Source organism: Chenopodium quinoa, unplaced genomic scaffold (assembly GCF_001683475.1).
Source record: "Chenopodium quinoa cultivar QQ74 unplaced genomic scaffold, ASM168347v1, whole genome shotgun sequence".
Lineage (NCBI taxonomy): Eukaryota > Viridiplantae > Streptophyta > Magnoliopsida > Caryophyllales > Amaranthaceae > Chenopodium > Chenopodium quinoa.
Genome location: NW_018744582.1, coordinates 350,687 through 422,775, shown reverse-complemented (window position 1 = coordinate 422,775; position 72,089 = coordinate 350,687). Strand labels below are relative to the sequence as shown.

At 35.6% G+C, this 72,089-nt stretch overlaps 5 protein-coding genes across 6 annotated transcripts in view; 2 read left to right on the top strand and 3 right to left on the bottom strand.

The window, feature by feature from the left end:
- Positions 1-11,881: 11,881 nt before the first annotated feature.
- LOC110699167 (protein CNGC15b-like) lies at positions 11,882-15,501 on the top strand. The gene is made up of 6 exons (XM_021876653.1): positions 11,882-12,693; positions 12,942-13,154; positions 13,554-13,846; positions 13,965-14,076; positions 14,206-14,442; positions 14,580-15,501. Exons 1-6 carry the CDS (start codon positions 12,052-12,054, stop codon positions 15,276-15,278), a joined length of 2,196 nt encoding a protein of 731 aa, XP_021732345.1. The 5' UTR covers positions 11,882-12,051; the 3' UTR covers positions 15,279-15,501.
- A 1,936-nt stretch (positions 15,502-17,437) lies between these two features.
- On the bottom strand, positions 17,438-22,024 carry LOC110699166 (ruBisCO large subunit-binding protein subunit alpha). The gene is made up of 8 exons (XM_021876652.1): positions 21,821-22,024; positions 21,029-21,209; positions 20,657-20,778; positions 20,303-20,510; positions 20,063-20,208; positions 19,666-19,972; positions 18,450-18,901; positions 17,438-17,898 (listed from the first exon to the last, which is right to left on the bottom strand). The coding sequence occupies exons 1-8, from the start codon at positions 21,872-21,874 to the stop codon at positions 17,608-17,610; spliced, it is 1,761 nt and encodes a 586-aa protein (XP_021732344.1). The 5' UTR covers positions 21,875-22,024; the 3' UTR covers positions 17,438-17,607.
- An 8,864-nt stretch (positions 22,025-30,888) lies between these two features.
- On the bottom strand, positions 30,889-63,371 carry LOC110699165. 2 transcript variants are annotated; one of them, XM_021876650.1, is made up of 20 exons: positions 63,190-63,371; positions 62,360-62,942; positions 61,686-62,196; positions 60,466-60,541; positions 57,051-57,184; positions 55,215-55,408; positions 54,833-54,963; positions 54,422-54,697; positions 53,852-53,992; positions 50,933-51,187; positions 48,521-48,661; positions 48,158-48,448; positions 47,894-48,073; positions 44,639-45,557; positions 44,318-44,415; positions 37,015-37,119; positions 34,943-36,166; positions 33,684-34,319; positions 33,373-33,595; positions 30,889-31,796 (listed from the first exon to the last, which is right to left on the bottom strand). In XM_021876650.1, the coding sequence occupies exons 2-20, from the start codon at positions 62,916-62,918 to the stop codon at positions 31,153-31,155; spliced, it is 6,738 nt and encodes a 2,245-aa protein (XP_021732342.1). In that variant the 5' UTR covers positions 62,919-62,942; positions 63,190-63,371; the 3' UTR covers positions 30,889-31,152. The 2 variants fall into 2 exon arrangements, with proteins under 2 accessions (XP_021732342.1, XP_021732343.1); XM_021876651.1 differs by lacking the exons at positions 62,360-62,942; positions 63,190-63,371 and having other exon boundaries at positions 57,051-57,179; positions 61,686-61,810.
- A 1,181-nt stretch (positions 63,372-64,552) lies between these two features.
- On the bottom strand, positions 64,553-65,503 carry LOC110699394. The gene has a single exon (XM_021876915.1). It carries the CDS (start codon positions 65,501-65,503, stop codon positions 64,553-64,555), a length of 951 nt encoding a protein of 316 aa, XP_021732607.1.
- A 5,404-nt stretch (positions 65,504-70,907) lies between these two features.
- Positions 70,908-72,089, top strand: part of LOC110699393 — a 3,092-nt gene continuing 1,910 nt past the window's right edge. Inside the window, exons 1-3 of the mRNA XM_021876914.1 lie at positions 70,908-71,039; positions 71,120-71,401; positions 71,832-72,089. The exon at positions 71,832-72,089 is cut by the window's right edge and continues 428 nt beyond it. Coding sequence (XP_021732606.1) covers positions 70,908-71,039; positions 71,120-71,401; positions 71,832-72,089 — 672 coding nt within the window. The remainder of the gene's footprint in view (positions 71,040-71,119; positions 71,402-71,831) is intronic.

Sequence of the window (72,089 nt, the reverse complement as noted above, 5' to 3'; positions counted from 1 at the left end):
TAAGCCTTAGCTCAGCTAAGGAAGAACTCACCTATGGTAAGAAGGAATCACCTATGGTGAGAAAAGCTCACTTTCTAGTGAGAGAAGCTCTCGTTTAGAAAGAGAAAAAAATTTTGAACAAGAATATTACAAATGGTTTTCTATCACGATCAGAAGTTGATTACGGAAAACTGAAAATTTGTTTTTGAATTAAACATCATCATGATCATAGTAGAATTACAATATAATCATGCTTTAATTAAATAACTTGTAGAACACAGTTTAAAACCCCAAAACATGAAAACTAACATTTTTAAGCCCTAATTTTATGAACCAAATTTCTGAAATTTTAAAGTGTATAATAAGATTCATAAAACTCATAATTTAAGATAAATTATCACATGATTAAACCATTAAAATCAATTAACAATATCATAAAAATAATTATCAAAACAATGAAGGATTAGGGCAAAAATAAGAAGTAATGAAGAAGGAAAAAGACAAGGAGAAGAACCGCAAGGGAGTTGTGGTGGTGTGCTGGGCAGCGCAGCAACAGGCGGACCCCGGTAGTGGTGGTGCTCGATGGCTGCGGTGGCTAAAGCTGGGCACGAGCCGTGCCAGCCTGCAAGCGGCCCGACATGGCACGCCCGGCGACGCGGCATGGTGGTCGCCAGGCGGGCCATGGGTCGTTCCGCATGCAAGCCAGCCAGAAAACAAGCATGGCACGGCACGAGCCTGCCGTACTGGCACGTTTTTTGGCACGTCGGCGGCCCGCCAGGCACGGCTCGTGGCACGACCCGGCAGGCACGACCCTCGTGCCGGCCCGGCGTGGCACGCCTAGTAACGGCTATAAACGGCTATAATGTCGTTGCTCTTCTCCCCTCTAACGGCCATTAACGGCTATTTTCCTAAATTTTCCTATAAATACCAAATTTCATTCACTTCCAAATCACAATTCAACTCATCTCTTCTCTTAATCTCTTATATTCTCTAATTATAATTTATTAATATTGAAAAAATTAAAAGTTCGTAATCGTAATTAGTGGAAAGCGTTCGTTGAAGCACGGTTGTAAGATCTAACTAATCTTTATTATTGTTTTTATTATTATTGTTATTACTTATTAATTAATATTATTGTTATTAATTATTATTATTGTTATTGTTATAATTGTTGTTATTAATTATTATTATTGTTATTGTTATAATTGTTGTTATTAATTATTATTATTGTTATTATTAAAATTGTTAATTTGTTAATTATGGCGTCACCAAACATGAACCGCCCCCTAGGGTTTTGAGCTATATAGGGCATGGTGGTACTTTCAGTTTTCAACCCAATAACATGAATATGCCCGGATTTCTACAAACCCAATTTCCACAAAACCAATTTCCACAATTCGGTCAATTCCTACCTAATTTCTTTGACCCACAAAATTTTTATACTAGCCAAGGTAGCGAACAAGATACCCCAAATGCCTCCGGTTCTACTACTAACCAACAAACCCCCGAATCTACAAACACCCAATTCCCAAACACACAAGAGCAATGGTTAACCGAAAGTGACATGGTAAATATTTAAAGCCGCAAAAGTGATGTATGGAATTATTTTTTACTAAATAAAGCCCAAACAAGAGCAAAATGTAAAACATGTGGTAAAATAGACTCGGCCACATCCAAGGTCGGGACGGAACACTTAAGTAGACACTTTAAAACATGTGCACAACCATCTAGTGATCCAACCCAGCCAAAAATTTCCCAATTCCATCCATATGGCTTTACCTACAACTATGAGAGGGATAGGGGTGAACTAAGGAAAATGATAGTACACGCCGAACAACCTTTTCTTTTCTCCAAAAGTGACCCATTTAACAGTTATATTAATAAAGCATTACAACCCCAACATAAACGAATCTCTAGGAAAACCGTTCGTTCCGCCACCATGAAAAACTTCCTAGAGTACAAAATGTGGTTACAAGACGAAATGAGTAAACTTAATTGTAGAGTGTCTTTGATTGCCGATTCTTGGGATAGTGGTTATAAATATCACTATTTATGTGTGACTAGCCATTGGGTAGATGATCAATGGTTTTTACAAAAACAAATAATCCATTTCAAAATGCTAGAATACCCCCACACCGGTATTAACATTGTTCACCATTTAATGGAAGCTATAAATGAATACAACCTTAGAGGAAAAATCATGTCTATGACATTTGACAATGCAACCTCAATGACATATACTGCTAATTATGTGAAACAAAATTTAACCGATGTAATATTAGATGGTGATGCATTTCATACTAGATGTGTTTGCCATGTTCTTAACTTATGTGTACAAGATGGAATTAGAGCAATTGGCTCATACTATAACAAAATTAGAGAAGCTATTATGTCTATTAATAGCTCAAACATGAGATACCAAGAATGGAAAAGATTTCTAAGACAACAAAAGATAAGAGCAATAAAAATTAAAACCGATTGTCCAACTAGGTGGAATTCCACCTATGACATGTTAACCAAGGCAATTGAATATAAGAATCCTTTAACAATTTTTTACAACGGAAAATTTTCAAACAATGCTTTATATGAGAATGATTGGGATAAATGTGAAAGATATATGCAATTTTTACAATTATTATATAACATGACATTTTGTTTTTCTTCTATTTATAATCCTTGTGCTCAAAACTTTCTTTCAAATGCATGTTTACTCGCCTAGATTTTCGCTGATCATCGCAACCAAAGTGATTATGATCAATATCTTCCAGCAATGGAAACAAAGTGGCGTAAATATTATACTGAAATTCCTTTAATTTATATTTTTTGCTTCCATATTATATCCTAGGCAAAAATATGAAAATACATTTATGTTAGTTGAAATTTATTTTCAATGCATGCTTATTGACGATAATGTAGAAACCTATAAGAGTAATGTGAATATTGCTTTATATAGAGTTTATGAAACCAAATATGGCACCGTTCCTCGCTCTGGCCCTTCCCAACCATCCAAAAACGTAAGTAAAAAGGTCAAGCATTTATTTTCACAAGCTACTAACTTGATTTTCAGGTGATTCATCAATAAGGAGAACGCAAAGCGATGTCTCGGATTTGCAAATGTACCTGAGTTACGAATTTACCAAGGGTATGGACGACGAAGAGATAAACAGCCTCGACCTCCTTGCATGGTGGAAACAACAAAGCTCGAAGCATCCAACTTTGGCGGCAATGGCACGAGACATTCTTGGTATCTAAGTCTCCTCCGTTGCCTCCGAACGAGCTTTCAGCGCATTCGGGAGGGTTTTAGACGATAGAAGAACAAGTCTAAAACCCGAAACACTTGAAATGTGCGTGGGTTTCAAAGATTGGTTGGATGCTGAAAATCGCTCACAAGATCGTACTCACGATGACAACGACAACGGTGAAGGAACCTCCGCTTCCGACCGTTCAGGTTCGGCTAGTTCCCAATCTATGCAACTAGCTGATGACCTTGAACGCGAAGAAGAAGAAGAAGAAGAAGAAGAAGAAGAAGAAGAAGAAGAAGAATATATAGTTTTTGTATATTGTACGATTTTTATCATTATCAATATTATCATTGTACGATTTTTATCATTATCTAATTTTTGTTTAATATCCTTGTACGATTTTTATCAATATTATTATAATTGTAGAATTTTTTCAAGTGATAATAATATGAAGTATGCATTATTCACATCCAAAATCCAATTTGACATTTTTTTCCTGTTAAGTTATAATTTGTAAATTAATATAACAAAAAAAAAATTATAAAAATTAATAATTAATAATACAAAAATAAATATAATAAATTATAAACATTAAACTATAAAGTAATAATATAAACTAAATATAAATATAAATATTAAATATAATAAATATTAAATATAAATATTAAACTTAATTTATTTTATTTTAGAAGAATAATAGTATAAAACTATAAAATACAAAGTATAAACATTAAAAATAAATAAATAAATATATAAATAAAATAAAAACAACAAAGAAGCATTCTTCTCAGCAGTACGGTGGCAGCACGACAGACAGCCCGACACGAGCCCACTCGGCACGTGGGTCGTGCCTTGCCGTGGGATGATCTACGATTTTGGGTGGCACGACACGACACACAACTTCAGGCACGGTGGTACGACACGGAACGGCACACCGGAGACCGTGGCCCGCCAGGCACGGCCCGCGGAGGCCCGGCACGACACGTTGCCCACCTTTAGTTGTGGCTAGTGTAGCAGCACCGGTTTTTTTTTTTTGTTGATCGTGAAATAGGAGGAACAAGAAGGAAGGCAATAGCAGCAGCCCTTGAACGTGAGATTTTGGAGTGAAAAGGTGGAAAATTTTAGGTGGATTTAGATAATAAGAAGTGGGGTTTTGGGTTTCCTAGTTCTAATAAAACTAGGATTGTTACTTGGGCTTAAAGTGAGTGGGTTTTAGATAAAAGAATAGGCTTAGTAATTAATGGGTTGGGCTTGCATAATAATTCATGATTAAAATATAGGTAGTGAAATAATTTTATTAACTTTATAAACATTAAATTTATTTGCTTAAATCATAGTATAATGAATTATGTAAATAAATAATCATAATTAAATATTCACATAAATATGTTAAAATATAATTTTAAATTTCATAGGATTATAGCCTGTTGGGGCGGGAGGAGTGATTCGGGGTCACAGAGGAGAACTATTTCAGATGTTTACAATGAATTGTGGGATCTGCTCATGTACCAAGGTCGAGTTGCTTGCTGATTTGCGAAGGCTAGCAATTGCTTAGAATTCTAGCCATAGAAAAATCCAAATCACGGTGGATTCAGAAACTATTGTTCGTATGTTGGTTGACTCCATCTCAGCCAACTCTCCTTTTATACATCTCAGATCATCTTAAAGTGTAAGTCCTTAATCGTTAATAGAGATTGGAAACTTACCATTGGGCATTGCTATAGAGAAGCTAACCGAGTGGCTGATTGGTTAGCTAATTTTGGAGTGACGTCCATGCAAAAGCTAGTCATTCTTGAGGCGGTCCCAAAGGATCTTCGCACCGTTTTATTGGAGGACTTGCGAGGTGTAATTACGCTAAGGATGGTGCCATTAGAATCTCCTTGATCTCTTATGGTTGTGTTGAATAAAAGCTGCTTAGCTTAAGTTTCCTTAGCTTTTTATTTTTTGTTTGGAGTCTGTTTTTCTTTTACTGTTGTTTCCTTTTTGTTTTCGTTATACTTCTTTCTTTTTAACTTCTAGTTGCTACTTCTTTTGGGGATTGCCCCTTGGGTTCAAAAAAAAATAAAAATACGACCTGTTATATTCAAATTATTATATTTTTGTTTTTAGACTTATTTTTTATTTAATTTGCCTTATTATTTAGTTGAGTTAAAAACTTTGTTTGAAAAAATATCTTTCAATATAAAATAAAGTAATTCAATTACATAATAATATCATCGTCTTGTGTGCGGGTGGCCACATCGTGTGGCCGCCTGTAAAAGAACAAAGTAACCCTTATAACACTTATCGAGTAACCCTTGTAATAATGATCAAGTAGCCCCTGTAATATTGACCGAATAACCCCTGTAATATTGACCGAGTAACCCCTTTAACACTGGCTGAGTAATCTCTATAACACTGACGAAGTAACCCCTGTAACACTGGCCAAGTAACTCCTATAACACTAACGAAATAACCCCCATGATGGTTGGCCACACGGTGTGGCAGCTACATATAAGAATTTGTGTTAAATTAATACATACTCATTGTTTCTTAAGCATAAAGGCAAACATTTTTAACTTTTCAAATGTACATGTGCTTAATTTAACAAAATAAAAATAAAAACAATAAAATTGAAAATCTTAAACTTCAAAAATGTACATGTCATTCATGTATCTTAGAAAATAAACATCATCTTTTAATGTAATACATCTAGTATAAATAATAGGTATATAGAATCATACTCCTAGTTATACGCTTGTCGGTGGTACCCCTTCTACTCTTATGATGTTTGTGTGTTATCCTTGGAACATATTTTTTTTCTCCATATATACATCATCGTATTTTCACCTTTTTCTTTCATTATCCTATAAAAGATCAATTTTGTAAAGAAAATGTTAGTTACAATCAAATCACAATATAAACAAATTAAAACTGGATAATAATCAAATAAACATTAATAAATACAAATTTGAACACATTGCTAGAAATGAACATAGTTCAATATAAGAATGAACAAGTACTAAAATCTAAATGAACAACTTTTAAAGTCAAATGAACATCTTTCAAGTGAGCTTTTTCAATATGATAACAAACAAGTATTAAAATTCAAACGAATGTCTTTGCTTTTTGGTGTTTAGAGAGCCACAAGGGCAGGTGATGATAATCGATCCCAAGATCTCTTGAGACCGGGAGGGAAGCTCTAACCACTTAAGCTATCCCTAGCTCTCTTCAAACGAATGTCTTAGAATATGAGAATTGAATGAACAAGTATTAAACTAAATGAATATGTTTAGATATGAGAATGAATATTGTATTAGATTAGAAATGAATATCTTTTAATTTAATATAAGAATGAACATATAATTTAAAGAGAATGAATATGAAAAAAATGTAATAGAACATATATTATTCATATGAAAATGTTAATAAATGAACATTAATTTCGTCTAAAATGATCATTTTTCCATCAAAAATGAACATTTACGATAGATTAAATTTATAGCCAAAATTCTCCAAATAACAGTTTTTATTAACAAAGTAAATAATATTAATTAACAATCAATGATTCAATTCCATAAATTAAATTGATAATTTGTCTATAATTTAGTTATTAAAATATGAATATGACCATAAAGTTCATCTAAAATGTGGTTTTCAAAAAAAAATAAAAAAAGTTCATCTAAAATGAACATTTATAATAGATTTAACTATAAGAAACCAAAAACTCTAATCTTATTGAAATACCTTATTAGATCTATAGAAATTTATGAATAAAATGGCAAAATTTACATTTATTAGAAGTCCAATGACCGTTTATAAATAAATGAATGACTGTATACTATACATAAATGAACATTTATCAAAATGAAAATAACATTTATCAAAAAGAATTTTCACTACGAAATAAATTTACATTTCTGTAATCCTACGAATACGTCAAATTATCCAAAATATTAGGACAATTAAACTCTATTTTCAAGTTTTTTATGTCCAACAATTTTGTACTCTAATAACACACCACAAATTAATTCAACAAGTATACCAAACATTATTCTATTATAACTATAGGAAATCACTTTTATAGGATAAGAAAATTATTTTATAAGAAATCAAGAACTACTATCAAAGTTTAATATATCTAGAAAAAATTAGAGTTTGTACTTTTGTTTCTCCAAAAATAAACAAAATAACTTACAATTTGATTTTTCGACCTTTCTTTTGAAGACAATTCCTTCGATTTTGTGATTTCATCCTTTAAATCAACTATTTTAGTTGAATTTTTTTTTTCAAGAGAAATGTGGTAGATTTTGGTGGTTTACGAGAGATAAAATGGAGTAAAATAATGTGTAAAATTTTAAGGAGAGAGAAAATGTGTAATAATATATTATTAAAAGAAAAAATAAATAAACGTGGCATTTATATAAGGAGAGAGAAAAGGTGGAAAAACTGAACTTTTTTTTCAAGTTGATAGTAGTTACGTGAGGTGGAGGGGGGTGTAGGTATTAGTACCTACACTTGGGTGTAAGTAAGTACTACCTCCGTTTATTATTATTTGCAACAATTGTACCTTTCACGGAGGCCAAGGCAAAAGTTTTTAAGCATGATTATTTAAATATAAGGGCATGTACTTAAACACTAATCCAATTAAAAAAAACAAAAAATTTATCAGAACCACTAAAACCCAGAATCACCACCACCACCGAACTCACCGTAAACCACCACCATCACCACCGAGCCCATCGTAAACCACCACCACCGAACCCACCATAAACCACCATGAATCAGATCTGAACCCCTACAACCACCCCACGAACCAGACAAACATACAAACCCAAACCCACGAACAAGACAAACCCAGCCACCACCACAAACCCAACCCACGCCACCCCTACAAAACCAAACCCAAACCAGGCCCACCCAGCCACCACCATCAACCAGACCCACGCCACCCCCACGAAACCAGACCCACCCAGCCACCACCACGAACCAGACCCACGCCACCCGACGAAACCAAACCCACGAACCAGACGAACCCAGCCACGCCACCCCCACGAAACTCACGCCACCCCTAAAACCAGATCTGAAACCCCTAACACCCCCACGAACTAGAAGATTTGTTGATCTTGATGAGATCGTCGAGGGACATGTTCAATTATTTTCCATTGCCATTGAAAGATGTGGTGAAGAAGAAGAAGAAAATGTAGAGGAGAGAGAAAATTGAAGGAGGAAGAAAATTGGGGAAAACCAGAGAGAGAAAGTGGGAAGATGAATGATTTTTGGTAAAAATGATTACAATAATCAGATTTATTAGGTAAAAAGTTAAATTAGGTTAGTGATCTAATTAGATGTCTAAGTTGTTTAAGTAAGGGTAATATGGGCATTTTATTGGCAAAAATTTACTAAAAAAGGAAATAAAAAAGTTTGTTGCAAATGATAGGAAGCGCCTAATTTTAGTAAATATTGCAAATAATAATAAACGGAGGTAGTATTAATAATTACTATGTTCTTCACTTGGATTGTTGCGTAACTGGGCTTTTTTCAGGAATTGGACATCTATCCTTGAATATAGTCTAAAAAAAAAAAACTATATTTTTATAGCTATTGCAATAATAAAATAAGTACAGCGTTTAAGAAAATTATATGTCGTAAACTTTTAGTGATTTGACCAAGTCAAGATAGAATTTGTAGTCTGCTAACATAATAGTCCTCTTTAAGAAAATCCTGTCAATCTCCTCTCACTCATTTGCCCAATATACATAAACTACAATTGGGCTCTATTGACGAGGATAACACTTATGCCAATCCTTAACTGTTAATAATCAAGTTAACTCATAAAGTGAACCACTTTTTTTTGTCTTTCATCACAACTTCATCAGGCACCCATAGCAGCCTTTAGTTACTGTTAGGAATAAAAGAAATAACTACGGTGATATATTTCATATAAAGCTTATGATATTATATTTAGGATAATAATATATCTTAGTGATAATCTAAGATAGATATGTGGTAATTTGATATTGTTTAGGATTTGGAAAGTTTATACATGATGGAGTTTTATATTGTTTTATAAATGCAATTAGAAATTAATAAATATAAACCAAGGCATAAAGTCAATTAATTAGACAATCCTAAGTCTTTATTCAATACGCAAAACAACACATATGTAGATTTAGAGGTTTGGCCTTTCTATCTTCATGGGACAGTCAGACGCAATCTCTACATTGCCCTTGAAAGTTTGTACCTTAAAATGTACGTAGAAACCCTGCATGAACCATGATAAACCTCTCCAAAACTCCTAGAAGTTCTTGCTTTAAATTTACAAGGGTCATCCTCCATTAGCTATGTGTAATACATTCATATGAAATTTTGATAACCGAGTTTTATCCACCATTTATAGAATAATAATACAGAGTACTTTAAAATAGATTGGGTTATGTCATGAACTTAATTGAACCAATAGCTAAGCTATGTACAACTTTGTTAAACATTGAAATGATTCTTAGCGTAACACTAAATTATCCACCCATCTTGGTGGATTCAATGCGCACATTCATCATTTAAGTCAATGCCCATCTCAAAACTGTACTTCATTGGTATGAAATGTTTAATTAATAAATAATAAGAACCCACCATCCTTACCCTAATTAAATAAATTAATAATAATAATACTCATTTGTTCTTAGTAAGACTTAGATACTGTTTACTTTTTAAAGTCTTTTGTTTGACTTTAGACTTTTCTTACTCAAGAATCAAACATGAAATCGTTAAACTAAAAATTTCCACATTGGTAGAAAAAAATAAAGAACTTTTCATTATACTTTAGTTTATTTGAGCTTCAATTCTTTTCAGTTCTACTCACATGACCCTTGTTGAAACAAAGTCTTCAACTCACATTATCTTGCTTTTGTATATTGCTAACTCTACTTTTTATTTTTCAATCGGTATTGTGTGGATCGATTTACTTTACACCTTTATTTTTAATGATTTTGTTTTATTCGTATTTAAGTAACCATGTAAGAGGTGTGTGCCTTATGGAATTATTAATCCCTCCTATAGAAGGTTACTTTGTGGTTTCAAAAAAAAGGTTACTTTGTCGTTTTATAACATCATATTTTCTCTATTCTTTATACTACGTATATTGCAATAATTATATTCTTAGAAGGATTCACAAACATTTCGTTTTCTTTTTAAAATTTCCAACATCTCCTTCCTTGCTATTATAGTGTAAACATCTAATATACCTTTACTATACATGTTTATGTTCTGTTTTATGGGTGCTCTAATGTTACAATATATTCTAAACTAAGATTTACTTCCTCCATTCCCGAAAGAAAGTTACGTTTTCCCTTTTTGACATTCCCCTTTAATGGTTACATTTCAATTATTCTTAAATTTAAATTTATTTACTTTTTTTTTTTACACATTTTCCTTATACAATTATATTTTTATCCAACTATCCCCTTTTATCTAAATATTTACATATTCCCAAATGACTATTTTTATTTACAAAAATATTTACCTATTCCCAATATAAATATTCCTATTTTTCAAGTTAATTTAATGTTTGTTTTCCATATATTATTTTCCTTATTAACTGTGAAAAACCAACAAATGTAACCTTCTTTATGGAACGGAGGGAGTATTATATGAAATACGAAGTATGTAATTTGTTATATCAATAACTTTATACTAAAGACGAAACTATAAATGACACTTGTCATTTTCTGGTTAAAAATTTTCCCGCCTTTGTTTTCTTTCCTTTTTTTTCTTTTTTTTTTTGCCAAATTTTAATGACATCCATTTTATAATCTACAATAATACTTATTTCCATTTTGACAACGTATTTAATCCAATTATACTCAAATAATTTTTTTTACATATATTCTACCGTATATACTTGGAAACTTTTAGTTACAAAAATACTAACATAGATTAAAAATAAGGTATTGTAATGTATTGTAATATATTATTATCCAAGACTATTATAATATTATCAAATTTTTTTCTCCAACTTTTATCATTTGATAATAAAATTTATTTTAATTAAAAAAAAAAATCATTTTGGTAGCATACTTTGTGTAAATCTTAAAATTATAGAACTTTTATAAGAACAACCGAACAAAATCATATATATTGAAACATTCAATCTAATTACTGTAAACATTTATGTGATTATTTAAAACCCCCTACTACTCACTAAAAAAATTAAAAACTCCTACTACTCACTAAAAACATATTTAAAAATGTTGATTACGGAATACTAATTATCCTAAAATAAAATAAATTTAACTAATTTTTCATATAATGCCGGTCAAAGTGTGTCAACAAAATATAAGGGCAAATGTATATGAGTTTGTATATGGGTATTAACCTAAGCTAATATTTTCATTCATTTATATAAAACCTTATATCTTTTAATTTCTATTACTATTTTATACAATATAATTCAATAACCATTACGTATTTGGTATTAGTATAAATTAAAATTCAAGTTACTTTGTTACAAATACTATTTTTGGATAAATTATTGTTGAATTAACACCATTGTTTATAATTTATTTGTGTAAAATGTAATTATAACCATGCATGGCACGGGACTTAACCTAGTAGTATAATAAAATATGATTTTAATTGTGTACCTCTTTAAATCATCCTCTACCATTCCAGTTGTCAAACTAATAAACCCGTGAAAAAAATACAATGAATTAATATTTGATTATATTCACACTTTTCTTTTCCTGTTTCTCTCACTTTTTCCATTACTTATGGAAACTCTGTTTATGTAACAACTCATATCCAGGCCACATCTCTTGACTTCCATTTCACACTATTCATCTGGCTAAAAACAATGGAGTACAACAAATCAAGATCTGTAAGGTTTCGCGAAGAAGTCGAAACAGCAACAGTAACAGCAACAGCATCAGCAGCAGCAGGAAACAGAGAAAACAGAACCAACTTAGTACAAGTAAAGCAGAAGTACACTATAGATGGAACTAAGATACTCCCTGAAGCAGGAAGACTGTCATCTTCCTTACCATCATCATCGGCGTCCTCTTCCTCCCCGTCATCGCCATTGTCGTTGAGAACCAAGGTGCTTTCGAGAGTTTTCTCTGAAGATTACGAAAGGGTTAAGAGAAAGATACATGATCCTAGAGGAAAGACGATTAATAGATGGAATAAAGTGTTTCTTATAGCATGTTTAGTTTCGTTGTTCGTAGACCCGTTGTTTTTCTTCTTGCCTGCAGTAAAAGGAGACATTATGTGCATTGAGATTGAGATGAAGTTGGAGATTGCGCTTACTGTCATACGAACAATGGCTGATGTTTTTTATGTTGTTCAGATTTATTTTAGATTTCGGACTGCGTATATTGCTCCATCTTCTCGTGTTTTTGGGAGGGGTGAGCTTCTTGTTGATCCTAAGAAGATTGCTGTTGGATATCTTAAGAATTGGTTCTTCTTTGAGCTCATTGCTGCTCTGCCTCTTCCTCAGGTTCACTTCCTAATCTCGTAAATAATTTTCGAACATTTTAAAGCTTCGACAATATAACGGATTACAGTTTATGTTAAATTGGAGTATATATCTATTTCGATAGGATACTAGAAATAGTATACGTTCATGTAATTAAGGGATGACCATATGTACTTTTAGTACTTGATATAACAAATATGTACCTGAAATTTATATCAAACATGGTTTTTGATTTTTCATTGATTGGTTTTGTGAATGTTTTGGTTTAGATGTTGATATGGGGAGTGATTCCGAACTTAAGTGGATCGATGATGATGAACACGAAAAATGTGTTACGGTTTATCCTGATTTTTCAATACTTACCGCGATTGTTCCTGATATTTCCTCTTTCGTCACAAATTGTTAAGGCTACTGGTGTGGTTACTGAGACTGCTTGGGCTGGTGCTGCTTACAATCTCATGCTCTTCATTATGGCAAGCCATGTAAGTGTCTGACATAGTGACAGATCTCTGTATTTATTTTAATACATCTAATTTTGGTAGGGTTCAATTAAATATTAAGTCACTTTCTTTGCATAATAATTGATGCTTCTGATTGTATTTTACTGTATTTTCTATTGTTAAACTAGGATTCTCTGAACTTCAATCATTTGACAAAACATAATGATAGAGCAAAAATTTGATCATGATTATGAGATAATTGTTTTGTCTTGTTTTCAATGGCTGGATTTCATAAACAAAAGTGATGCCTCGTTATTATTAATTTCATGTATGTACTTAATTTTAAGCTTATGATTAATAGTTTCTTTTTTAGCATCATAAAAAGCAGATAAACAAGATAATTAAGCGAGCCAGTACAATCTTTGATTGTGATTTTTGTAGGTTTTAGGAGCTTGCTGGTACCTTCTGTCAATAGAGCGAGAAGAGGCATGCTGGAAGCACGTTTGCAGCCTCGAGAGTGAGATGTGTCTATACAAATTCTTTGATTGTAGAAGAGTTCAGGATGCAGGGAGAGAGAATTGGTTTAGAATGAGCAATATAACAAAAGTATGTGATCCTGATAAAAACAGTTACACTTTCGGAATTTATGGTGAGGCCGTGACTACTGGGGTTACCTCTTCACCTTTCATCAACAAATACTTCTACTGTCTTTGGTGGGGTCTGAAAAACTTGAGGTAATACATTGGATATAATGTGTTGAGACCAAATAATAGACATGCTTGTTTAAGCTTCTACAGCATATTGCCTTATCAATTGTTAATGTCTGATCAGTTTTCGAATCATTATGTGCAGTTCTCTAGGGCAGGATCTTTCAACAAGCACCTCTATTGGTGAAATAGTTTTCGCGATCATAGCTGCAACCCTCGGATTGGTCTTATTTGCCCTCCTTATTGGTAACATGCAGGTTAGCAACTTAGCACCCTGTCATAATACGCCACTAAAGTCGAAACTTATATGTACTAAACTTAGCACCCTGCACCGAATTTAGTACCTAAGAATTTAAGAGTGAATTTTTCCATGTTCTATAATTCAGACATATCTGCAATCAACTACAGTCCGATTGGAAGAGTGGAGGATCAGGAGAACTGATACAGAGCAATGGATGCATCACAGGCAGCTGCCTCCAGAGCTGAAGCAGTCTGTGAGGAGATATGATCACTACAAATGGGTGGCTACAAGAGGGGTCGACGAGGAAGCTCTTCTCCAAGGACTTCCAATGGATCTACGTAGGGATATCAAACGTCATCTCTGTCTTGATTTAGTCCGTCGGGTAAGTTTACAACCATCATTACAAGTAGGAATGATAGGTATTAGACATACTGAAATAGAAAGTATAACAATCACAGTGAAAAGGAAGTATTTAAACCTAACAGAAGGCAATTGAATGACAAATACTTCTATACACAGGTCCCATTATTTGACCAAATGGAAGAAAGGATGCTAGACGCAATATGTGAGAGGCTGAAGCCTGCCTTATGCACGGAAGGCACGTTTCTTGTAAGGGAGGGAGACCCTGTGAACGAGATGCTCTTCATAATCCGAGGCCATTTGGATTCATACACAACGAATGGAGGCCGAACAGGTTTCTTCAACTCATGCAAGATTGGACCAGGTGACTTCTGTGGCGAGGAGCTCCTAACGTGGGCTCTAGACCCCCGACCTAGTGTGATCCTTCCGTCATCAACTCGAACAGTCAAGGCCATCTCAGAGGTGGAAGCCTTCGCTCTGAAAGCAGAAGACTTAAAGTTTGTGGCTGCACAGTTCAGAAAGTTGCACAGCAAGCAACTGAGACACAAGTTTCGATTCTACTCCCATCACTGGAGACTATGGGCTGCCTGCTTTATACAGGCAGCATGGCGAAGACAGAAGAAACGACGGCATAATGCTACTGAGTGTAAAGCACACGAAGACATGTTGACATATGAACATGATCAAGAGCAGCTCAGTAGTGAAGATTATGATGTCAGTGGATCAGGGTACTCTCTGTATGCTAAGCGACTAGCATCAAGTAATAGGAAGGCTGGTAAGAAGCACTCGAGTATGGATTCGAGTATTGGTGCATTGCAGAAGCCTGCTGAACCTGATTTCTCCGTTGATGAGGACTAAACATGCATCTATTTAGCTGTTTGTACATTATTCATTGCTTCTAATTAACACTTGATTCTTCTCTTCTACCATTAATTATATATAGCAATTAGCTTAATTAGTTACAAAATCTAGCTGGAAAGAAAGTTGTACAAGAATAATTGAACTTTCAAGAAGAATGATACACCACACTATGGTGTGGACTAATTCATCTATTAACAAATGCACAAAAGTCAATTTGGTACTATTATGTAATGGTGATATTACAAATATACATTGTCTATCCAAATTTTTTCCCACATATGCACAATTAATGTCAACTATCTTAATTGGTTAAAGTGTCGCAGGTATTATCTACACCATAAAAAACATACACCGCATTCGGATTTGATCTCCTTGGACTTCTAATACGTTGAACAGACAATCCCCTAATAAAAAAAAATGGTGATGAAGTTGATGAGAGCATAGCATTGACTGGCAAATAGCTGTATTTTAAATGAAAGGCATGATATATGGGTACTAGTACTACGGACAGGGTTGACATCACAAGAGATGGGGTGAGTTAGCTGGAGATGTTATGCTTTAAAGTAAGTTGCTATGTTTTCAAGTAATTAATGAGTCATTGAAACTCAAGTTATTGGAGGGAGCACTTCATTTAATACTACACCTAATTGGTCGGCACTCCCCGTTTATGATGCATTGGCATCTTTCCCCACTTGGCAATGATACATTATTGTACGGAGTACATATTATCGGATCACTTGACTGATTTTTTCGTTCCATATTGTCCATTTTAAAAATATAGTCATGTTATGTGTAACTATTTATAATCATAGTCTTTTTAATCAGTTAAAACCAATATTAATTGTTCAAGGAACAATTCTATTCCATGTAAATCTAATTTCAATAGTGATTTAAATTATTATGGTGCGTAATTGAAGTCATTGATGTTTAAATGTGTGTATTAAAAACCGCATAAAAAGACAAATGAGACAAATAAAAAAGAAACTTAGAAATAAGATAATCATAGTTAAATATCAACTGATGAAAACCTTATCCTTTGAAGGCATGAAGGCCATATGACCAAGCTTAAAAACAAAAGTATATGTCCCTAAAATTACGATTTTACATGCGTTTTACACCATAGAAGATGAGTCAAAAAGTGAAAAACACTTAAATAATGTCATACAGATTAATTAAGAAAGCACATTAAATACAACTGCAATAAAAGATTCACATTATGATTAAAGAAAAACATATACGACTTGTGAACCAATTGACCAAAAAAAGGGAATAAAAGAATCTAAAATCTAAAGACTAAAATACTCTTGATGATTGCGAATAGCATATTAGGAGGCTTTGCAATATAGATGCTGATTAAATTAAAAAAAATTATTAAAAAGCCTATAATAATATAGTAGTAACAGAGCATTTATAATCTATCTATAACTAATACTATAATAACAAGCGCTGACATTATTCATTTATCCAAATTGTACACGTGTCAGCTTCTCTTTCAATTTTTTCCCGCCTAAACTTTTTTTCTCTCTCATTTTTTTATGGAAAAAACTAAATATTGACTTTAAAATTCAATACAGACTACTATACATTAAACTCTTCACAATTTTTTTAAATAAACAGTTTGACAACCCTTTACCCAATGTAACATTATTTTATGCTTTTTTACGGAGTACTGTTTTATATAGCTCTCTTTTTTTCATTATATCTAGACATCGCACGAGAGCTAATCTAGTAATATAATAATACGAACAAAACTCCACATGAATATCTTTTTTCTTCTTAATTAGAGTTTTCTTTCAAATTAAAAACTTTAAATGAGACAAAAAAAAAAAAAAAAAAAAAATAAAATAAAGAAAAATAGATAGTATAAAGAAAGAGAATAAGGATCCTCTCGTAGAAACATATAAATTACGGAGTAAAACATTTATCATACCTTGATACCTATAATGATTCTCCAATACATGGCTTGCCAATAGCTTTCCTTAATTGTTGATTAACAATTTAACATTTTTCGTTTCATACAAAATTTATAACAATAGTTCAGAAAGGCTATTAACTTCAGCAATTTGGAGAGTGTTCTGTCTATGGTGAGAAACAGAATTTTTACTAAAGTTAAAACCGATATATGTACTGCCAAAATCATATCCCATGATAGTAACTGAAGAATGAACACAGGGTAGGTTCGACGTGCAATACTAATTCAAAATCAACGATCAATTTACTCTTTCCATCAATAATTTTACTCGATACAAAACTTTGATACACTTCACTACCAAAACAAGATCTGGATTATTAAAGTCCTACCTTTAGTAGCCTATCGTACCCTAGCTTATATGGTCATACCGGATTGGGCTGCAGCTGCAGCTGCAGCTTTAGCCTTTGGCTTCTCCACAACAATAGCCTGAGTAGTCAATACCATTCCAGCAACAGAGGCAGCATTTTGCAAACCACATCTTGTCACCTTAGCTGGGTCAATTACACCAGCCTCTACTAAATTCTCATATGTGTCGGTCATTGCGTTGTAACCAACCTCCCATTCACTTGCCATCACCTTCTCTACAACCACCTCACCTTCAACCCCAGCATTGTAGGCAATTAGAGATGCCGGTGACACAAGTGCCTGCATCAATCAGCCAACACATAAGATTAACAGAAAATGCAACATAGAGAGTAGCTTATCTACAAAGCAAATTGAGAGCTTCTAATGATCTTTTATAGTAGTATGTCGTAGCAATAAACAAATGGGTCATTTTTGCAACGAGGAAGTTCCCAATCTGACAATATTTTACTGACAAGTTTGAGACTACTTAGCACTACTTGGATGGAACTCCCAGATATGTGCAGATACACATAGAGATTTAAGCTTTGTTCTTTCAACCAAAATTTATTTACCTCAAAAATTTGCTGATCTAAAGTTAGTTCTTAATATTTTTATATAATGTTATACGGAACTTATCTAAACTTATCTTTAGTATAAACTCATATTACTGCAACTTCACTTATTTTCCAAGGTGATAAGAACAAGGCCTAAATATTTTCCTGTCATACAAACTTGCAACGAGCATATAGACAGGGGCTGGGCCATAGCTGAGAGTTCCAGAAAGCTAACGCCGTATCTTATAAATTGATTGCAGACTAAAGAGCATCAGATATTAAAAGAAAAGATTTTACCTTCTGCACAATGTCAGCACCCAAACGCTCATCAGGGTCCTCCAGACTCTCCTTAATAGAAGGCACGCATGTTGAAAGATGAACAAGAGCAGCACCGCCGCCAGGAACAATGCCTTCCTCTATAGCAGCAAACGTTGCATTCTTTGCATCCTCAATTCGCAACTTACGGTCTTCAAGCTCAGTTTCTGTGGCTGCACCAACTTTTATAACAGCAACACCTCCAGACAGTTTTGCAATTCTCTCAGCTAGCTTCTCAGAATCATAAACTGAATCAGTCTCAAACAATTCTTTCTTAAGCTGTGCTATCCTAGCCTGAAGTTCATCTTTAGACGCAGCATCAGCAATGAGGGTGGTGGAATCCTTGGTTATTGTCACCTTCCTTGCCAATCCAAGCTGCTCAACAGATGTACTCTCAACCGCCAATCCCAAATCACTAGCCATGAACTCCGCTCCTGAATTACACAAGTTACACATTATTACCCACATGACTATAGCTGGACAAGCAATGGAAGTAGTTACAAACTTCACAAGGCAAGAATTATCTAGAATTATTGAGAATAGGTCCTCGAAAATCAAATATTTGATCATAAAGTCAGAAGTACTATCTCTGTTTTTTATTATTTGCAACAAAGGAATTTTTTGTCTCACAAATAATACCCCTTTGTTGCAAATAATAAGAAACGGAGGTAATGCATCAATCCCAAAGAACCAATGATAAAACATCAGCAGTCATGATACCACAACATTAAAAAAAAGTATGAACAAATAACTGTATACTCCAGTTCTTTTCCAGTCCAACTGTACAATGGTTTAGGCCAGAGTTTCGGGTATATGTCTTCTATTGATTAAAAAAAAAGTTTTTTCTTTACAAATAAAGGGAAAATATAAGATGTTTTTCCAAGGGATTCCCAACCAAAAAAAAAAACATTATAACCAGTTCTTCAACATGAGAAATTATAAATTTCAGTTTCACATACTATACTATGCATAGGAAAAGCATATGAATATACCCATAGTGAGCATACAAACCATATAGCTATGACGATGTTCCCCCGCAAAATCAAACTACTTCTAGAAGATATAGTCATCATTATAGTTAGTTATCTGATTGATTCATCAAATGGCTCAAAACTTCATTTTTGCCTTTGAGCTTACCATTAACAATTGCAAAATCACACATTTTCCACAGTATAATGCACAGAAAACAATCCCATACCAGTCAAGATAGCAATATCTTGAAGCATAGCCTTTCTCCTCTCTCCAAATCCTGGTGCCTTGATGGCAGCAACATTGATAATGCCCCGAAGCTTGTTTACAACTAGAGTGGCCAATGCTTCTCCAGTAATATCCTCAGCAATAATAAGCAAAGGTGCTCTCATTTGAGTGGTCTTTTCCAATAATGGGATTATATCTTTAATTGCAGATATCTTCTGGTCAGTTATCAAGACTCTAGCATTTTCAAATTCAACAATTGATTTTTCAGGATTGGTAACAAACTGTGGAGATATATACCCTCTATCAATCTGAAATACAGGAAACAACCCAAATCATATGAGGACCTAAAACAAACTAACATTACAAGCACATTAATTGCTAATATATAAGCCACAAACCTCCATTCCTTCTTCCACTTCGACAGTTGTCTCAAAGGAAGATGACGACTCAATGGATAAAACACCATCTGGGCCAACTTTGTCAATAGCGTCAGCAATCATGGTTCCGATCAATTCATCATTTCCAGCAGAAATAGTGGCAATAGCTGAAAACAAATGCATGATCAAATACCGTTAAAATGCTTTTACACTTCATAATAACTCAACACCATCTAGCAGTAGTCAGAAAATAAGTAGTACCTTTGATATCCTCACGGCCATTGACTGGCCTGGCTCTCTTTTCAAGTTCCTCTATTAATCCTTGAATAGTTTTATCAATTCCTCTTTTCAAAGACACAGGGTTAGCACCTGAGGTAACACTGAGCAGACCTTGTCTAATAAACTCACGTGCAAGAACTGAAGCAGTTGTAGTTCCATCACCAGCTGAGTCATTTGTTTTACTGGCAACCTATATCACCAACGCTATCATATCATATCTAGAAACTATTAACCGTGACAACAAAGTCTACAACTCTAAATTCCTATTCTCCAAGAAAAATGTACTGCGGCTTAAATGAAACATCAGTAATACACTTATAAATGGAAAATCCATACCTCCCTAATCAAAGCAGCACCAGCATTCTCCATTGGATCAGCCAGCTCAATAGCTCGAGCAATAGTAACTCCATCATTAACTACCCTTGGGTTCCCGAATTCATCCAAAACAACATTTCTCCCTGCAAAAAGAAGTTCAATCATATGCCATTATACAGCATTAGAAACAGCAACTAAGCAAAAAAAGTCCAGTAAAAAGAAAGCAGCAACATATATTGTCAGAAGTTGCACACAATAAACATGCTTAATAAATACTTCGTATAAAGGAGTCATGCTCAATTAAAAGTTCCTAGCAAGTAATGGTACTCTTGCTTTTGCTAGGCAAGCATATATCAAATTTACAGGATTTTATATCCGGGGAATATAAGATACCTCTTGGACCAAGGGTAAGTCCAACAGCATCAGCAAGTTTATCAATGCCAGCCTGAAGGGCTGCCCTGGAATCCTGGTCAAAGGCAATTTGCTTCGCGGAAGCTCTTACGACAAGCCGCCTGCTTGATGGTTTGTAATGCACCTTCTGCGCCCGCTGAGGAATTGCTTTCCTCAAGCTTCCCTGAATCCATGGCGCAACAGGTCATATAACAAACACATTCAGGCAAATATAGCACTTCACTAAGAGACAACAACAAAACAAAAAATCCATCATTCCTTATCCCTCAAACTTATGCATAACCCAAGAAATGCTTTCTTATCACATTTGAATACATAATCATTTACTAATTTGGAAACTAACGAATGCACAAATCTAAACAGTGGCAGCAAAACAACAACTAAAACCCACGAACTATTAGCAGAAAAAGCAACCCAATTCATCAATTTCAAAAATTCAATCCAGTCACATGACTCTCATTGCAGATAGCTAATATTACATAAGAATTTTACCCAGAAAACCCCACATAATATAAACAATTTCAAGCAGTATTAACTAATCTATACCAGCTTCAAAGCTAAATTAGCATAATATAAAACCCAAATGAAAGAATAAGAAAACAAACTAACAAAAAGACTAATCCAATTCCCACATATAAAAAACTTCAAAACCCAATCCAAAAACATGGGTATTAATCAAAAATCCAAAACAATACAATAAAACCCAATTGTTATTAATCAAAGAACGAATAAAAATGAGGTTGAGAAAATGAGGGGATAGAAAAAGATGAATACCTTTCCAGGTGTAGAAAGAATGGAAGTGGTTGAGATAGCATTAGCAGAAGCCATTGTTGATAGGCAGCAGAGCAGATTATCGAAGAGAAGAGGAGAGAGAAATAGAGAAGATGGTGTATGAAATGGGGTAGTGAAGTGAGGATAAGGAGCAAAGGCTGAAAACTGATAGAGTGAGTGAGGGTTTGTGTAGGTTAGGGCTTTAATTCTTAAGTGAGAGAAACAAAGATAGAGAGATGATGTTCGAGAAGTTTCCACTACTTCCAGAACCGTTGAGACTCTTGAGAGTCTTGACAGCCTTTAGATTAGAATTATACTCCCTGTTTTTTTTAGTGCTAGGCGCGATTCACTTCACCTTAGGTTCGTTTGGTTTAATAAGGTGGAACGGATTAGTATGTATTTTCATATTTGGGTGGTATAGATTCTATATTCCATATCAATCTAAAGTTGTTTGGTTTAATCATGGAATGGAATTTCATACTTGAGTAATAGTATGAATTATGAATCCTTAGGGGGGAGGTGGGTATGAGATTCCAATGAAATGAGGTGGAGTTAGAATCCCCGGATATGAGATTCTATACTTAAATAGTCCAACCAAACAAATAAAACCATGAAATGGATTTAGAATCCATTCCAACAATTTCAACCAAACAACCCCTTATTTTTAGTGAAGAATCTAGGAGATAGAGGGACTAACTTCATCTTGATAAGGGGTTCAATTCCTCATCTCCTATTCCTGTGATAGGGTGGGTGATGTAATACCCCGTATTTTTATACATATGTTTTAATTTAAATTTTTATTTTATGAAGTATTTAATTAATTTGAAATGAATTATTTATGGTATTTTATTAATTTAAAAAGAATTATTTTAATTAAAGCTCCATTTTTATTTATTTAATTGTTTTGAAAATATTTTATTTTATCATTTAGAAACTTTAGGGCATATTAGTTTATAAAAAGAAATTTAAAGTCAATGGTATTTAGGAAAGTCAAAGGACTAGTTTGAATAAGAGAATGGATCATTAAGGGTAGAAAGAGAATTTAAGCTTAGAAGGGGTTTAGAGAGGGGGTATAAATACTCATCTTATGAACAAGTTAGATCTTGCCTAAGGTGGAAAATACTCAAAGGTAAACTCTCTCTCCTCTTATTTTCTCTCTCCTTTAATTTTCCCCCTCCCCTTTTTAATTTTCACACACCACCACGATGCCCGACTGCCTTCACCAACACAGCCAGCCGCCGTCGCCAGCAGCAGCAGCCGTGGGAGGTGGCGCCAGCCACCCTCCTTTTCCCCCTTGTGTGCGTGTGTTTCAAAAAAAAAATTATCTTCTTTTGTTTTTAAATTATTCTAGCTTGAATTCAATTATTATTTTTGGGTTATGTGATGATTTTTATGATGTTTGATTATAATTATTATGTATAAAATTTTTAGATTTGGTTTTTGAATTAAAAAGCCACAAATTGAAAACCCTAGGTTTCTAAATTAATGTGTATTGATGGAAATTGTTTGTAGGTGATTGAAACTATTAAATTAGATGTTTTAAACATAATTACAGCAATTTTACATGTTTTTATAAAGTTGGAATTTTTATATAAAAGCTATATTATGTTTCTTGAAGGGAATTTTAATTACCCATTAATTGGGAATAAAAATAAGGGTTTTAAATTAATTTTCAGCTTGTTTTAGAAGGTTTATGAGTGATTTTAAAGAGTGTATATATTGCTGAAAATTTATATTGAATAGGTATTAATGTCTCTTTGTAATTTTGGGTTGTACGAGATTTCCAAGTGAGTGATTTTGTGTAGTCGTGGCGATTTTGAGATCATATTCAAGATACGTTTGCGTACTCGGTAGTTATTTAAGTGTATAGAAGCATGCTAGACTTTGTTTAATTAATTCCAAGGTAGTATCATGATAGGTGTTGGTTGGAATTGTTGGTTGTGTTGATGTTGGTGATTGATTTGTGATGTATGAATTATTTATGATGGATTAATGATTGGAATTAATTATATTGGCATGTTGAATATGAACTACACTTTTATTATTGGCATTATTGAGAGCACCTTTAATTAAACTAAATGTTTAATTTGGTTTGGAATATGAAAAGTGAATTTTATTGTAGTTCATATAATTTTTATCGATGCTTTAAGCATGGGAATTGAGCTATTAAGTGTTTATGTACACGAGGATTAAATTATATTTTGGTGCTTAAGTGCACTTAAGGTGTTTTAAACACCGAGGGATAGGATTTGTGGCGCATTATGCGTTTAAGGTTTTATTTAACACCGAGGTAGTTTAAAAAGGGTTCAACATTTAAAATTTATGTGGTCACTAATTATTCAAGAATTAAATTAGTATATTTAATTGTTTGAAGATTTATTATGATTGATTGTATGATGGTTTGAGAGTCATCACCAAGTCTAAAAATATGTAAACAACGTAAAGTGAAAGAGATTACACACCAAAACTCTTGGAATGTATATACCTTAACTATGAACATATGGGGGGGGAGTTATGGGGTTTTATATTTAACTATGACTTCTACTGGGAGTACAGGACGCTGTATTTTCCTTTTTATTTATTTTAGGCGGAGGACGTCCAGTCACTTCATGTGGCATTTGCCTACCCGATTAGCTCCCGGCGTAGTTTACCTCAATTTATTTGGGGCAGGGATTTGGTGGAAAACCCGTTTGATGTGTAATAAATTAAATAAGTAATTTAGTGGTCTATTTATTTGTTGGTTGTGTTGGGTGCTTGTAAACAGGTGCAGTGATATGTTCATTTTATATAGTGTTTTACCCCCGTCCCTTGGTCATATTTAGGAGTATTTTTGGCTCTTCGGAGTCACTGTTATTACTAATATGTGGTTTCTAGTGTTTTCGTAGATTTGGTACTGTTTTATAGGAAATTGCAAATTTGGAGCATTTTCCCGGACTTATTTGAGCCACTACGAGCATTGGAGAATTATGACCATATTCCGTAGCCCAAGACCACGTTGGAGCAATCAAACCGGTGATTAAGGGCTCGATGAAGAAGAAGAGATCGAGGCATTGGACCGAGTCTTAAGGACCCAAAAAGGAAATGCGAATTGGGCCAAGGAACAAACCAATTGAAGAAATCCATGCTTGCTCGAGTGCTCGCCTGACCGGGTGGGTGCCTTGCCCTAAGGCGCGCCCGGCCCGGCGAGGTAGAAGGAAGACGGCGCCCTTCGCCCTGTCTCGCGCCCGACCGGGCGCGAGCGATGAAGCCACCAGCAAAAAGGCGGGCCCGGCCGGGCAAAGCTCCGCCTGACCAGGCGGGTGTTTCTAAGAAGAGTTTTGACGATTTAATTTGTTTTATCTTAATTAGGATTTTGTGCTTAAGTATAAATACGTTTTTAAACTAGATACGATTACGTCTTTTTCATTACTTAATTTCCAGATTTTAGTTTTAAGCTTTTGGTTAATACTCTTGTTCTTTCTCTCTCTACACTTTGAGTTTATGCAATTCATTATTTCCGTTTATTTTGGTAACGATTTATTCCCCCTTAATTAATTGCTTTGATTAATTATGTCAATTTTATTTACTTTGCTTAGTTTAAATTTAAATATGTGTGAGCAGTTTATTTTCTAGGGTTGTGGGGATCCATAAATAATATGAAGGGATAATTTACAATTGTTGATTTTTAATGTTTGGTTAATTTTCTATTGATTGATTTTAATGCTATGCAATAAGATTAGGCCTGGTTTAATTGTATGAGTTATGCAATATTGATTCGAGATTCGAGAGATGAGAATTGATGTTTAGGCTTAGTTTCAACAGGCAGGTTAATTTATAAATGGTTAAGTCAAGATTCGAGAGATGCGATTTAATACCGGTAGATTACACTACTAGAAATAGGTCGGCTTCCGACGGAACCATTCCGACGGACTGAAGTTCCCTCGGAAAATTCGAATTTTCCGAAGGAAATTGGATCTGTCGGAAAATTCCGCCGGAAAATGTTAGTTTCGACGGAAATTCCCTCTGAAATATTCCGACGGATTTTTTTTTCCCTCGGAATTTACTGCTTCCGACGGAGATTTTAAGCTCTTCCGACGAATTTAACACTTTAAATAAATAAATAAATAAATAAATAAAAAACGATACGAAAACCCTAAACTCCCCCTTCCCCTTTCATTTCTCTTTTCTCTCTCCTCTTTCCGCCTCTTTACTCTTTCTCTTTCCTCTTCTCTTCCTCTTTGATTTCCTCTCCTCATTCATTATAGCTTCTTCTCTTTCTTCGCTGCTCTTTTCTCTTTCTCACTGTCGCTGCTCTTCATCTCTTTCTCACTCTCGCACCGTCAACAACAACGACGAACCGCTATAATCGACAACAACTCCGACAATGAAAAGGTTATTGATGGTTAAAACAAAGGTTTTCAAGTCAAATTCGACCATGAAAATTCTAGATCTAGAGTTTTCATGGTCGAATTTGGCCTCGTAAACCCAATTTCGAGGTTTTGTGTGGTCGAATTAAGGTACGTATCTTTTTTTTTTTAATTAATTTGTTGTATTTTCGGTTTTTTGTTGTTTTTCGGTTTTTTTTCATTAATTTGTTGTTAGATATTTGATGTTTTTTCGGTTGTTTTTTCGAATTTTTTTATGTTTTATTGGGTGGGTTTCGTTGCTGGGTGTGGGTGGTGGTTTTAGGTAGGTTTCGGTTCTGGGTGATGGTTTTAGGTGGGTTTCGGTGCTGGGTGTGGGTGGTGGGTTTCGGTGGTGGTTGGGGAGGGTGGGGAATGGTGGTTTCGGTGGTGGTTTGTAGATCTGGCGGCTACGGTGGTGGGTTTAGTGGGTGGGGTCGGGTTAGGAGAGTATTTCAGGTTACGTGGGTCCGGTGGGTAGGTTCAGGTTAGGGTGGTGGGAGGCGTGGGTGGGTTCAGTGGTAGCTGGTGGTGTGGGGAGGCGTGGGTGGGCCTGGGTTAGGAGGATCTGGGCTAGGTGATACGTGGGTCTGGGTTCAGTGGTGGTGGGTAACGCTGGGTGGTTTGGGCTTAGGGTTAGAGTTAGAGGGTGGTGGAGTGGTGGTGAGCAGGGCTGTTTTTTTTTTTTTTTACTTTTCCGACGGAAAAATCCGTCAGAATATACTTTTTCCGACGGAAAATTCCGTCTGAATATACTTCTTCCGACGGACTTTCCTAATAAGTCAAACTTGACTCCGACAGAACAAAATCCGTCGGAAATTCCATCGGAATGGACCTTTCCGACGGAATTTCCCTCGGAATATCGCGAAATTCCTACATGTAATGCGACGGTGCCTTCCGACGGAATTCCGTCGGAAATGGGCATTTCCGACAGAATTTCAGGTTTTCTGACGGATTTTTTCCGTCGTTGATTGGCTGTTTTCTAGTAATGTTAATTCTGTGATTGTAGTACGTAGCGAAAGCCCTTTATGATCTGATTAATTGATGCATTGATAATTGATTGTTGTGTGTTTACCCTGTAATATTATTTATTGGTGAACCTATACCCTAGGCTTTGATTTATTGATTTCTCCCTTATTCAATTTGCTTTAGTTTATTTATTTTCCTTAGTTTAATTCACATAAAAACAAATTGGTTACTTAATAGTTTAGATTATATTAATTATTTAGGAATAGAAAGACTTGTTTCCCTGTGGATTCAACCCTACTTCCCTATCTAATTTAGTTAGAGGACTTAGGTAATTCTTTTGATTAAGTGATATGACTTTAGCCTGTCATGCAGCAAGGTAAGTTGTGTGTTGATAGGATTAAGCATGTTAGTATGTACTATTTACACTTATGTACTCAGCATTGTTGATTGTGTGTGTTGTGTGTTTGTTTCGCCTTATTTTTATTTTGGCCCTACGACGACCCATTTCTAATGGCGAGTAGTGGGGACAAAGTAAAGAGGAGCTTTTCAAGTGTGGAAGCATATTCATGATGGGCATGCATGAGTGAAGAACGAATCATGTTTAGTTTTCATAAGAATATGATGTGGTTTATTGCTTTAATTATTATATATTTTGCTTGCAAGACTAACGAGAAGGTTTGTAAAATGTTTTATCTCGATTTTATTAAGGGCCTATATTGGTTTCAAGTTGTAGGTTGAACTTGTTTGACTTTACTTTCATTTGGTTTGACTTTTTAAGTTGACTTATTTTGAATGGTTTTAAAGAGAGTCTTCCGCTGTGTGTCTTTGATAATTGCCTTAGCCGTTTTCACGGTGGCGGTAATATCTTAGAATTTCCTTTTTCGTATTTTAAAAGAGCAAAACAGGTATTTTAAAGGGAAGAAATTTCTAGGGTGTTACAGGTGACGCTCCCCAGTATCTTACCGTTTAAAAAAAAAAAAAAAATCTTATTTTTACTAAATTGAAAACATTTTTTTGAACTAAAATTAACTTAACTAAATTAATTTTTACTGATTTTTTGTTATATTTTTTCTTTAAAGTTACTGATTTTTATTGAACTGAAATTATCTTTAATGAAATGAACTCATTTTTACTGAAATAAAAATATATTTAATTTGTTGAATACTCAGTATTGCTTTTGTAAGGTGAAATGAACAAGTCCTTATTTATTCCCTTCATATTTTATTACTTGCTTCATTTCTCCAGAGTGTACAAGTTAAATTATTTTTACTGAACTAAAATTCAATTTTATTAATTTCATATTATATTCGTTTTTCTAGGGTTTCTCCCTTGGGAGGGTTTTTCTAGCCTCAATTTTTTTTTTTTTTTTTTAAAGATTTTCCTTCACTCTTCTCCTTTTCTCTCTTTCTCTTTCATCTCCTTTCTTCTAGTATTAATTGTGAATGTTTGTAGGGCTTTCACCGGTGGTAAGCCCCAAAAACTTTTTAATTGCTTTCAATAAATGGATCCCATCTTTTTCACCGGTTATTCTATTAGGCTTAATTTCTTTTTTTGTTCGTCAGTCGAAGATTGAATATTTAGGGTTTCATAATCTCCGGAAGTATCTAGAAGACCGTAAGAGTATTTTTACTCAAACAACTATTCATCTGTGGATCTCAAGCCGAATTAATGTTAACTCACATATTGTATTGCTTCGGATGTTTTTTATTAAGGTGATTTCTAAGGTAATTTGTACTTGTGTTGGAATTTTAGTTTTCCTCGAAATTGTTTGTAAGTGCCGTTTGGCTATCTTTTATCAACAAAATCCTTTTTCTTCTTGTCAAGAGAGAAGAAAAAAATTTAAAGACAATTGAATTGATAAAACATGTACAAGCATAAAAATCACCATTAGAAGAATTTTAAATAATTACTTATTAAAAAATAGATCGTGAATATTTATAATCCGCATATAAATGCATATTTCTAACAACAATATTACAAGCAAAGAATGAGAAAAATGACAAGCCAATCCATTATAATTGGATGACTATTTTAGTAATCAAAAAGCGAGAAAGTTAATCTTGTAAGATAATTGTTTAACTCAATACCATATCATATAACTGGTATATAATTTTATCATGAAAATAAATCTATTTTTAACAAGATCACACAAGCACAAATTAGTACTCCCTCTATCTTTATTATTTTGTCCCATTGCAAATAAATGGTTCAAATTTCAAAAAATTTGACCATAAATTCCCATTAATCAATAAGAGATAATATAGTCATGTGGGATTTTGTTAGATTCGTATCATTGCATATTTTATTAATATTAAGTTTTTAGAATTTTTACACGTATAGAAATAAAGTCATATACGTTTTAACACGTGTTTTAAAAACCGTGAAAAGTCAAATGGGGCAAAAAAATAGGGACAAGGGAGTAATAAATTGTTATGGTATGTAAATTTTGAACCTATATGTATATAATAATAAGAATTGTAGGGGGAGTAGAAATGAAAAAAAAAAAAAGATTTTTCAACATGAGAAACGAAATCTACTGCTTAATGGGGCATTGTTGTCATTTTGAGTAGGTAGGTAGGGTAATTTGTATTTACAGCCATAACAGAAGTTAACAAATTCCTAACTGTGAGAATTCCACTTAAATTCGAAGAGCTCTTCAATGGAGATTTCAAAAGCTTAAGGCCTGCTTCAACGGAGGAACATAACACCCTTACTCTTTAGGGTTGATCATGCCCTTTATTTCTCTCTTTGTTCTTAGGGTTTTCGTTTAATTTGGTAGCGAAACCGCCATAAACGGTGGTGGACATGTCGGTGAAGGCGAAAGATGTCAGAAATTATGTTGGAAACGATGGTGTCGGTGGACAAAAACTCAAGCTCCTTCAATGGAGTTTGCTGTAGGAGGAGGAGGAAGAAGAAGAGTGAAGGTGGATGGGAAGTTAATAGTGTTAATTGAGCAAAAAATAAAAAAAAATATTGATGAATGTACCCTTATTTACATTTATGCCATTCTTAATATCCCATGTTTCTCGATTGCGAAACTGAGGCTCACTTGTAAATATGTACCAAGTGGAACCATTTTTTTCAACAATAAGAATACTTCAAACTATAACAAGAGCATGATGAGTAATAGTATTTTTTGGGTTGGAAACATAGTCAATTAAAGCATTACCGTTACCAACTTACCTAGTGTTTGGTTAAAAGGTTTGGATAACAATTACCATTATCCAGGGGTAAAATGAAGTTAAGTTTAAGTGATACTTTTCTATGATTAATTCAAACAAATAAAAAAGGTAAGAGTTAAATGATTTTTTTCCTCCCTCTTATATGTTTCCTTTCCACCTCATTTTTAATATTCATATATTCTTTTCCTACCTCTTATATGTTCCCTTTCCACCTCATTTTTAATATTCACACCAAATAAATAAAAAGGTAAGAGTTTTCTAAGAAACAAAATTCAATTTTGATACATAGTTGTGAAATTCAAGTATTCCTACTTCATATAGAATACTACGTATTTCATTTTCAAAATGATTAAACATTTAACAGTTGCATTTCGTTCTCAGGTGAAACATGATTTTACATGTAGTTCATATTGGATCAATTTGGATATTATAGTTGTAAATTCTTGTTCAGACCCATTTTTTTCCGTTTTAAGGTTGTATACATTTTTGAAATATCTCTAATGAGTGCACTCCCAACTCCCAAGTCCCAAAACCCAAATTAACAAAATACGAAGTATATTCCAAAAGCTAGAAAACTAGCACGAACACGGAACACCGGAAGAATCTTGCACAATATGAGTGCACCTATTTCATTTCAAATTAATCACAATTAGTTACATTAGCTGCTAACCTATAGCTACAATAACAGTGGACTGTATACAGCTTGCAGACCCAGACTACTATAATTCTTAATCCCAAGCTGAAAATAGGATCTAAGAGTTACAACAAATTGAAGGTTAGGGTACCAAGAATGTCACGATATTTAATCGTCATCAGATAAACAGACCACGTCTCCATTTTGTAAATTAGACGAAGACGGTTGCACATTCGTTACTTCCTCAAATTGGGATGTGTCCCAAGACTCAGAACTTCGCACATTATCTGGCAAAGAGGGTACGTTGTTAGAATGAAGATTTGCATCATGTCGCCTTGTAATATCCATTAGCAACTGTGTTGCACTCAAGGATAAGCTAAGTGGTGTACCCCTTCCCATTGATTCTTCTTGGCGTGACTGACCACGAGAGTTTAGCTGTACTGGTGCTGGCTGTACTGGTGGCTGTGGTTGGAGCTGCAGTGCTAAGTTAGAAGTTGGATTGTTAGGTGGCTGTGGCATCAACGCATCAGAAGGCATACAGCTGGAAGAAATAGCAGATGAAGCAGATCTGAAGGGCTGTATATGAGGGGCTGGGGCACGTGCTTCACGCCTAATTTGTTGCTGTTGTCCTGCCGTTAGTGCTACAGGGTCGACATGAGAAATTCTGGCTTGTGCACTTAAGGTCATAGAGGGACGAACAGCCCGTAAAGGTGGTGTAGCACTAGGTGGACCACTGGAAGGTGACGTAGCAGGAGAGAAAGGTCTTGTAGAATGTAATTGCGAGGCAATCTCTACAGAACTAGAAGAGTTACCTGTAATATCAATTATTGTGAGAAGCAGACAACAATGAAATCAGGCAAGTGTGACTAAATAGTAATACTGCCGCCTCAATATCATCCGTACTTTTGACTTCAACGTCAAAGTTTTATAAATTTGATTTCAAGGTCAAAATTCTTCAAACATTGACGGCACAAAAAAGGAAAAAGTTAAAAAAATAAAAATAAAATAAAAAATAAAATAAAATAAATAAATAAATAAAGAATAAAATAAAATAAATAAAATAAATAAATAAAAAATAAAATAAAACCAAGATTATGAAGGGATCTTAGTAGATTTGTTATCATGTGTATTTTCAACTTTTACAACTTCTATTACCACCTAATTAAAAATATTAATAGTCAAAATTGTATCAAGGAGGCCATTACCATGAAAATGATGGTGCAGTTGATTTTAAAACAGACTTATATTTAAGGTTGATATAAAAAATGATAACTTCTTATGGGATTAAGGCTATGGTTGATTGATTGATAAAAAATGATGACTTCTCAGTTCTCACCCCGAGTTCTCAGTATTAATTCAGCAGTGCATCAAGAGAGGCCATGATCATGTTTGAAGGGCCAATACAGTAGGAAAATCAACCCATACATTGACAGTGTATAGAAAATAAAAGTTCCAAACAGTAACCAGTGGCCTCCACAAAGACAAGCAATATACTTAGAACAATCAAGGAAATTTCATCAAATGCACAAGTAATAGTTGAAAAGTAGGCATATGGTGAACCACATAGAGTGAAATGGGTAAAACTTTGAAAGAGATACGATTGATGGTGCTCATTTTGCATAGCTACAAAACATAATGAGTTTGAATGAATCAGGAATTTTCAGTTCAAGCCATAGCCTGCCGACACGTGACAGTGTGAAACCATTATCACATGTGTGGTTCATTAGAAATAGCATCTCCACAGCACATAGGGAAAATGGAGGCCATGGCAGAAGAAATTTACATCATCTTATTTTCATTAATTTGTATCATATATGCCATTAATGAAGTTTATAATCAATCAAAGTCTTAATCCCATAAGCAGGGTCGGCTACATAAACCAAAAGTGATTATTCCGTGTAGTCATTCACACAAATCTTCCTCCTCCATCCCTTACAATCCAATGCCCCATTAATGAAGTTCAAAGCAGCACAAATTTAAAAAATCAACTAATGTTTACTCCATAGGGTGAACATAATGGCTATATTGTTTTCTTCAATCATTAAAGAGGATTATAGATGCTGAGGCTAGTGGTGGGGAGAAAGCTGCAAGGAAGGGGATATAACTATGGATGCTAGATAAAATCTTAGAGGGCATTAATGGATGAGGATAGTGGTTAAGAGTATCAAATTGGTCAGTAAGCAGCAATATCAGAAATATGGCTGTATTATTTGATCTCAGCTCAGAAATCAATAGCTAAGCTGAAATTTCTCCTCGTTTTAAGGTGTCCTCTCATTCGAGCCTTTCATTTACTATCTCTCTTTTTTTTTAATTAATTTTTTTAAGAGGGGCTTCTCATTTGACCCTAAATTAAACAAATGTCATTTGTAAAGCCAAAAAATTAAATACCTATCTGTGGCATCCTTGTAGCTGCCTTATAGTCGGTGCACTTAGATCGAAAGGCCTCAGCCAGCATCTTATGCATCACGACCTTGTTCTGACATGTTTCAAGTTCCTTCCTTTTAAGCGAAAATGATGCCTCAGCCTCATCAATTTTCTTGTCATAGTTTCTCTTAATTTGAGCAACAAGTTCCTCAATTTCTTTATCACATTCTGATTTCAACTGTGACTTCTGCAAGGCCCGATGGGAAAAAATAATTAAGAAAGTCAGACATGATAAAAAAAATGGTAAAGAAAACGAAGGCAATGCATGCACTAACCTTTTGCTCATGAATGGTCATCAAATTACCCATCTCTCTACGTATTCTATCTACTTCAAATTGAAGTGGATCAAAATGATTGGGTGTTGTAACCAAAGTGTTAATAGGCATTTGCATTCGATTTGCATGGCTAGAATGTGCAGGGACAGCTCCTCTTGCTACTGGTGCATTAGTTTCATTCGGGGTGAAAAAATTTGCAGGAACTACATGAACAGGCATCTGTGAAACAGCTTCACCTAAGACGCGGCCCCTATTTTGATCTTGTTGCCTTGGGGTTGTGGTATCCACAATAGATCCATGATTTACTATTGGCTGAATATCAAGCCTACCATTTGGAGCCACTCCCATTTGATCTTGATGCCTTGGGGTTGTAGTACCCACAAAAGATGTATGATTTCCGATTGGCTGACTATCAAGCCTACCATTAGGAGCAACTCCCAACTGATCATTGTAATGTGTAACCCACTCATTGAATGAAGCCTCGGTAGAACAGCGTGCTTCTTCATTATGCAAAAGGTCAGATGGCACATGATTGGGACGATTTAAAGATGATGTATCACCTAAAGGCGTAGTATGTGTCCGGGTAGCAAGTCCTACTTGCTCTCCCACTCCAATATGAGATTCATCTCCAAGCCCCTAACCAGGTAACAGCAGTAAAAGAAGTGAATAGGAGATAATATGAAGGAAAGGAGAATAGATAGTAGCCAATAGCGCACACAATCACATTCTGGGACAAACCAGTGATCTACAAGATCAAAATCAAGAATAAACAAGAAAATCATAATAGCAAATGGAATGTATTTTCAGTCTCCCTTCTACCCCACAAAGAAGAGAGATGAAAACACCATTGCCATTTTGTCAAGGGTGCTCTGCTAACAATTACTCAGATGTTCTTTTTTTTTTTTCTTCTTAATTGTTACTTACCAATTAAATTCTATTAAAATCATTTTAAAAAATACTAATGAAGTGGTCCCTAAATAATCCGAGAAATGCATCCCTTTGTGCTAGGTGAAACCAAGTCCAAAATACACAACATAAATGACTGACCAAGGCACCTATGTATTATAGAGACCTAGGCAGAACATCTTGTGACAGCTCAGATAATTAAAAACATCGAAGAAGGGAACAGAAAGAAGAACAGCAAAAGATTGGAGTAGAAATGAGAAGATGCTGAAATTAACACACCACCCGGTCCACCCCTACCCCTAACCCCTCCAAAAAAAGAAGAGAAATGAATAAGGACAGAAGATAAAGCAAACCTGACTCGTAACAGCATTTGGGTGCTCCGTGAATGAACCAATTGGAGAGAGCAATGGCCCTGTTGTACTGGCTCCATTAATTTGGTTGCTTTCTACAGCAGTCAACCTGTCTACTACCACATCATCTATTTGATTGGTATCTTTCTCAATCTGTCCAGTAGGAGCAGAAGGCTGTTCAGGTGAACATGTACTAGTATCAGGCCCATTAGATGCTGGTACGCTCTCTATACCAGTTATAGCATCATCATTCCCACAGTTTTCTATCTGTTCATCTGTATTCTCCAGATTTTCAGCTAACACAGAAACTATTGCTTCTCCCTCAGAATTTTTCTGCTTTAGGAGATTTCTATTGATAACTCCAGTTCCATTTGATTCTTTATCTAGTCCAATAGGTCCCTTAGATGCTGGTATATTCTCTATGGATGCTACAAAATCATCATTTGAGCAACTCACTCTCTGCTCATCTGTATTCTCTGGATTTTCAGCAAGTACAGACGCTATTGTTTTTGTCTTGAAACTTTGCTGCTTTGAGAGGTTCCAATTGATACCCACAGTTCCATTTGATTCTTCATTTGGTCCAATAGGTTCAGCAACTTCAGAATTTACTCCACTCTTATCATGAGGTTCTTCCAAAAGCTTATGGCACCCCAAGGAGTTAATTCGTTTCATATACCCAGCTAGCTTCTTCTCTTCTAAATCTTTTTCAACCTTTTGCCTAGCTTCAAGCTCTTTACGTTTGATGGTTTTTTGCTTTTCTAGCTCTTCCCTTTTCTTAGCATAATCATTATCCAAGGCCTTCAACTTATCAATTCCAATTGAAGAATTAGCGTGAGTATAACGAATAGTGGTTAACTCTGCTTTACACCACTTTTCTAGCTTCATCGTCAAATCCACCCAGGATTTTTCAAATTTCTCAAGTTCTTCATAGTGTTTATTTTTTAGCTTCTCCATTTGCCTGCCACATTTCATTTCAACCTTCTTCATATGTTCCTCAAGCTCTACAGTTACATTATTCAGGTTGCCTAGTGGTGATTCAATAAATTTTCCTTCCGAATTAGGATTTTTCTTTCTCAAACATATAAAATTATCCATTATTGGCTTCAACCTGGAAATTATTTTCTCAGTGTCACGTTCTAAGCAATTAAAGCCCAACCTCTCTCTGGCAATGGTAAGCGACTTTTTGTGATCAATTTTGTTCTCCAGTTCCTCAGCTGCAGTCCAACACTATTAAAGACCGCAAATCAAAGTGAGCAAAAGAAAACAGAATCATTCTAAGAAAACAAAAACAACACAAGAAAATTTACTAAAGCAGCTTAACAATTTTGGAGGACCACATATTTATAGATGAGACTACACCAAACCTCTCTTGAATTACAGAGAGCAACACATGACTACAGATTCTCTAAATAAATAAATAAATTATTCCAAAGATACGAAGCTTTTTGCTTTTTAATTGTTGCACCCTGTAATCATACATTTGAATTGATCTTGTATTGCTATTTCCTTGGCAAAGATTTCATGTAAATTTCCATGAAGAATGCATAAATGCTCTTTGTAAATATACATAAAACAACAAAACAATACTCCACCAAAAAGAATGCAACACTAAAAAGTTCCCCTGGTGCTATTTGGGAAGATAAAGAAATATGATAACTTGAATAATTTGGAATTTAATCAAATGGCAAGGCAAAGCCCAGGTAAATCCTTTTCATTAAATACATAAATGAACAAGGGTTTTAAAAATAGAAAAGGTCAAACATGGCAATATAGCATAAAATAATCTCATTCTATTTTGGCCACCCAATTCAAGGAAAATAAAGAATATAAAATATAATTTAAGGATAGGGATGGAATTAGAAGAAAAATCCCACAGCATATAGACAAGGAGGATTACAGCCCACTAGGGACTCTTTAGGGATGAGGATTCCCTTATACAACCCCCCTCTCCCTCCCAAAATGAGTCTGACCTGCAAAGCTGGACCAAATTGACTTATGAGAGGTGCCGATTCATTAGGGTCCTCCATACCTTTAAAATAATATATTATTAAAAAGAACAAGGAGGCAATACATACCACTGAGAGTAAGAAAGCTTGTAATGTAGTCTCGGGCTCTCTCGTGACTCGATAATTTTTCACCAGATACTCGAGAAATTCCTCAGCCAATTTTTTCACATTATCCTGCACAAAGTTCAAATTTCAATCACACTATAATTACTAGGTTAAGTCTCACAATCTGTATATCATTTAAAAGTAAACATAATTGTATAGTCACTGCAGATAGACATTTAACCTCTAAATAATTGAAATCCTTTTTGCCTATTCTATCCAATTTAAAGTTTGATATCTATCCTTCGTTCCAAATTAGTTACATGTTTTGACTTTTGACACTATTCATATTATTTACTTTGAATAACATTTGTGAATTATAGATATGTAAAAATAGTCGTGAATTAAAATTCAAGATTTAGTATTTTTTACTACAGTATAATGAAAGATATATTCGATTGAGTTTATGCATTGGCAAACGTGATAAAAGAAACGTATCAACTAAATTAGAACGAAAGACATAAAATAAGCGATTCATTCAACGTTTGATTCAAAGATCTACGCTAACCAGATCCCCCTCCTCCTGAAGCACGTTTCCATTATGTTACCTAGCCAAACACACCACCTCCCAAGCATAAGGCATATTTTGAGGTATAAGGACTCTTATTAGTTTAGCTTCCGGTTGTGATGACAACGGGAGCAAGAATGACTGGATTAACTCGAGAAATCGTTGATGTCCGTGATGAGCTTACACTGACATAAAGGCAAATCATGATTATATATCCCTCAAATTTTATCCACTTAACATATTCTTCAAAAACAATAAGATGGACTAATTGGTAAAAAAATACCAACTATTGTACTACAACTCATCCCACGGAAATGTTTTACGGACACAGTAAAAAAGGAAAAAGGCAGCATAGTGTCACGACCCACACATTCCACCCCTCACTAGGGCCATTGGACGGTAGGCAACAATCGTGGCTAGGGGAATGCCCTTGGTGCGTGCTGGCTAGGCCAGAGACACCCTCCCCCTATAGAGCTTTATATTGCTCCAGTGCTGTCACCCTAGTGAACACCCAAGTGACAGTAACACAATAATGGGCTATTTGGGGACCCAAATGAAGTCCGATTGAGCCCAAATTTGGGGGTCCACCATTTTTAGGCCCAATGAACATCATGGTGGTGTTGGATTTTGAAGGAGAAGTCCGGAAGGTTCCAGAATACTCAAGGAGACTCGAGATGCATTCGGAAGCTTCTAGAACCTCCTAGGACATCCTTGAATCATCTGTAAATTCTAGAGTTGTGTAGATAATTCTAGAGCCTTGTACATAGAGGGAATGTACTAAAGAAATGTATAGAATACACTAGAAAGAATTAGATCTAGAACCCTCAATTTGAGGAGGTTAGTGAAGGTTCTAGGCCATGCTTAGAACACTATAAATAGGGGACTTGGCCTTCATTTGGAGGCATCTCTCAGAAAATACTTGTAAACACTCTCTCTCAAGCAATCAAAGCATTCAAAATATTTATATCCTCTTGTGTTCTCAACATTCTTTAATTTTCGTTGCACACTCTTGCTTGAAGTATTTCGGGGTTAAGCCTTGACTAGCATCCGAGGGAGGGAAGTTAGTAGGCTAGCGTGCATAAGACTAGGGGGATTAGTCAGCACGTGATAACGTGGTATCAGAGCAGCTACGGTCGCGGGGGACTATAGTGCTGTCGAGCTTTGTTAGCAAGTTGTGAGCGAAGGAGGAAGAATGGCAAAGAGCAAGGACGGCAAGGACGCTAGTGCTTCACAAACAACCGAGGGCTATGCGCCTGAGGCTAGCCTCATTCAAGCTGTACAAAAGCTTGAGAAGCGAGTGAATAAAGTTGATGAGAGATCGGCCAAAGCCGAAGTTGCTGCTTGCGACATGACGGATTCTGTCAGCAAGGTCGAGAATGAAGTTATTACGCTCAAAGGGCAGTTAGGGGAACTAGACAATCGTCTAGAGGAGGTATCCCTTGATGCTCAATCACTCGCTGATCAGGATTTTGAGAAGATGATGGGCGAGATGGCGAAAATGCGTGAGGAGTTCACGGGGGAACTCCTTGCTTTGAAGAAGGAGAATGAGCTCCTCAAGGAGGAACTCACGTTGCTAAGAAGGGCTACGGTGGCTGGGGGCGCCACCATTCAAGCCGGTCCTAAGGTGGAAATCCCCAAGCCTCCAAAGTATCATGGAAAGAGGAATGCCCGGGAAATTGACAACTTCCTATGGAGCATGGAGCGATACTTTGAGGTTGTGCACTTGGAGGAGGATGCCTCCATGATTAATGCTGCCACTATGTATCTCGGAGATGATGCCATTCTGTGGTGGAGAAGGCGTGAACAAGACATCAAGAGTGGTTCATGTTCCATCCGAACATGGGACGAGTTCAAGAAAGATTTCAAGCGTCAGTTCTACCCGGAGAATGCCAAGAAGGTCTCCATGATGAAGTTACGTGACTTAAAGCACACTAGCACAATCAAGGAGTACATCAGGCAATTCACATCCCTCATGCTTGAGATCGATGATTTATCGGAGGTGAACCAACTCATTTACTTCACCGGAGGTTTACAACGATGGGCCCAGCAAGAGGTGGAAAGACGGAATGTTAAGACACTTGCTGAGGCAATAGCCGTGGCGGAGTCCTTGATCGACATCCCGAGGGAATCGAGAAGGGACAGGGGCAAAAGGGTCGAGGAAGGTGACCAGGAGGAAGAAGAGGCATCGCATCCAAAGGCTAGGTATGCGGATCATGGCAAGGACAAAGCCAAGTCCAAGTGGGAGTCAAAGGGGGACAACCGAGACGGAGGTAAGCCCTCAAAGCCTTTCAAATGTTTCCTGTGTGAGGGTTCTCACCTAGCGAGAAATTGCCCGGTACGGCAAAAATTAAGTGCCATGATCGCAACGGAGGAGGAGTCCGCACCCACAACGAGGATGGGGGCAATGGTCATGAACGAGGACGCCCAGCTCGCCAATATGAGGCTCCTCAACACTTCAAGGGTCGAAGATGATGACCTCAAGGGAAGGGCATCTTCGACAAGCAGCACTACGAACATCAAGCAAGGAGGAAGCTTGATGATCGTAAACGGGGAAGTGAACGAGGTACCGACGAGGCTACTTGTGGACACGGGAGCGTCGCATAATTTCTTGGCTAAGGAGGAAGCCAAAGCCTTAGGGGTGAAGTTCACAAGGGTCGATGGCGAGATGAAAGCCATCAATTCAGAGGCCACGCCGGTGTATGGAAGGGCGTGGGGAGTTCCAGTCCGCTTGGGGAAGTGGAAGGGAAAAGTCGACTTCTTGGTGGTCGACATTGATGATGAGGACGTGGTGCTAGGCATGGAGTTCTTGCACAAGGTCCTACCTTTTCGGGTAAGTGATGGCATGATAACCATCACATCAAAGGGGAGCGAGATAGGGATCAAGCTCGCTCAACTCAAGGAGCGGGACGTGAGGGTCTCGAACTTGAAAGCTTGGTGGGCGCCAAAGGCAAAGGCGTCAAGGTGCGGTCCATGGGAGGATCAAGGCAACAAAGATGCTAGGGACAAGGCATCATGGTGTTCCAAGGGATGGGACAACAAGGCTCAAGTGTGGAGTCAATAGGAAGGACGGGGCAGCGGCGCACAGAAGCACACAAGGGACAAGTGGTGCACTAGACCGGGTCGCGGGCACGTACTCCAAGGGGCGATCTTGCCGAGGTCGGCAAGAATTTAGGTGGGGGAGCATGTCACGACCCACATATTCCACCCCTCACTAGGGCCATTGGACGGTAGGCAACAATCGTGGCTAGGGGGAATGCCCTTGGTGCGCGCTGGCTAGGCCAGAGACACCCTCCCCCTATAGAGCTTTATATTGCTCCAGTGCTGTCACCCTAGTGAACACCCAAGTGACAGTAACACAATAATGGGCTATTTGGGGACCCAAATGAAGTCCGATTGAGCCCAAATTTGGGGGTCCACCATTTTTAGGCCCAATGAACATCATGGTGGTGTTAGATTTTGAAGGAGAAGTCCGGAAGGTTCCAGAATACTCAAGGAGACTCGAGATGCATCCGGAAGCTTCTAGAACCTCCTAGGACATCCTTGAATCATCTGTAAATTCTAGAGTTGTGTAGATAATTCTAGAGCCTTGTACATAGAGGGAATGTACTAAAGAAATGTATAGAATACTCTAGAAAGAATTAGATCTAGAACCCTCCATTTGAGGAGGTTAGTGAAGGTTCTAGGCCATGCTTAGAACACTATAAATAGGGGACTTGGCCTTCATTTGGAGGCATCTCTCAGAAAATACTTGTAAACACTCTCTCTCAAGCAATCAAAGCATTCAAAATATTTATATCCTCTTGTGTTCTCAACATTCTTTAATTTTCGTTGCACACTCTTGCTTGAAGTATTTCGGGGTTAAGCCTTGACTAGCATCCGAGGGAGGGAAGTTAGTAGGCTAGCGTGCATAAGACTAGAGGGATTAGTCAGCACGTGACAATAGGCTTTTCAAAAACAATATAAAAGGTCAACTTGCCAAGTTTCCGGTCATTAGCCCCAAAGACTACAACTAGTAATCAAACCCCACTCAGAGAAAATACTCCACTTGAGCAAGAATGACTGGATTAACTCGAGAAATCGCTGATGTCCGTGATGAGCTTACACTGACATAAAGGCAAATCATGATTACATATCTCTCAAATTTTATCCACTTAACATATTCTTCAAAAACAATAAGCTAGACTAATTGGTAAAAAAATACCAACTATTGTACTACAATTCATCCCACGGAAATGTTTTACGGACACAGTAGAAAAGGAAAAAGGCAGCATAGGCTTTTCAAAAACAATATAAAAAGGTCAACTTGCCAAGTTTCCGGTCATTAGCCCCAAAGACTACAACTAGTAATCAAACCCCTCTCAGAGAAAATACTCCACTTTTCAGGTATCTCTCTTGGTCTCTCAAATTTTTCCTCACTGTCAAACTACAAATCCCAACTGAGGGTAAACTCTAACTGTGACATTTCTTGTTTATAGTAGATTAATAGGTTCAATGCTTAAGTTTAAACCTAGACTAGAGTATTAGTGTTAAGTTTTGACACCAAGAATGATCCGGGACTACCATATAGAAAGTCCAGAACCTAAGAATATTGGGGTGCCATCCTAAATTTAGACGGAGCTTTTATATATATGTGTGTGTGTGTGTGTGTGTGTGAGAGAGAGAGAGAGAGAGAGAGAGAACTCAAATCTTGTCCATTGATTACTTTTATCGTAACCGTTCGTTTTTTTTGAGTTAAAAAAAAAAAAAAAAAAAAAACTCTATGGTCGACATCTTATTTGGGGAAACATTTTCTCTCTCTTCTTCCCTCTTTCCTCTCTCTCTCCTTCACGCTAGTCCGCCATTGATGAACGCTCATAAATTAACATTTGCACAGGTATTTGCAGAAATTTTCGTCTCTGTTCTTCATTTATGTTTTCTATTGTTCAAGTGATTGTTATTCTGCAAATTTTAATCACATTTGACCTTTTTTTTAAAAATTAAAAATGTTGTTTACTATGATGAAATAGTTCGTTTTCAATTGTATGTTACTCAAATCTTGTTGTTGAATTTGAGATTCAATTGCTCACATCAGTGGAAAATTTAGAGATTTAACAAATCATAAAACAAATATTGCCCTTTAAATAGCTATAATCGCAGAGAGGAGAGAGATTGGAACCTACTGTATGAAACTTTGAGGAGAGAGAAAATACTCAAATAGCTAGCTTCATAGTAGATACAAGTAATAATCAAAAGGAAGATGATTTTATTATTTACCAAATTGCCATTACTTACATCTTTAAATCTCTGCCCATCCAATTTTGTCAAATCTAACGGTTATAAGAAGGGTCTCATATTAAATGAAGTTCTCATATTAAGGAGGTTCTCACTAGAACTCCATCCTATATATATATAGGGGAAGGCTCTCATGAGAACCCCTCCTTTTATGTGAGAATATTTTTTATATTCTAAATTTTTACTCGTTTATTCTATATTTTAAATCTAATGTTCTAAATTTTACTCGGGTGTTCTAAATTAAATCAGATACTCTAAATTATTACTCACATGTTCTAAACGTTAAATTAGTTAAATCAGATGTTATAAATCTTAAATAAGTTGTTCCAAAATTTTTACTTATATGTTCTAAATTTTAAATAGTGTGTTATAAGAATTTTAATTAAATGTTCTAGATTATAAAGCATAGGGGAGTTCTAAATTTTTACTCACATGTTCTATATTATAAATTAGGTATTCTGAAATTTTATTCACATGTTCTAAATCTTAAATTAGATGTTCTAAAGTTTACTCATCTGTTCTAAATTTTATGAATTAGATTATCTAAATTTTACTCACATGTTCTAGTTCTTAAATCAGAAGTTCTAAATTATTACTCACGCAGATGTTCTAAATTATTACGCATATGTTCTAAATTTTAATTTGAGTTGCATGTTCTAAATATTTACTCGTATGTTCTAAATTTTATTTCACATGTTCTAAATTTTAGATCAGTTCACATGTAAGTATGAGTTCTCACATATGTACCTATTCTCACCGGATATATATAAACAAATAAACAAACAAACAATTTTATTACACGTATGTGGCAATATGACTTTGACATTGAAATTCTCTCAAGTCTCTTCCCTTACCCTTAACAGACTCATCAGGCAATCACTTTGCCACCCTTCCAACCTCCTAACTAACTAACTAACTGGTGCATCACCCCATCTCAATCTTAAAATGTCCAAACCACCTTAGACAGTTCTTCTCCATCTTATTCTCAACTAGTAACCCCTACTTTCTTCCTGATCATCTCATTCCGTAATTGATCCCAACATAACATCCCTTGATACCCTTAAAAAGATGATAAGACACACCCAAATCACCTATTTCCTCCGTTTCACAAATGTTGCAACAATTACCATTTTGGGAGGTGTCACAAATATTGCAACATTTCCCTAATTGCACATGCTTTCTCTCTTTCTCCCTCATCATCACATGGGTCTCTATCTTTATTCCTCTCTATTTCCCTCCTCTTCTTAAAATCTGTATCCCATCCCCATGTTGCAATAATTGGGGAACAGCGGAAGTATTACATAATAATTAGTAGGGCAGAGCATTAACAAAAGGCATAAGAAAACATGTTTTGCAATATCTAATCAAGATATCCCAGAAACTTATGCAAGAGAATACTTCCAATCAAACAGCCACAAATAATATCAAAGCATTATAAAAAAATACCCACAACACATGCACCATTTTCTTGACTCCAAACTTAAAGCATACCTCAAGTAGCAGAGACTCACAAAGGTCTAATAGAGTTGGCTTCAACATTTCATAAAGATTTCCCAGCTGGTTATGCAGATTCTCTACATCACCAGACTCTGCAATAGATATAGTTTCAAGGTTACAATTGAATACGACAAACAAGGTTGTATCAGCATTTATATAAAAACAAATAAACAAAAGCTTGGGACATTGTTTACATTGGATGCTAAATTAGTTACTAGGGTGATCCAAATTTTGATGCATTATGAATCAATAATATAGATTAAGCGCAAGTAATAAAACCTACAAAGGCCACCATAGAAATAACTGAAACTATACCTTGATGCTCCTTGCTCCCAGAATCTTGTTTCTCTAGCCTTGGTTCAGTTTGCTGGGAAGGAGAATCAATCTTAGTACCATCCATTTTCTTGCGCCACTTTGCTGCTTCAACACTATGAACTTCTGAAGGAGACTCCTCGGAATAATAGACACGCTTCCTGTGTCTCTGAGATGAGCCTGTAAGATACTTCCACTGAGGCTGCTTTCCTTCCAATAACTTAGTCCAAAAATCAGGTGGTGGAACTTCTTCTTGCTGAATTTTCTGCTCTCCAACCAAGGGTATACACTTGAGATAACATCCACCATTTTGTCGTGCTACTGATATATATTTACTCGAGTAAATATTATTACAATCTTTAAATAGAGAAACGATCTCTTTACTAACATCAATCAAAAATGAAGATCTGAATACAATATTGTCTTTGTAGTTCAGAATTTTATCACGATGAAACTCATCTAGCCTTGAAAACAAATTTGAGGATCCCCACATCAGAAGCATGTGGCTAGTACTTGGACTAATACCCTGCAGCGTGCTATCAAGGATCATATCATTCTTTGCAAGGATAAGAACTTTCTCTTCAACAGTAAATGGGCAATACAACCGAAAGACTTTAATCTGTTCAAGCTTTGAATCTATCGTGATTTTTTGAAGTGCCTTTAGGTCATTATGAAGATTCCAGTCACTGTCAAATAAAATAACAGCATGTACTGTCGAAAGTTTAATGGCTGGACTACAAACTCGTGTCTCCAGTAAAAAGAAGGATCTCTCTCTTAATCTGTTGAACTTGTTGCAAGCGACCAGCTTCTTGGAAGGGATAAGCAAACTTGTAACACATTCATAAGAATCTGAACCAAATCTTTTCCCAAGCAAATCTTCAAGAACAACTGAGGTAGTATCCCTTCCAGAACCACCAGTTGACTGTCAATTGTCAAATCAAACCACATAGATAAGAAGACAGAATACATCAATAAATGCAAATCAAAGAATGAATAGATAAATTAAAACTTAAAGCGTGTAAAACATGTAAGCATACAAGACATATATTCATCGAATTTTCTTACCAGAAAAGAAACAAAAAATTAAAGATACAGCATCTTTATACGAGACAAATTTATAAGGAAAATTACATACAAGCATCAAATGGCTGAATTTTCCATCATTTACAAATTGTCCCATAGGACAGAGGAAGTAAAACACAACTTATCCATGGGTAACTTCATAAGAGCACAACTTCATGAATCACTAGTGAGACTATATTCAGTTCAACTTATTTAAGCACATATTTACTTACTTTATCCATTTTACTACCTGCGTTAATTGTTATCTGCAACTTTGAGGACTAACACCAACTCCGAGTCAAATTTTCAAAATGATACTAAATAAAGCAAAGGGCATGTAATTAAGGGGATGATTAATTCACCCACAATTAAACCGCCTTATCACCCACCCACCCACCCAATCTACCGTACCACCCACCCAAACCCATCGTACGAACTACCAAGCACACCCTCACGAAAACAACTCTTACAAACCCACGAGAACCACCCTAAAAAACCCAAAAACCCCTGAAACCACCCCACAAAATGAACCCGCGTTACGAACCCACAATAAACACCCCCACGAAACGAATACACAAAAAACCACCCCACAAAGACCTAGAAACCCACGAAAACCACAAACCTGAAAACCTACAAAACCAGCCCACAAACCCAAAAACCCACGAAAACCACAAACCCAGAAACCTACAAAACCACCCCCATAAACCTAGAAACACCCAAAAACCACTCTCACAAACCCTGGAAACCACCCCCACCCTCTCCTAAAAACCCTTCCAACCCACTGACACCCACCCTACAAACCCATAAACCACCCTCACAATCCCACGAAGCCGGCGGAGACACCACTAAACCCACGAAAACAAGACCTTTTAATAACATCGGGTTCAATTTTGTGGAAGTTGAACAGTAAGAAGAAGATTTAAAAGAAGATGAACAGAGATAATGGGATTGTAAGAGGAGAGAGAAAGATATGAGGAAGATGAAGATGAAGATGTTGATGAATTATCTTATGGTTAATTAAATTGGGAAAATGAAGAGCAGATGGATTAGATTGGGTTGGTTGGGGTAAATTAAACTTGGTGAGATTTATTAATTATTAAGTAAGATTATTCACTTAATAAAATTCAATTTAGTTTTGTAATTGTATTTGAAAAATATTAAATAAGGGTATGTCAGTAATTTTGCTTAAATAATTTTACTAAAAATGGATTTTTTTTTAAAGTTGCACATTATGTGAAGCGTCCATGCTAATGAAGGAAGTATTCCCTATTTTTTTTTTAAGTGCCCCATAGTGACATGCCACACATGCCGATGCAAAAATTTGACTAATAACATCTTTAATTATCAATAACTATAAATTCTAACAATTGAATATTATTAATCTACACATTGAGAAGATTCCAACAAGTACCTACAAAAACTATTCAAAAAAAAAAAAAAAAACAAGTACCCACAAAACTATATTTTTATTCTTATGTATAATTCACAAGCATTGGTCAAATAGGTCTAATGAATAGTGCCAAAACTCCCAATGGGGCACTAAAAAAAAACAGAGGGAGTACATTACTTGCACCATTTTTGTTTTTTCACGTTTGCAATTACATTACTTCAACCATTAATATATTTAATTATGTAATTGTAAAGATTATAAAAATTAGATTCAAATAAAGTACACATTGAAACGAATCTAACAAGACCCCATATGACTTTAGATTTCTTTAAGTATAAATCACAAAATGTAAATAAAGTGGAGTATGTGAATAGTGTACAATAGAAACCTTTCAAATTAAAAAGAATAAAATGAAAGTATTTCACAAATGATCAGATTAGATACAAGATTAGATCATATCCTGCCATATAGTTTTATTTGTGTTAGCTTCCCTAAATATCAAATCATATTTGCAAAAGTATACATTAATACGAATTTAATGAACAGATCAGAATATTATGAATAAAATTAGGTCAGCTGAGAATAACCTAACACAGCTATTTTTTTTTCAGTGTAATAAAGCGAGACTAACATAGCATGTTTGAAGATACTAGTTTTGAGACTTGTCTGTATTATGAAAATATTCATATCAGGATTACCTTAGACCCTACAAAAGATGTCAAAGGTATACATAAAGGGACAACAAATCCAATTTTCATCAGTGTAATTTATAACCAAGGAGAACTTCATTTAAATATTAAAACTACCTGGAAAAGGATAAGAACTTTCAATTTTCGCTCCTTTAGCTCAAAGAGAAGTTTTTCAAGAAAATGTAGCTTGCCACTAGCTCGGACATCCACATCCATCATAGCATCCGCGGAAAGATCTTTATCTTTAGTTAGGGAATTTTGCAATTGCCAATCCACAATATAAGGATGTTTACAGCACTATAAAAACATAAAGAGCATCAGAAGTAAAAAAGTAAGAGTATATTAACATCTTTGACTTTTTCGTGTACTCTTAAGAAATACCTTTCGTAACGAAATAAGAATATCACGGAGGGAGCCCACAGGATCACTCTTCCAAAATGTGCGAAGGGCAGAGAATTCTGACAGCATATAATAGCAATACCATTCAAGCTGAATATTAGAGATCTCCACTGGTACCCAATATTCAATAAATCTTGCACAAATAATGAAAGAGGACAATCTATCTTTCAATGCTTCAATGTCAGCATTGGAGTTAGAAAGTAGTTCGGGATCTTGATTGATACCACCAGGGTCCAGCAAGGACAAGATATTTAAATAATCAGTTATGTTATTCTGCACATTCAACACTGCTATCAGGACATGTTTGATAAGATTAACAACATTCTATGATGAAAGTAATCATACCCTTAACTGGGCATTCATAAGAAGTAATCTCCACCCAGTATCCAAATTCTTGATAGAACCAGAATGAGTCAAAATACAGGACTGTTGGGAGTCATCGATAATAACAGCTTCCCAATGAATGCCTTTCAGTTCTTCAACATCCTGCACATCATCAGTATGTTTAGAACAAATCCCATGATAGAACAGAACAACAATTCAACCCTACAAAGTACAGATAAGTGGAGACAGAGGAAAAACAAATAATAATAGAAGCACCATTACATCAACTCACGCTAATTTGAAACCAAAAAGAAGTTCCAGAGGATCATACGTAATAAAGCCATAAAAAATTCTGTTGGAATCCACTTTGTATATTTAAATGACTGACAACGTAATATAACCTTTTCTACGATGCACACATTTCATGGTGTAATAGAAAACTCCACGAATAAATTTAAATTTTTTTTAAAAAAAAAAAAAAAAAAAAAAAAAACACACACACACACACACACACACAAATAATCAAAAATTAATAAAAATAAACAATAAAAAATAACACCAGCATACATCAAATTTATTTATAAAAATAACCCCTTGAAAAAGAACAACCTTGAAATGGGTTTACTCTCAACAACACAACCTATGTACAAAATTATAAAAATAAATAAATATGCTCACCACAAAGTCCTACTCTCTCAACACACACTCGGATATTTTCTATCAACAAGATATTAACTATAGAATTTAGGTGCTGTTATCTTTTTGAAAGTTCTTAGCTTGTGAGAAAGAAGTTAGGCCGAAAGAAGAATTAAATGTATGTTGTTTCAGCTTCCCTACAAGCCCAAAAGAACAAAATATAGATTCTGGAGATGGGAGAAGTAGAAGCTCCAAATGAAAATTCTAAAAACTTGTGGCAGAACACTTTGCTCAATAGATGGAACTTTGTCTAGCGAACATTTTCGCCATGCAATTTCTGAAATCCTCAATTGACCAAAAAAAAATGATCCATGTCTTCCATCTTCTTCCTCACCCCTACTGTAATATTCCCAGATTCATCTTCAAATGATTCGAAATATGCAACTAAGCCCACTAGAATTCTAAAGTAGAGGAGCAAACGGCAAAATGCAAACCCAAAACAACAGAAAACAGGAGCCCCCAAGAAAGTCAACAGTTCATTAGGTTTGCCGACCAACATCAATGGAAAAAAAAAAATCAAAAATTTGTTCATCCAAGCAGAACTACAATGTTTATCATCCACCAAAACGACCACTCTTTTACTCCATTTCAAAACTATACATATAATTATATATGTATTAACTTTATAAAACTTTTACAAATACACAAGTATAGAAATTAATGCAAAAAAATTTACAACAGCAACATTTATGAAGTACTCCAAACAATTATTTGATCCGGCATTTGAAGTCATTTGTGTATGCATACTTACTACCCACCCTTTTGCCCAAAAACTACCTGTTTGACTTTGTACAAAATTTAAATCTCTAAGTTAAACCTTTATCCATATGTTCTAAATTATATACCTTGCAAGAATTTTCAAAAACTCATGAAACAGCGCCAATCAAGCAGCTAATACAGTAAATTAATCTAATGAAAAAACCAACATAGCATAACAATGCATGTGCTTTTAAAATTTTATAGATAATGGACATACTGGCCCACTGAAATTATATGGTTGGGCAAATAAAACATTCAAGTTAAGGGTAAGTTTCCCATAGGATATTGTCTCGTAGACAGAATTAAAACAAGGGGGTGAAACACCACTACTTAAAAGTGTATTGCAAAAGCAGCAAATTTTCTTAAATCAGAAGGCAAAATTGAATGCAGTACACATTAAGTGAATTGCACCAAAAGTGAAAGTAGCTTGAAATAATCCAGATTTTACATTTAAGATGGGAATAGGCACATAAATACAACAAGCATTATCAATTTTTGCAACGTAGGCCAATTCCTACAAAGGCCTACATAGCAAAAAGGGTATTCCCATCTTTTTATAAGGAAACTAAATTAATAAAACTGCACAGCCCAGAATTTTAAGTACAACAAGAAGATAAGGTGTTCTAGGAAAGAGACTAAAAATCAATTATCATGATACAAGAAATTATAAACAAGTCAAAGATATCTGTTAGAATCCAAACAAAACATTAAGCCAAGGAGCCATAATTTTTTATAAAAAATTAAATAAAAAAAAATAATCATGATAAAAAGAGGGCCATTACAAGTATGACACATAATCATGAGATCCGGAAGGTAAAATAAAAATAAAAAATACATGATGTTTCCCTGTAACAAAAATAGGTAAAATAAATAAAAATAAAAAAGACCAATTATTTTAGAACTAGACCTACAAATGCCTTCTTGGATCAGTCTTGAACTCCTTACAAACAATTTATCTTATTACTCAAATGCACATACCTCAGCAATAGCTTCAGCACTAGATAGTAGTACTTGGAGCAATACTTGACCACCATCTTCATAAAACTCCAGACTTCTAATGATATGACGTGCATCTGCATTTCCACCATAAACCACAACATTGATAGATGCTGCTAAGTGCAAAAACTCAGCCTCCCAGGATGGCAGAGATGCATTCGGACAAATGATGAGAAATGGCCAAGAACCTTGTGTCACTAAGGATGAAACAAGATGGATTACTTTCACAAATCTATCCTGCAAAAACCCATTCAACCAAAACATAAAAGTAAGAAACAGACCCTTCACTTGGTAAGAAGAATACAGAAACAGCAAAAATCTTGAGATCTTGAAAATAGAATGCAATTAGGCAAACAGCAATCAGCCAAAAAATCACAGGTTCAGATTCAAAAAAATTAAAAATCAAAAATTATTTTTCAGAATTTAAATTCATGGATCCAGGTTCAAACATATATCCATTAAAATGCTCTACAGATAGCTCAAAGGCCTTAAACACACACCTCCTCCCCTTCCCCAACCCAAAAAAAAAAAGAGTAAAAGTAATAATAGTAGTAAAACACAATAGGTTAAAGTAATAATTACCAAAGGAGGGCAATCGAAATATTTACCGAACAACTAAAGAAACAGATAATGTTTCATTACGGCCAACACTCCTTTTTTTCCCCATATTTAATTAAGATTGTTAAACAAAAAATATTAACAATAAAAGAAAAATTAAACTCATGATTACTAATCCTTTGCAAGGAAAGTTAACACTCTCCAAAACGGAAATAATCTGAGGACCAAATTACACACAAGAAAATTCAAGATAAACTAATTAGCCAAATAATGACACACACTGTCCACCCTAAGACAGATTCAATATTCAGCACCCTGTAAAATGAGTTATTCACAAAACAAACCAGTTCAAAAGATGACAAACAAATAAGAAGAATAATAAGGTTCAAAATGCAAATGGAAAATTATGCAGAAAAGGTGAGTACGCAAATGCCCAGTCACGGAAGATAACTATCTTAAAGAGAATACGTGCTCAAATGCAGCAATCTCTCAGGTATTCCTAAACTTGTCCTGCTCAAATAGGACTAATCAATTATCACGGCAGTCAAGTCCTTTTATTCTAGCCTCTAATATATCATGAATCATGGAAGGTTCTTCGTCCAAAACCTAACGATCTTTATAATAATTAAGCAAAGCAACTTTGATGCTAGCTTATACATTATATTCAGGTAGCTGTAGTTTAAAATTGACACAAATGCAATTTGGCATCCACAATTGAAAAAGAGCTCAAATCTACTCATTAATATCCTTCAATTTTAGAATGATAATAAGATTGCTGTTCAAAATGGATTTTAGAAATAAAAATCATTAAACCACATAGTACAAGGACTATCATTAAACCACATAGTACAAGGAAAATTCTGATAGCAAAATCAACACTTTTGAACGACTTCCCTCAAATTGCTTAAAGATTAAATAATTCCTAATCGTGTCAGTTTTAAAACTAATTCCCACCATATTGTCCACGTAGGATTAGTGGTAGCTTCGTTAAGCAATTTTGAGGGAAATCGTTCCACTTCTTTTTCAGCTAAACACTCTAATACAGAAACATATCCAACTTCCAAGAGTCAAACATGGAAAATTGATTTGCATACCAGAGACCAGCAAACAAGGAAAAGCCCAAATGTCCATTTCAATTCCAAGCAAATAGAGAGATCAATTTTAAAATACAGACTTTATTAATACAAAACCTAGTCTGAAAGAAAAAATGAATAAAACCAAGTATAATTGATTTGCCACAAAAAAAACAAATACTCAGAAATTGATTTGCCAGTCTGACGTGTCGGCAGTCTGATACATCAACCAACAACTTTATCAAGAAAATTTAACCATTATCAAAGAATGTTTGGAAGACCAGGAACCTTAACTTTAAACAGTGATCGTTATACGCACCCGCGCAAGGCACAGTTAGGCAGGAGAGCTGACGCCTTAGCTCTGCGAGACACAAAGACCTACAAAAGGTGCACACCTATGTGCTTTTTTCTAGGCAACCACTTGAGCCTTTGCACCTTATGGTGCAAGGCATCAATAGCTAATGTGTAAAATAGCTTTTTTGTAAGAAAACACCACTCGACTTTGCAAAAATAAGATTTACTTCTATACTAGAGAAGAGAGAAACCTCATATCCCCCAATTCCATTTGAAGAACCCTAGTGATTGATCACAAGCCCGTTCACCCTTTCTCAGAACTCTTTTTTATGACTTATTTACAAAAATTAAATATAATATTATATGAGTAAAGTGCGCCTAGCCTTCTGCCTTGCGCCTAGGCTTCCAAGGACTTTTGCGCCATGTTGCGCCCTTTAGATCTAAGCCGGGAGCCATTAAACTAGAAGAAAAAATATAGACAGGCTAGGAGGGGGGATGGGGGGAGGCAACAAGGCAACTTTGTCCTAGTATAAAGATCCATTTAATAAAGTACCCCTCGACATTTATATTTATATTTCCTCCGTTCACAAAAAATATCTTCCTATATTCCTTTTTAAATGTCCACAAAAAATCTTCCAGTTACTTAAAATGGAAACCTAACACACTCAACATATGTGTGATGGACCTTCCTACCAGCTCTCTTTCTCTATGCCATGTGATGTGGGCCCTCCCACTCAATAGCTATCTTCCAATCATTATTCTTATATACTAATTTCTCCACTACTTACCAGAATCTTACCCAACTATAAAACTTCATATGTGTGCCCAAACATAACAGAAAGATTGTCGTGGTTAGTAAGAGTACAACAAAACAAGGTGCAATGCATAAATGACATTATCATATCAATCACCAAGTAAAGCAATGGGAAATGTAAAAAACCAAGAAGAAGCAGACATTATAGAAATAAAGGTGTACCTGTTCATCTAGTAGAACAACATTATGCCCCTTATGGTGATACTCACGAAGCTTATTGACAGAGTTAAGATAGCAACTATCAGCTCCGCCAATCATAAGTTTTCCAAGTTTGAAATGCGAATCCTTTCTCTTTTCTTGAGCCTATTAATCATTAATAGACAAAACCAAATATGAAAACTGATATCCCATTAACAAGAGAAAACAACTGGTCACAGAATCAAGAAAATTGAAACCAGAGAAGGATAGAACAAGTCCCAAAGCACACAAGAAAAATCAGTAGATAAGAATATTGAGTTTTCTGTAAATCATATAACAGTCATGCATAACTAGAAATGGAATTGCAACATATAAAAGGGGGATAAGAAAACATATTATAGGATTGTTTAAAAAACATCAACGCACCCTTCAAACTCACTCTACCTCCCCCTCCTCTAACAATGGCATTTCCCTTTATTAAGAGGAACCAATACAGAACTGCATAAGGAAAAAACTACTAATTGTTCATAGGTCTTCAACAATTTAAAAATTGGTAGAGACACATCTAAATGTGAAGCTGCATAATTAACAAACCTCATTATTTCCAGATAATGGTGGCTTCCGGGCTTTGTTATGACGTGTTTCATATTCTTCAATCAATCGTTGAGTTTCAGGTTTCTTAAAAAAGGACAAATCCTCGGGTTCCCATGTTGCTTGATCATAATCAAGACCACACCATTTCACAAGCCATTCGTGCTGGCTCTTTGATTCAAAATTAATTTCCTGATCAATTGGCTTATCATCGACAATTACTGATCTTCTCTTCAGTAAACGATGAGGTATGGCCAAAGCTGGATTCCACTGCAACTCCTAGAGAGAAAGAAGCATGTTACATTAAACCAGAGGCATGACTTATAAGGAGAAGCTTTTATGCACATGCACAACCAACTTTGATTCACAAGGCACCAACATTTGCTGCAAACAGCTAAGAGATGTTTAGTATACCTCTTTCTGTTTGCCAAGTTTTGCGCGAAGATCTGAGGCTTCATGAACCAACAGTATTTCTGCTACCCAGCGATTATGAATATGGGCAAGACCTTTATATTTGACAAAGCACTGCTTTTGCTTCTGTCTACCTGGCACAACACATTATCATGTGAAGCATCTGTCATCTTAATAATATATGCAATAATAATAAAGTAGCTGGAACATATAATAGTCGCTTGTTCCTTTTTTTAACTTTCAAAATAAGCAGTGTAAGACTGAAGGCCAACAGAACAATACTTATAGTCTTTTGTTCACTTTTGATGGTAATGCCAACACTATGAATGCAAAACGGTCCCCATTACACTTAGTTTGACCTAAAATGAGATCAATTTATCAGTACCTTCAGTGTTTGACATATCCACTTCTCTAACATCCAAAATTGATTCTATGCCTTCCGACACAGAATGGACACCAAGGGCCAACTGTTTCTTAGTGCAGTCAGAACAGTACCAATTTGAAAGATATATATTTTCCTCGGAGTTCAATGAACATGGAGAATGATAACTTCTTCCGCATCCTTTTCCACTACAGTGCCTAGAATTTAAAATTTAAAAAAAAAAATCAATAATTATCACATATATCATAGATAACACAGCATCTATTCAACATTTATGGTTATATAAACTGAATATTACAAATTAAATTTAGGGAAAATTCTCATTGGCAGTTCAATGTTTTCGCACTTTTCATATGGTAGCCATAAAATCAAGAAAATTTTATTAAAAAACATGCAATGCTACTGATGATTAAATAAAACAACAATAATGATGATTTTGTCTAATGAGGTTGTGAAGGCACGTTGGGTGGTTTCCAGTGAATTTATTCTGAATCACGGTGCCTATGAGGGTGTTGATGTTGGGTCTCAATAAATGAGTTTAGGTGTGGCGGTCAATGGGGAGTCAATTATGCAGGCGGTTATTAATGATGTTGGTGAGAGTGTTTAGGGTGATGATCAATGTTGGACAAGGGTAACGTGTGTGAAGGCCGCAAATGGTGGCCATTTGTGGTTGCAAATCGGCATTGTTGCTAGTAGGGTGGGAGGGAGTCATATGTTATTCAGCAATGGTCATGTTGTCGATCAAGGTAAGGTATTATTTGTTCTAAAACAGTATAAAGGGAATCATAATTTATTATTCGTACCATTTATTAGCCAAAAAGTCACCTTTAATGTCACTTTGTATAAAATATAGGAACACCCAGTTGTTATTAGGTTTTCAAATAATTTTTGGGCTATCAGACATAAATGCAGAAAACATAGAGCTACAAATGAGGATTTTCCTAAAGAAAATAGTATCCGGTGAATTTAAATGCAGGAGAGAGAAGCTCCGATGAGGATTTCTCAAGCTTGGAAAAATATAGGGCTACAAATGAGGATTTCCAAAGCTTGAAAAATATTGGAATAGGACACACAAGAAATCAAGCCCCGATGTTCAAGCATATGCACAACGCAATATTATTCTGCTCAGCTTGCCAAGACGATATTTACCCAAACATATTACATGCTTTTAGATCACCAAAAGGTTGAATATAGCTTAGACCACCCCATGGGACCCACTTCCCCACATTGTTTATAGGCAGCTTCTCTCTCATGTAAACAAAGGGCCCATTGACCTCACTTTTATCACTTCTCTTGGCATGTGGAGCTACATCATGAGGGAATAGCTTTATAAAACGGATGGAGTATATAATTCAATAATGTTACTGAATTTTACTAATTAGAATTGCTTTTTACAGAAAATTTTTTAGTTGAAAAGAATGGGCGTTGAGCAGCTAGCAGAAAACTTAGTAAAAATCTTCAACACTTAAGCTAAGAACTGGAGGACACTTCCTAATAAACAAATATTCACAACATGAACCAAAGAGTACAAATCAAATAGTTCATAGCTGAAAGAACTAAAATTTGAAGCAGCAACCTTAAGTAAACATTTGGCATAAAAGATCCTAACTACATACAGCATACACGCGGGAAAAAGAAATTAAAAACAAAATTAAAATATAAATTAAAAAAAATCATTTGCTGGTTTTGGGGAGAAATTGGCTATTGCCTCAAAATTAGTCTAAGAGTATATGATTGTAGGTTGAAGTCTACAATAATAACCCACAACAGGATCCATTAGAAGAATTGCATAGTCGAAAAGACAAGAAGACAGGGAAAAAGCAGGACAAAGTTACCCACAAGAGTTTTCCTGCAAGTTTGCAAGTAACACAAGTACTCCGCTGAACATCAAGCTTAGAAGCACTTTGCTTGACACCTCGAACAAGGTCCTCAGCAAATTCTGTAGTAACAACAGTCCAGCATTGCCCTCTATCCTAATTCATTATAACAGATAATTAGGGATCAATACGAAACCCAAAGAATACCTTTAGATGCCAAAGAAAAACAGAGTACATATAAATGCAATTAAAGCAATGTGAACTGATCATTACAGAAGTAGAATTTTTACCATGTAGGCAATGTACCCCTATGTTTTAAAAAATTACTACGTATAGACTATAATCCCAAGGTTCATTAAACTAAATAAGTGGGGGGGGGGGGAAAGGAAAAATTGATGCCAACAGTCCAAACTATGATCACTCTTCTTTGAACAGTCCCAAGGGGCAAAACTATATGTGCATTCATAAAGAATGGACCTTATTAAAAAGTGGCCTACTACAACAGGTAAAAATGGGTCATGTGATAGTCACATGTTTTGAATGAGCCCCTTTTTGACTCAACTGTTTTAATTTCATTGTTGTAATTATTTAACTAATTAACTACCATTTAAACCTACCCCATTTTAATACATAACCAAACAATTGACTCCCTTTCTTCACCTCTTCCATTTCTTTGCATCCTTCTTCAACCTTCTATGAACTAGAAACAAGCAACGAAGACAGTAGTCGGCACCAACAATTAGATTTTTCCATAAATAAAAGACATTCAACTACTTTAATAACAATTAAACTTCACCTAAAACAATAAACCAACTATATTCCCAGATTCTTGCAAAATTCAGAAGACAAAATTGTGAATCCATGCTTTAGTAGCAATAGGGCAGTTGAGGAGAAAAAACGAGCAGCCTCGGGAAGAAACAGTAGGGCCAGCATCAATTAGTTGCAATACAATTCCTTGTTCATGTGTATCCCAAATTTTTACAGTACACTTGTATTGAAAATTTCATTCATAAATCATAATTTCAATTAATTAAATTATTATACTAGTATAGTATTGACATTATAATTTACAGTAGACTTGTACAAAAAATTTCATTCGTAATTTTAATTGAATAATTGATTATACTAGTATACTAGAGCCCTTTTGGCTCAAAAATAAGCCCATCAGACATCATTTATTTAAAACAACAGTTTCAGGCCTTTCAGCATCCTTATTTTTGTTTAGCGACTTGGTTATCTGGAGGTGGACTGGTGGAGTACATGGTTGGCAGTAGAACGGAGGTGATGGAATGATGAAGGTTTCAATCAGGTTGAACGCTGGGATAGGGTAAGACTGGTGGTGGGTTGGGATCTTGGTGGTGGTTTCGATAAATAGTGAGCAGGGGTGAGGGAGTAGCAGGAGGTAGCTGATAGGATGAGGAACCAAAGGGAAGAGGTTGTTGACTATCATATTGTTCATTGTTTATTGTTTATAGTAATTATGAAATTCAAACGAGAAAAAAAAGGAACATAACTATAAAGGTCATGTGAGTGTCATCAGTGTCAATTGCCATCTGCCATAGGTTTAAATCAAATTGCCAGGGTCCATTCCCATAAAAGACTGAATATAGTAAGGACTGTTCTTAGTTATTCAAAAGAATGGACTGTTTCAAGATGAATGAACATAATTGGGATCATTGTTATCAGTAAAAAAAATTAGACATGGGTGTAGAATTACGGCATAAACTGAAAAAAAATCCTTTTTATAAGACTTTATGCATGAAATTTAACATACAAATGCATACTTCCTCCGTTTCTCAATAAACCCAATTTACTTTTTGCACTATTTTTTTACTAACTTGGACTTTTTTTTTTTAATACGTAAGAAAAATGTCATTTTTATTGTTGTAACTTGTAAGGTTAGTCTCACTGTATAGTTTCAAAATATCAACTATTAAAATAATTTTCATTATAAAAATAAATTTATTAATGGTCAAAGTTGTTTTGCTGACAAGAGTAAAAGTCAAAACAGTGCATGTATTATAAAACGGATACAGTATATACACATTTTACACTGACATCATTGTTAAATCTATTGAAATGCTTTTTTAAGCCTATTGTGAGCACATATTGCACACGTTCTTATTGTCATTTCATGGTGCGAACATATGACCGAATCATTTCAATTAGGGCATAACTTATAAGATTTTCAATTGATTGATTTTTACTATTGTTGTAAGGTTAAATCTCGTTGAATAATTTCAACATATCAACTATTAAAATAATTTTCATTTAAAAATTAAATTTATTAATTGTCAAAGTTGTTACGCTAACAAGTGTTAAAGTCAAAACAGTTGTATTATGAAACGGATGAAATTTACACACATTTTAGGCTGACATCATTGTTAAATCTATTGAAAAGCTTTTTTAAGCCTATTGTGAGCACATATTGTACACATTCTTATTTTCATTTCTTAGTGCAAACATATCAATCAAAGCCTTAATCCCATAAGTGGGGTCTCGGTACATAAACCAAAAGTGATTATTCAGTAGAGTCATCCACGAAAAATCTTGCTCCTCCAACCCTTACAATCAAATACCTCATTCTCATGCAAATCCATTTGCTTCATATCCTGTCTAACTCCTTCCAAGTTCCAACCAAGTCATTTTCGGTCTCCCTCGTTTAAGCTCTCCATGATCCTGCTGTTCAACTCTTCGTGCCTCCGTTTTACATGCCCGAACCAATGCATCATTTCAATTAGGGCATAACTTATAAGATTTTCAATTGATTGATTACAACTATGTTCTACAAATACCAATGACATTGTCCGAATCAAACATTCGGACCCCAAACCACCCCCACATCGAATGCTACATCTCGTGTTTCACTCAAAAGTTGTTTGCTATTCAAAGAGACATTAAAGACTTCCCATGTCTCCCAATTATGGCTTTAAGCCCCTAATAGTCTACACAACAACAACAATTATAAAATCCTACAAGCTTTTGAAATCAATTCGCTTCACAACAACCACGACAAGAATCAATCAACTCATCATTTCCATTACCAAGACAACGTGACCATTCCCACAATCGCAACCATACCCATATTTTTAACCATTGTTTTCCATCTATATTTACATTTTCTACTACAGTTGTGCGGTTTAAGAAAAATTATTAAAGTATCTGATTTTTTATTAAAGTATCAGATAACCGTACACTTGTCAAAAATTCGAACATCCAACACAAGTATGGAGGAGAAAATGAAGAGTGGAAGTAGCATTGATGGCCGATCAAAATGATTTCAGTGAAGATGCCTTAACTGAACCTCATATAAAAGATATTAAATGTTGGTAAATTGTACATAATACTTCTTGAAGAAGAGCCACAGGGGTGGAAAGAGTAAATCAAATAAGCCAAAAGCACATAAACTAAAATTATAGAAAAAGATAAAAACCAACCTTAGAATTATCGACGTCATTTATAGTGTTTAAAAGACAGCAGCAAAGGTCTTGCTCCGGAGAATCATAGTCCAGCCTGCAACAAAAGGATATTTATTTTCAACGTTGCAAGAAAGAGAAAAATTGTCTAACCTGTACAGATGTTGTAATAAATTTAAACAAAGTAGGAATGACAGGTCCGCAGATTGACAAAAGAATGGGAGAGCTAACATGTGAGGGAAAATTTCTGTTTTGATAGGAGTCTAAAGCATATTTTGAAATTTCTGAACACAGATCTATGTACTTTGAGCAACTTAAGCTTGACGGTGCCCAAAATCGTGCACCAGGTGGCCAAGGGTTGCATTCTTGTTCAATAGGTTCTAGACAACTATTAACGCATAGGAGTTTTGACTACTTAAATTATCCAAGTCCACCTTCATCTGCAAAAGCTTATTGCATGACAAGTTGAGTTGCACAGAGAGAGACACATGGAACATTTACTTTTTATGCAAAGAGAACAATTACTTACAAAAAAAGAGAACAATACTTTGTGGGTTGTTGCCTAGAAAACACACACAGGTAGAATTCCACAACATTGTTCCCATACCACAAATCAAATCGCATACCACATAACATTGATCACTCATCTCTAAACAAAAGTTTACCTTCAAAAGACACTAAAACAAAGCAAGCCAAACAGAATCATAAGTTTGAAGTGTAGAAAGAAAAAAAGGAGATCTTTATGTCTAAATCTTGCAGCAATATTAAGATGATGAAGAGAGAGGGAGTAGAAAAAGAAGTACGAAATTAAACAAAGTCGAACCCACTATGCATGAACAACAACAGATAATAACAAAAATGGAAAAGATAAAAAAAAAAAATAAAAAAAAAAAAACTATCAACTAGATTGGGAAGCTATCTAAACAAAGAAATTGTTTTGATAATGACCACCTTTTGCAAAGAACAAAGACAAAAATTCAGAGGATTTAAAGTGGTGTCAAAGAGCAAACTTTCAACTTCTTGCCATTTGTACATCAAATTATTCAATCCACCAAACAAAAATTTTGATTCAAATCAGTTATTAGGTTATTTTTTCTGGGCATTTACAATACAATGATTACAACAATTAACTGGAAACAAGACATGGTAACTGTTGAACATATGTTTGGTTCAATATGCGTTCCCTAAGATTTAGTGAGGATTAATGCCTTACACCAACTACTAAATGAAAAAATCATTACCTTCGCTTTCTTAAGCATTTGGCACAGTCCTCGGCAAAAATGCTTAAATTGCATGAAGATGATACTGAGGAAGCAACATCCATGGTACATTTGCTTGTACCTTCACTTCTGACAGCAGAATCCCCTAGACTTATCCCTCTCTGACTACATCCAGATCCATCACCATCGTCAGATAGCTTGTCCAGAGTCAACTGCATTTCCTGGTTGGAAAGATTATCCATTGCAGAGCCATTCACTGGAAGTTCTTTGGATTTGTCGGATTTTTGCACAGCCTCGATCCTAGGAGAAGATGGAGAGGCAACATCATGACCCCTAGACGCCAGCAGAATTTCTCCATCTTCAATTTCACAAGAATTGGAATCTCTAGCATCATCATCTATGTCCTTTGCACAATCTCCATTCATTTCTTCTCCATCACTACGCTCTTGATCCCCTTCATCGATTTTCTCATGACCACTACCTCCACTGTCATCACAATTTTCCAGCCTGCTCTTTTTATCAGATTCTGAATCTACAGGATTTTACAAAAGGATCATGCAACAGCATTTAAGTAATAACCAATATAGCATAACAAGCTCAACAACAATACAACAGATTTGTGAAATATAGTACATAGAAAATTAAAAAGAAAAAAAAATTGTAAATGAGGAGACCAAGAGTATTTAATAGCTCGCCTGAAACTTTGCTCTTCTTCAGGGGCTTAAACATGTCTCTGTAACGCCGAGCATCTAGCCTCTTTTTCCTCTTATTACCAACTTCAGAACTGCAATTCTGCTTACCCTTATCTTTGACTTCCTGTGCAATCTGCTTTAAAGTCTTGTCTTGCTTCTGGTTCTTCTCATTCGAAGAGTCTAACACAGTTGAACCCTTAGTCTGCTGCTTCAAACCATTATAAGACGGTGAACCCTTCTCCCCCGTCTCCTTAGAGCTTAAAGAGTGAGACTTATTCTCCCTCACCGACCTTCGCAATGGGCTCGGATTCCCAGCTTTCTTCTTCTTAGAAGAGGGTGGGGTGGCAGGTGGCGACTGCCGTTGTAGTCTCTGAGACTTCCTCAGACTAACCGGACTCAAATTATTCTGACCCCTAGTTGACCTCCTCAGCGCAGAAGCATCTGAGCCTGAGACTGAGGCTTGTGAATCACTTTTACCACTACTCGAGGCCCGTCCCTGAGCCGGGGCGACTGCCCTAGACCCAGGGAGAGAAGCTTCATTTTCATTGTTCTGCCCTAACATTAATAAAGGATTATAAACAAAATCCTGCAACACATCAGCAACCAAATTTGACTCAATTATCAAATTAGGCTCAAAAGATCGCATAAATTTCTTCACATTCATGAAAATCAACGTAAATTGCACATAGAATAACACTAGCAACAAAATCGATGATTACAATTTATCAACTTCAGTAATTATAAAACCAATAGTTCATAGCAATTGCATGAATCTAAACCCTAGATTGTGAAATTGATAATGGATGATTCCAAAAATAGAAAGAACATCTAACCTCAAAAGATTCTTCAATGGAGAAAAAGCTCAGAAGTGCGCTTCAATGGAGAATTCAAAGTGCGTTTCAATGGAGGAGAGAGGAAAAAATACAGAGGGGTGCAGCTTTAAACTGGAAACTTCCATTGAGGGAACAAAGTGAAAACATAAGAGAAAGAGGAAGATTAATGACACGCATATAATGTTAACAGTTACAATAATAATACTCCATATTAATTGAATTCATATATACGGATTAATAGAGATTTTTTTTCCAAAATAAGCCTAATTACGAAATTATTTTGTAAAGTAGATTCGTGCCCAAATTAATTACCAAATTAAGTTTCAGGGTCGGAGAGCGTTTTATCTCCTGAGTTGTTTAAAAAAGAAATTTAATGTGTAAAATGCGATTTGGGACAGCGCTTTACATGTTGGGCCTTTTCTTTATAATTTTTGTAAAATCTGATTTTAAAATTTTAAAAAAAAAAATCAAATGCACTAAAAACGTTGTCTCAAACAGCGGTTTATATACTGAATGTTGGGAAAAAATTCAGTACATAAAACGCTGCATGGGACAGCGTTTTATGTACAATTTTTTTTGTACATAAAACGCTACCCCATATAGCGTTTTTTCTACTGGACTGTAGCAGCTAGCAGCCTCCTCACTCCAAATTCAGCCCCCAACCCACCACCCCCAGCCTTCATTCAGCCACCACCCTCCAACACCACCCCTACCACCAACCCCAACCTTCCCACCACCATCGACCACCACCAACCACCACCTCCCGCCACTTTCGCCCACCCTTAGGCACTTCAAAACACTCCAACCACCCCCAATAGCACTACAACCACCCCCACCACCAATTAGGGATTGACGAATTAAAAGCAACAACAAACAGAAAATTTCAAATGTCAAACTTCAAAATAGAAATGTTACAAATGTTACAAACGTTACAAATTCAGATACAAAATCAATCTAGTATTCTACTATATCAATTTACAAATATAAACTTAGGTCCCGGTCGGTCTAGATGGACACGTTCTCTAGTTGTGACCCTGCTGGTGACAACAGTTGCATTTTCTCGGGGGGGGGGGGGGGGGGGGTTAGTCTCATCCATTCATTACGTATGCGCCTTGACTTTGGCCGACCTTTTCCTCGTACCATGCTGCAGTCCGGAATGAGTTTAGGGTCGATGTACTCTGTCTAGGTCGTCTCACAGGGGATAAGCCAGAACTGTAGTGCATAGGTGTTCGTATAGGCCTCCGATTGCAACACATGGTCCACCCATGGGCGCTCTGATAGTGAATACGTCGCACAAACTACTAGAACATGGGAGGTGGAATATCTGTGGTTTGTTGCATGTACTCTTTCAACTGAAAGTTAACTATATGTTTATGACCTCCTTTCTACCAAGTCGCTCTCCCATTTCTGTTGTAACTTGATATATATGTAGTCGGCGGTTATACGCATCCACTCTGTGATATCTTGCTTTTGCGGTGTTTTTCTCCAGAATGGCAGCGACCTTTGGGGGGTATGCAAGTCCATGTTCAGACCTAGCCTCAGAAGATTCCCTTCTTAAAGTGAAGTACCTGTTAACTCTGTGGAAAGTTAACTCGACAAGGGACATGATCGGTAGAAACCGAGCTCCCTTTAACATATTGTTAAATGTTTCAGAGAAGTTTGTAGTACATATCCTAAATCTGCGACGAGCGTCTTGAAACAAAGACCACATAGGAAACGGCACTTGGGCAATATACTCTGGGGATTTGGTACATGCCTGACCGATCGAACACAAATCAGCTTGCAGTTTTCTTTCTTGCCTTTGGTACGCAGCAGCCTTGTACGTATCTCTCGTGTTATTGCTTCGCACGTGAGTTTTCAAGTTAGAAGCTATGTGGCGAACACAAAACCTGTGATAAGCTCGCGGCTCGTTGAATCCAACGTTAAGATCATTCATTGCTACAATGATCCCAACATGTCGATTAGATATATCACAAAGGCCACCTCGTTGCATGACATGAACCCCAATGCAGCCTAGAAACCAAGACCAGCTGGAAGTGTTTTCCCCTTCAACCAACGCAAATGCTAGCGAAAATACTTGGAAGCTTGCATCCACACTTGTAGCAACCAACAGTGTTCCTTTATACTTCCCGTACAATTGCGTCACATCGATACAGATAACAGGCATACAATGTTTATAACCATCGATACAAGGACCGAAGGCCCAAAACACTCGTTCAAACACTTCCATGTTGCTATAGTAAATATCATCCACCAAAGCTCTGTGTTTCCATACAACAACGGTTCCCGAGTTTGACTGTTGAAGTGCTTGCATGAAGTGCGGAAGTCTTCCGTAAGAACTCTCCCAATCCCCAAATATTTCAGCTATAGCTTTCTCCTTGGCATACCATGCTCTTCGATACGGAACTTCGAAATGAAATTGCTTGGAGGTGAGTTCCTGTATGAGTTCTGATGAGTCTATTTTATATACTTCCTCTGTTCTTTTTTTACTGCATCATAGGAGATTTCACGTTTGCCAATGCATTACTTTAGCTATTAATATCTTTAATTAAACCGTTGTAAAAGTTATAAAAAATTGATATTTGGAAAGTAGATTTCGAGATGAATCTAACTAGATCCCACATGACTATGTTTTTCTTTACGAATAAATCACAAACAATGGTCAAAGAAGATAATGTGAATAGTGTAAAAGTCAAAGTGATGCGATAAAAAAAGAAAGGAGGAAGTATATTTTTATTCCCCATCCACGGTCATATTTGTGCTTATTTGAGCTCTGCGGAGCTATTTTTACTACTAATATACGTTTTCTAGTGTTTTTGTAGAGTTGGTATTATTTTGTAAGAATTTGCAAAATTATGACGATTCCCGAGCCTATTGAGCCACTACAAACATATTAAAGTCGTATCACATTTTATGAGAGTTAAAGGAACTTGGTTCGTTGTTCAAAGTTCCCGCAAGAAATACAGAATAAGCCGTTTGAGAACTAGGACTCAAGAGTCAAGTTAACATGGCCCAAGTTCGAAGCCCAATTCCCGCGAATCAAGACCTTGGTGCGAAGTCTGTTAAGTCGGTTTTAGTCTTTTGTGGGTTTTGTTATTTAATCCAAATCCAATTAGTGGGCTAAATGACCGACAATTGGTGAGGGGTGAGATAAAGATTTCTTTTTAGCTTTAGATAGTTTTAATTTTCTGTTTATATTCTTATCTTCTAAGACTTTTAGTTAGACTAGGATTCTTTTTCAGTTAAGTTTTTCTATCCTTATATAAGGAGGGTTGTACTAGTACGAGGAGGAGGTCAGTAGTTAGTTTTCTTAGAATTAGTTTTAGTTTAGTCGTACGTTTAGTTTTGTTGGTGGTTAGACTTATGTTTTTATACTTTTAGTTACTTTATTTTATGTTTTTATTTTACTTCTTTTCGATTGCTTTTCCCTAGTTTTGATTATTATTGATTTTTGCACTAGTTTATTATTATTGTTTTTATCATGCTTAATTTAATTGTTTTGTTTAGTTTAGTTTTAATTATGCATTTAATTTTAGGGTTCTTGGGGATCCATATTTAATATGAAGGGATGATTTATTGTTATTTATTGTTAATGTTTTGGGTTAATTTCCTATTGAATGTAATAATGCTATGCAATTAGATTTGCACAGGTTTAATTGTATGAGTAACACAATATTGATTCGAGATTCGATGGATGATAATTAATATTAAGGCCAAGTTTCAATAAGCAGATTAATTTATAAATGGTTAAGTCAAGATTCGAGAGATGCGATTTAATACCGCTAAGTTAATTCTGTGATTGTAATACGTAGCGAAAGCCCTTTATAATCTGGTTAATTTATGCATTAATGATTGATTGTTGTCTTTTATCCCGGAATATTGTTTATTGGTGAACCTATGACCCTAGGCTTTTGTTATTGATTATTCCCTTAGTTTAATTATTGTCGTAGTATAATTCTCACAAAAATAATTCGGTTACTTAATAGTTTAGATTATATTAATTATTTAGGAATATAAAGACTTGTTTTCCTGTGGATTCGACCCTGCTTCCCTATCTACTTTAGTTAGAGGATTTAGGTAATTCTTTTGATTAGGTGATACGACTTTAACCTCTCAAATTCAACTTTTCAAGGACGGATCTTTCTTGTAACACCCTAGAAATTCCTTTCCCTTAAAGTACTGACAACGTACTTTAGTGCGCTGTTTTAGGGTGATTTAGTGCTCACTTATTGCCATATTCTAGCTATTTTGCTCACTTATCGCTGTGTTTCCGCACTTTCTTCATATTTGTCATGCTTCACAGGTTTTGTTAGTGTTTTGATGCACTTTCAGGGATGCTTGGAACCCTACGGGACATCCCGATGGTTGGGATAGAAGCCATGACCTTGAGGTATCTTTGGCTAGGCTTGAATTTCATTTAAAGACCTCCTGGGAGCTGCACGACCATGCATGATGCTTGGCACGGCCGTGCAAGGGAGTTTAAAGATTGGCAAAGCCCTCTGAGAAGGCTACACGAACGTGCAGAAATTGGCACGCCCGTGCTGGAAGCTGCACGACCACGCATGATGTTGGCACGACCGTGCAAGTTAACTACTGATAACGTCGAAGTTTCAGCCTTGGCTACACGCCCGTGCCACAAACTAGCACGTCCGTGCTGTATGTGGCACGCCCGTGCCAAGCTCCTGCTCCAGTTTTCAGCTCTTCTGACCCTGCTACACGGCCGTGCAGTGTTTGTCATGTCCGTGCCGATCTATTTCAGAGCAGTTTCTTGTTCTCTCCGCCCCCTTTGTTTTGGACTAATATAAATAGATTAATTGCCTCATTTATGAGGGTAGCCAGATTTTAGAGAGAGAAAAGGCTTGTAATATCACCCCTTGTTGGGGCTTAAACAATTTTCTTAAAAGTTTAGCTTAGATTTCATCAACTTTGACACTTTGTACTAGCATTCAAGATTATTACCAAGATTTGGCAACATTTGTAATCAAGATTTTGAAGCTTCATTTTAGTAACTTTTCTCTTTCCACTTTACTTGGTTTCTTATTTATCATGTTATACCTTGTTATTTGAATCCCTTTAGTTCTTTGATGATTGTTGTTGAATGTTAGTTCTATTTTTAGCAAGTTACTATTCCAAGTTTGTTGAGCAAGATAGAACCCTGGATTTTGATTTTGTGCTTTTCAATATGATGTGTGAGTAGTTCCTTAGCTAGGGGTTGGGTGAAACCCAACCTAATGGTGATTATGTGAGTTTGGGAGTGATTTTGATGATGGATTGTGTTTAAAATGGATTATATGGGATTGCTTGTTAGTTCTTCATGATAGGAGTAATTAACCTAGATTATTGAATTTGATGGCATGAAATGTTTGGTTCGACATGGAAATGTGAGTTGAATGTTTCATTACCTATTACAATATGATTATGTATCTTTTGTTGTTAAGTTAACGAGGGATCTAAGGTTAGTGATTTGAGTTGTTTTCATATCATTTGGAGTTGGTCTTCCATGTGGTCTTTGTTATTCCATTATCCTTGTTCCTTCCTATTTGCCTAATTGCTATTGGTTGAGTGAATCCCATTCCCCTAGTGTTTTAATCCCTTGAATTCAATCCTTAGTTGTAGTTTGTTATTTAATCACCACTATTACCTTGATTTCGATTTAGCTTGAGTGTTAAGATCATTTAGCGATTGATTCCCGTTCTCCGTAGACCGAACCCTTGCTAGCCATTGTACTTGTTTGAGTGAGGTGTTTGTTATAAATGTGTTTGACTTAACCTAGATTGTGCGACCGATTTAGCGCTTGTCAAGTACCTGTTTTGCCCTTTTTAAAATACGAAAAAGGAAAATCTAAGACATTACCGCCACCGTGAAAACGGCTAAGGCAAATATCAAAGACACACTGCGGAAGACTATCTTTAAAACTATTTAAAAATAAAGTCAACTTTAAAAGTCAAACCAACGAAAGTAAAAGTCAAACAAAGTCAAACGAAGTCAACCTGCAACTTGGAACCATTGTAGGCCCTTAAAATCCAAATATTCAAAAACCTTTGCTTTAGTCTCATGGTCAATAATAATTTAAAGCAAATAACACATCATACTCCTATGAGAACTAAGCATGATTAACTCTTCACTCATGCCCCTCCATGATTATGCTTCATCACCTGAAAAGCTTCTCTCTACTTGTCCCCACTACTCGCCATTAGAAATGGGCCGTCGTAAGGCCAAGGTTAAGACAAGGCCAAACAAACACACAATACACACAATCAACAAAGCTGAGTACATAAGCGTAATATAACATGCTTTCATCCTAACAACACACAACTTACCTTGTTGCACCTGTTTACAAGCATACAAACATTCAACACTTAACTAGACCAATAACTAGTCCAATTATTTAGCTTGATTACGCATCTAACGGGTTTCCCCCTAACCTGCCCCAATAAAGGGGTACTAACACGGAAGCTTACCGTGAAAGTATAAAATAAACCACCGTAAGTGGCGGAATTCCTGCGCATAATAAAAAGGAAAATACAGCGTCCTGTACTCCAGTAGAAGTTATGGTTAAATATAAAACCCCATAACTCCCCCCATATGTTCATACTCAAGGTATATACATTCCAAGAGTTTTGGTGCGTAATCTCTTTCACTTTATGTTATTTACAAATTATTAAACTTGGTGATGACTCTCAACACAATACAAACCAAACACTACAACTTATTCAAGCAATCAAACATACTGATTTAATTCTTGAATAATTAGTGATCACATAAATTTAATGTTTAACCCTTTTAAAACTACCTTAGTGTCAAAGACACCTTAAACGCCTAGTGCGCCACAAATCCTATCCCTCGGTGTTACAAACACCTTAAGTGCACATAGGCACCAAAATATAATTTACGGTTATTTCATGAAATGCCACTGAGCAATTTCAAAATTCACCAAATGCCAAGAAGGTTTTCAAAATTCACCAAATGCCATTGACAAATAGCACATTGACATCCCGTGCCATTAATGAGGTCTGGACGCTAGTTGGTCGTTACTGCGAAAATACCATTTTGCCCTTTAATGTATTTAATGGTGCCATAAAGCACACTGACCCTCTGATTCCTTGATTATCAAATATTAATGTTCGTCATCAACCTTGTTCTTCCTTAACTTCTCCCCTGTTCTTCGATGTTTCACCATCATTCAAACCCTCAAATTTATGAACTAAGAAAGAAGCGTACCGTAACACTGAACGTCCCTCGCAACAAGATTCAAGCTTTGGCTGTTGTTGATTCTGGGCGAACCAAAAAGCGGTCACAAGTAGTGGAAGAAGTAGAAGGAAGTCGATAGTTCTGAATTTTTTTCTGAGGGATTGGAGATAGCACGCAAGGTAATAATCTCTCTGTCGATCTTCATTTCGCGTATTGGTTCTGGTTATTTTTGCGAAAATTGAGTTAAGGCTAGGGTTCTCTCAAATGATCAGTGTAATGTGTTTATTTGAATTGACCTTTGTGAATTATTGTGAATAATCATGTTCAAAACCTCAGTTTTGTGTGTGAATCAGGCAATGTGTGTATTGGTATGTTATGGTTTGTGTTTTCCCCAGTATTTAAGTCCTAGAAATGAAATTTTTTTAGTTGGTCAGGATATTTGGCTTGGTATGTGTTTGTTGATATGAATGATGTGTGTTGATGTTCAGTAAAGTAATATGTCATTTGTTGTTGATAGGATGAGTACAATGTGGCTTGATGTCCATTATAAAGATCAGGGCTTTGATGTATTCATTGAGGATACTGACAGAACTAGTCTAATGGACTTATATGAGTACATGTTTGAGGATTATGTGAAGCAAAATGTGATCCTCCCTAAAGTTTGTATGTACTGCCACCTAGAACTAATAGAAAGTTTGAGTTATGTGGGGATAGTCAAATGCTGAAAATGTGGGAGTAGTATGAAGGTAGGGAAACAATAGAAGTGTTCTTAGAGGAAAAGGATAGTCCTAGCTTGGTGTTTAAGGATGCTGAAGCAAGTTGGCAAAAAAGAGTTAAGGCATTGGCTGAGAAGGCTAGATTAGATCAGGAAAAGGCCCAGAGGATGGCTGAAGAAGAGGAAGCTGCCAGGGAGCTTAGGGAACAACAACATTTTACTGTTGTAGTTGAGGTTCCTGTTGGTAATTCTGATGACTCAAATGTTGAGTATTTTAGAGTGTTTGACATTGAAGTAGCTGATGAGGTTTTCCCTGGGGCATCTCAGCTTGAGCTAGAACAAAGTACTCAGCCCTCAACTCCACCTAAACACTCTAAAGCAACTTCTCCTATGAACCAACCCAAAACCACCTGTTCTAGGAAGAAAATGACTCCTAGGAAAAGGAAAAGCACACAAAAAAAGGCCAACTCAAAGATCCAAACCTTCCCCTCACCCACAAACATCCCAACCTTCTGCTGAACCAACAACAGTGTCACCACCAGTTTCTCCTGAACCAGAGACAACACCAATTGTATCTCAACCCCAACCTCCACCATCTGCTCCAACAAAAAAGGGAGGTAGATAAAGACATGAGGGATTTAGGTCAAAAAAGAGTGCTTCAAAAAAGGGGGAAAGTGTTACTCTAAGGAGATAAAAAAGGAACAGAGCAACAAATGATGTTGTGGGAAATGAGGAGAGGTCTGATGAGTCTAGCAGTGATAGTGATAGTGAAGATGATGATTACATACTATCTGGCAGTGAAGAAGATGATGATGAGGCAGATATTGCTGACTTCATTGAGGATGAGACAAAAATAGATTGCCTTCATGATGACATTCCTGACAAGCAATTTGAGGATTACCTTGATGGCAGTTCAACCATGGATAAGACCTATAAGAATGGTAAAATTTGGAGCTCTCAAAAGTTTGGATCCATTAGATTAGAGCCATGGTTG

Excerpts from the sequence above, each read along its gene's own strand:
- LOC110699167 (XM_021876653.1), top strand. The coding sequence starts at position 12,052 with ATGGAGTACAACAAATCAAGATCTGTAAGGTTTCGCGAAGAAGTCGAA. Across the intron at positions 13,155-13,553 it reads TCTTCATTATGGCAAGCCAT|GTTTTAGGAGCTTGCTGGTA; the intron begins GTAAGTGTCTGA and ends TGATTTTTGTAG. Across the intron at positions 13,847-13,964 it reads TGGGGTCTGAAAAACTTGAG|TTCTCTAGGGCAGGATCTTT; the intron begins GTAATACATTGG and ends CATTATGTGCAG.
- LOC110699166 (XM_021876652.1), bottom strand. The coding sequence starts at position 21,874 with ATGGCTTCTGCTAATGCTATCTCAACCACTTCCATTCTTTCTACACCT. Across the intron at positions 20,209-20,302 it reads TGGCCGTGAGGATATCAAAG|CTATTGCCACTATTTCTGCT; the intron begins GTACTACTTATT and ends ATTTGTTTTCAG. Across the intron at positions 17,899-18,449 it reads GTGCTGACATTGTGCAGAAG|GCACTTGTGTCACCGGCATC; the intron begins GTAAAATCTTTT and ends TGATTGATGCAG.
- LOC110699165 (XM_021876650.1), bottom strand. The coding sequence starts at position 62,918 with ATGTTAGGGCAGAACAATGAAAATGAAGCTTCTCTCCCTGGGTCTAGG. Across the intron at positions 44,416-44,638 it reads TGGGAGCAAGGAGCATCAAG|AGTCTGGTGATGTAGAGAAT; the intron begins GTATAGTTTCAG and ends TATCTATTGCAG. Across the intron at positions 37,120-44,317 it reads GTGAGTCTCTGCTACTTGAG|GATAATGTGAAAAAATTGGC; the intron begins GTATGCTTTAAG and ends AACTTTGTGCAG.
- LOC110699394 (XM_021876915.1), bottom strand. The coding sequence starts at position 65,503 with ATGCAAGCACTTCAACAGTCAAACTCGGGAACCGTTGTTGTATGGAAA.